Below are 72,089 nucleotides of genomic sequence, written 5' to 3' on the forward strand. Positions count from 1 at the left end.
TGAACAGATTGAATGTGAATTCTTTAATTCTGTTCACTACAAAAAGTTCGTCTCCTTTACTAATTGGGGGGATAAGATGGGGGTTTCTGCTCAAATATTCCGTGAACCTCATTTCTTTTCCTGGAATGTGATTTATTGAGAATGTATAAGGGTGTAATCTATCTACCAATCTGGTCTATCTGCCTGCAATTTTCATCTCTGAGAGCTATCTTCTGGTGTATTTGCGGAGACCAGATCAGTTTGGCTAAACCGATCATGCCCACTTGACCCGGTCGAGTCCGATGAAGAGCGTCTAAAAGGAAACTCTGGAGCTGGTAAGGGACAACTAATTTTCCGCCATAAATCAGGCAGCCCGATTGGGCAACTAAGAGATAGTTGCATGCATTAAGTAATATTTGCTTACTAACTTCAGCCTGTCCCAATCACATTTCTAACCGGTCTGATTATGGGTTGAAGGTTTTTGTCCTAGAGGGTGGGTTCAGCAAGAATATTTTCCCCGAATAGACGGGATAAGTTAAGTCGATAGTCGGGGAGATTTTCGTTCTCGAATGCAAAATGTGGGAGATGTAAAGCGTTGTCGATTAAATTTCGGCCTAAGCCTATCTTAGTAGTGATGGAGTCTCGTCGATTTGGGTTAATACGGAAATGGGGATTGTAATTGAGGTAGGAAAATTTGACATGGAGGAAGTCATGATTTTTTTTGAAGTTGGTGGCTCGTTTTCGTTCAATAATTGCGACACCAAAAGTATTGGTTTGGGTATTATTGTGAGTGATTACGTTATTTTTGTCTTGAGAATTAAGAACAGATTTAGAAAGAACGAGACATTTTGTGTGCAACTGAATTGGATTGGAAATTTGGCAGAAAGAGTTTGATTTATTACGTGCACGCCTATTTTGGTTTATTACGTAATTATTGCGTCGCGTGACACCGAATGGACCGTTTTGATTGGTTGAAATTGTATAATTTATACCAATCATTTATAATGAACAGATTGAATGTGAATTCTTTAATTCTGTTCACTACAAAAAGTTCGTCTCCTTTACTAATTGGGGGGATAAGATGGGGGTTTCTGCTCAAATATTCCGTGAACCTCATTTCTTTTCCTGGAATGTGATTTATTGAGAATGTATAAGGGTGTAATCTATCTACCAATCTGGTCTATCTGCCTGCAATTTTCATCTCTGAGAGCTATCGTCTGGTGTATTTGCGGAGACCAGATCAGTTTGGCTAAACCGATCATGCCCACTTGACCCGGTCGAGTCCGATGAAGAGCGTCTAAAAGGAAACTCTGGAGCTGGTAAGGGACAACTAATTTTCCGCCATAAATCAGGCAGCCCGATTGGGCAACTAAGAGATAGTTGCATGCATTAAGTAATATTTGCTTACTAACTTCAGCCTGTCCCAGTCACTTTTCTAACCGGTCTGATTATGGGTTGAAGATTTTTGTCATAGAGGGTGGCCTCGGCAAGAATTTTTTTCCCGAATAGACGGGATAAGTTAAGTCGATAGTCGGGGAGATTTTCGTTCTCGAATGCAAAATGTGGGAGATGTAAAGCGTTGTCGATTAAATTTCGGCCTAAGCCTATCTTAGTAGTGATGGAGTCTCGTCGATTTGTGTTAATACGGAAATTGGGAGTGTAATTGAGGTAGGAAAATTTGACATGGAGGAAGTCCTGATTTTTTTTGAAGTTGGTGGCTCGTTTTCGTTCAATAATTGCGACACCAAAAGTGTTGGTTTGGGTATTATTGAGAGTGATTACGTTACTTATGTCTTGAGAATTAAGAACAGATTTAGAAAGAACGAGACATTTTGTGTGCAACTGAATTGGATTGGAAATTTGGCAGAAAGCGTTTGATTTATTACGTGCACGCCTATTTTGGTTTATTACGTAATTATTGCGTCGCGTGACACCGAATGGACCGTTTTGATTGGTTGAAATTGTATAATTTATACCAATCATTTATAATGAACAGATTGAATGTGAATTCTTTAATTCTGTTCACTACAAAAAGTTCGTCTCCTTTACTAATTGGGGGGATAAGATGGGGGTTTCTGCTCAAATATTCCGTGAACCTCATTTCTTTTCCTGGAATGTGATTTATTGAGAATGTATAAGGGTGTAATCTATCTACCAATCTGGTCTATCTGCCTGCAATTTTCATCTCTGAGAGCTATCGTCTGGTGTATTTGCGGAGACCAGATCAGTTTGGCTAAACCGATCATGCCCACTTGACCCGGTCGAGTCCGATGAAGAGCGTCTAAAAGGAAACTCTGGAGCTGGTAAGGGACAACTAATTTTCCGCCATAAATCAGGCAGCCCGATTGGGCAACTAAGAGATAGTTGCATGCATTAAGTAATATTTGCTTACTAACTTCAGCCTGTCCCAATCACATTTCTAACCGGTCTGATTATGGGTTGAAGGTTTTTGTCCTAGAGGGTGGGTTCAGCAAGGATATTTTCCCCGAATAGACGGGATAAGTTAAGTCGATAGTCGGGGAGATTTTCGTTCTCGAATGCAAAATGTGGGAGATGTAAAGCGTTGTCGATTAAATTTCGGCCTAAGCCTATCTTAGTAGTGATGGAGTCTCGTCGATTTGGGTTAATACGGAAATGGGGATTGTAATTGAGGTAGGAAAATTTGACATGGAGGAAGTCATGATTTTTTTTGAAGTTGGTGGCTCGTTTTCGTTCAATAATTGCGACACCAAAAGTGTTGGTTTGGGTATTATTGAGAGTGATTACGTTACTTATGTCTTGAGAATTAAGAACAGATTTAGAAAGAACGAGACATTTTGTGTGCAACTGAATTGGATTGGAAATTTGGCAGAAAGCGTTTGATTTATTACGTGCACGCCTATTTTGGTTTATTACGTAATTATTGCGTCGCGTGACACCGAATGGACCGTTTTGATTGGTTGAAATTGTATAATTTATACCAATCATTTATAATGAACAGAGTGAATGTGAATTCTATAATTCTGTTCACTACAAAAAGTTCGTCTTCTTTACTAATTGGGGGGATAAGATGGGGTTTCTGCTCAAATATTCCGTGAACCTCATTTCTTTTCCTGGAATCTGATTTATTGAGAATCTATAAGGATGTAATCTATCTACCAATCTGGTTCATCCGCTTTGACAACATTTGGTGCCCCACTTCGGATTCAAAGCCGAAAGTAGTGATCTGTAACTAACTCAAAAGTTGATCTTAAAACATAGTAATTGAAGTGGTGCGTGGCCCAAACTACGGCTATTAGTTAGAATTCGTTTGTACTGTATTTTTGTTCTGCATCATTAACAAATCTACTGGCGTAAGCAAACCCGTTTGCATATTGTTGTTCTAAGCTAAGACCGTTCCGAGGCCTTTGAGGCTTGCATCGCATTTCAGGCGTGTATACTTTTGTTTATCAAAGTTTTTCTTTTCTATTATTTTAGAGATTTTGTATGTGATTCATTCCATAGTATTTTGCCGCTTGTAACATTTTCTTTTTTTCAGAATTGGCGGAGTGGATCGACTAAACTTGCGGGATTAAAGATACATTTTTTAGTGGGTGCACTGACCCCGTTAGGGAGCGTAATTGTTTTAATGTGTAGGGGGTTTAGATTTAAGTTGGAGTCCGTTTTTTTCACGGTTTGGGAAACGCACGTTTGCGTTATGTTATAGTCGAGCCAAAATACGTTGTGTTTTTCCAAATCTAAGGGTTTTAGGACAATATCTATATTAGATTCGTTGTTTTGGAGGGAGCCTTTTGTAATTACGAGTATATCGTCTAGCAAAAAAAAATATTGTGTAGGTTCTCTAGGGTTCTGTTTAGATTTTTTTGAAAGGTTGCGGACATATCTGAGAGTCCGCAAAATCCATTAACGAATGTGTACATTCCTGTGAACTTCCCCCGAGAATGTTGAAATCAGAGTGTTTTCTGATTTCAGGATGGAAGGGAATCCGGCTATATTCGTCTATTACGGCTATTTTACTGAAAAAGTCCCTGGGGATTTTTTATTGTCTGATATGTATTTGGCGATTGAGTCCATCAGGTTGCCTATCAATTGCAGTTAAAACTTGTTTTTCTCTATCGCGTTGTTTATTGGTTTCAAATCTAATTCTCTTATTATAGATTTTTCGTGTTTCACTGGTATCACAACGGGACCTATGAACTCATTATCTGAACAATTGTCAAAATTGATTAATTGTTTTTTATCAAACAGGTGTTTTATTTTTTTATCGGATTATTGGTCAAATGCAAGAGAACTCGGCGTCCTTTGTGATATCCTATTTAAATTTCAATTTTGCTATATGGTTTTCCGAGCTGCCTAGTGTAGTGCATAGGTGAGAAAATTTTTTTATTATTTGTAGTTCGAATGGTATATCCGATTGGGTAGTGTTATTGTTTCGACCTTGTTGTTGGCCTAGTTTGGGCATTATGTCTTTTCCCAACAGGCTGACTGTTTGGGCTTTGACGACAAGGATCCTGTTGTCTATTGCATCCAAATGTCCGGTTTTTAGATTCAGGCGTATCGCTCTGAGTATGGGAATTTCCACATTTTGAAGCATTTATAGTTTGGGGAGTTTGTTTCTGGGGTTATCCAGTTTGAGTTCTTAAAAAAAATAACAAAAAACACACAAACATTTTGCCGAGCGACATACTCTGTTTTAGTGTCCAGTCTGTTTTGCAGAGGTTGCATTGTACTTTTTTAGCGGGCTTTACTTGTAGATGTATCTGGGTTGAATTGTACTCCGCATCTTCTAGAGGGTTGGCGGGTGCGGGCTGGCGCTGGATTTGCTGTTTCCAAATGGGCATATTTTCGTCGTTGGGAACACCGGGGAGTTCGGTTTTGTTGTACGAGTGCTACTTGATTGTTGAGGAGGAGGCGTGACAATTTAGCTGAATCACTGCTTTCCGGATCTCCTTGCCTCTTTCGCGGTTCATTACTTGAAGGGGGTGCGCGTCTCCATTAGGAGTTCTCTTTGGATCTTTTTCGACATGAAGGCAAAAAACAGGTCCTTTTTGAGGTCATCCTCTGCTATTCCCAGCCGGCATTTAGCTCCAAGGGCTTTCAGACCACCGCAGTGAAAATTTTACAATTTTTCGTTGTTTTTCTGTTTACAGGTAAACAAGAGAAAGCGGTGATACGTACTGTTCCTGGGGCTTGTAAAAGACCGTGATAATTTGTGTGCAAGTTGGAAGGCTTAGAAGTTGTCCACTATTTAGTATAGGAAGCGATGATAATAAATGCGCTGACCTTCAGCTCCGAGACTGAGATAAATGAGGCTTTTTACTTTTGTGTGGGCTTCATTCCAAGGGTGTCTGTCGACGATAGGGCCCTTGAATTTTATACTCTTGCACACTTTTCCCCAATGCAATTTTTTTGTTGTTCCTGAGGTCTCTGTCGCGATATTGGGTTTTTGTCTCATTTTCGGTGGGGGCTCGGACATGGGTTCAGTTGGGTAGAACATATGTTTTACCTCGGGCTTTTAGAAGAGAAGGGCGTCCATGTTTCACGAATTTTCAGCCATGATTGCTAACTTGAGCGAAGTTGCCCATGCGGGCTATTCAACTGGGGATCCATGCCAATAACCCAGAAGAAAAAAATTCCTAGTGGAAAACAAAATAACGGAATAGCAGCTGACTTCGCCATTTTGGATTTGTCGAGAAACCGACGACGTTATAAACTCCGACGACGTTAAATGAATCTGTGAGAAAATGAGAAACGGTTAGCGCAAAAAAGACTTCCATTCCTGAGATCAACTATTCAATAGGCCCATAAGTCACAATGTGCACTTTTCTAAAGTGCTCCGTTGGGAAAGTGCAATAACCTTCTGGTTGCAACCAGTTAACAATAACAGCACTATGCGCGTAGTTCTTATTTACAAACAAATGATATATATATATATATATATATATATATATATATATATAGTAAAACAAGAAGTTTGAAATGAGTTTATATCAGTACCTTCAGGTTCTTTATAACAAGTGAGCTAACTGCTCACCACAAAAATAATAATTATAATAATAGAATAAGAAAAATACTAATAATAATAATTATAATGATAATAATAATAATAATAATAAAAACATTAATAATAAAAATAATAATAATAGTAACAATAATAATAGTATTAGTAATAACAATAATATTATTTTTATTAATAATAATAATAATAAGAACAAAAATAAAAATTATAATTGATTATTAATAATAATAGTAATAATAATAATAACAGAAATAATAGTAATAATTATAATAATAAGAAAATAAATAAATAAAAATAATAAAGATAACAATACAACTACTAATAACAATAATAACAATAATGATAATAATAATAATAAAAATAATAATAATAATAATAATAATAATAATAATAATAATAAGAATAACTTAAAACAATAATTATAATAATAAGAACAGTAATATTAGTAATAATAAAAAAATAGTAATAATAATAATAATAATATTAATAATAATAATAAAAATAATAATAATGAAAATAATAATAATAATAATATTAATAATAATAGCAATAATAATAATAATAATAATAATAATAATAATATTAATAAAATTAATAACAGTAATAATAATAACAATAATAGTAATAATAATTGTGGTAATCGACTAAGGCAGCTAAGTGGTCAACTAATTGTTGTTAAGTTTAGGTTAAAACATGGTTACAAAAGGGACTGTATTCTTGCGTTGTTCTATCGAACTGCATCATAGCTATGATGCCAGTAGACATCAAAGAGATGGACCTGTACAAAAGTCACAAGTAGAAGTTACGATTTTGAATGATTATATATATATTTATTTCTATTTATATATATATATATATATATATATATATATATATATAAAACAATATAATGGAGTAGTAGCTTAGACTCCGTAACAATACATAAGTAAATGAAGGACGATTGTAATTTGGTTATGTAAACGTATTGCATAGGCTTGGTTACAAGTATACTGAATTACTATATACCACACTCCCTCCCTCTCGAGAAAGGAAAACTGAAAAACAATAAGTAAAAAAAATGAAGATCAAAAATGAGTAAATGTTTAAAGTATGGATGATTTGACTGAATGAATGGAATGTAAAGGATCACAAATGTATATGAAAGATATGGAGCTATCAGCATGGAAGTAATTGTAAGTAACCCAAGTAAAAAAAGTAGCACATTAAGTGATTATGATTGCATTGAATAGTGGCACAATAAGTAATCGAGGACTTCGTTAGAAGATAAAGATAGCACGTATTGACTGCACTGTAAACTGTTGTCGAATAAACCTTTAGAGTGCACTTACTAATTGCACTGTCTATGCGTTGAGACTAGTTTGTGGGTGAAGAGTACTTATAAGCTGCATTGATAGTAGCTGTAATGTTCAGACTAAATGTAGGTTTTATACTTTCAGCTTTTGGAGTTTTCTCAATATTCCGACATTTGCTGACTAAAATAATTACAAATCCTCGTGACCCAACTCATGTCCCGAAATTCCATCCTTATATTCCTGCCCATCGTATTCATCATAGTTGGAGTCCGAGTTACTATCCTCCGGAATGCATAGTTGAATTGAGCTTTCAATCATTTGACGATTGTCGGGTAATTGCGCGGCTTGGAATGATGGGCTGAACGATGGTCCTTGTAGTCCGGTTTCATCTTCTACCCTCTGTCTCTGATGTTGGTTCCCCAAAATGTCTTGTTGCCTTGCGGATCCGTTTGATTTTACGAATTGCAGATTCTGCTCAACTGATGCTTAGTGGGGTTGCTGAATTGTTTGAACAATCTGAAATATCTGGGCTCGCAATTCTTACACGTTTATTAGCTGGAATTTTTTTCAAAGATTTTCGTTTCGAACTTCGTCTCGTAATTGTCTTTGATGCTTTCCGTTCTGGAATTTTGTTTCTGCTCACTTTTTTGGTGTAAGACTTAGATGGGTTGCGGCTGGGATCAGTATTTGATTGTTTCTTGATTGAAATTTCCCCCGACAATTTTTTTAAGGAAGTTGAGACGTGTTTCTCCATTCGCTCGACCATTGCTACTGTTGCGTTCCTATTCTTGTCCACTGGTTGGATGAACTGCTCAAGTGGAGTATTCCTCTGTTCTTGTGTTCCGAATTTTGCTAAGTCTGCTTTGTGTACTTCAGTGTCGGGTCTACCTGGTAAGCGTAATGTAACGGTGGAATCTGAAGTGTTTATTATTGATGGTCCCTCTGGTGTTGTCTCATAGAGTCGTCTTCCAAGACTTTTTCTTCCTCTCCTAACATTAGAGATTTTCCGTGCGGTTTTGATTGACTGGCTGCGAGCTAGAGGAAGGAAGAAATTTGAATAAATTCTGAGTACTGGTTGCCTGTCTGATTCAATCTTTGTTTCGTTCAATTTCTTCGTCGCCTAGTAGATCTTCGTCTTTCCATTTCGAATCATCTATCAGTTCCTCCGAGCCGAATGTCTCATAATCTAAACAGTATTTCTGAACATTATACCATGACATATTTTTGTGTGATTGTATCGATGTTAATAATGAAAGATGTGTGTTAATTTTTCTCCCGATATGTGCCTCGAATGGTGAGACGCTCGTTGTATGTTGCTTACAAATTCTAAGTTGATGAATTACGTTCTCTACAGAAATTTACGTTAAATATCTGTTCGTTCCGCATTCGATCTTTATACAACCTAATACTCGTTTTAGCGTTTTTTATTAATCTCTCAACGAGTCCGATCTCCCAATGTCTTTGTGCCGGAGCTGCTATTAATTCTATGTTGTTATCTTCACATAGTGTTTTTACCGTGTTACCTATAAAACATCTCATTTGATCGAGTCTGATTTAGCGAGGAAATCCGTGTGATCTGAAGTATTATAACAGGAAATACTTGACGTTTGGGGCGTTAGAATTTTTTACAATTTTCTCTGAGGGGTTTTTTGAGAATCTATCGATACATACTAATATGTATGTTTCTTTATTTTGACCATCGTAAATAGGTCTTGCAAAATCATTCTGAATTTTTCTATTTGGTTCGACACATGGAGTTGAAAATTTAAATTTATTAGATGGTACAATTGGCGTTGAGTTCTTACCAAATTCAGTGCACGCTTTACAGAGTCGAACCCTATTGAGTTAGTCTCTGTTACAAAATGGCCAACACACGCGATTTGCCAGTTCCGTGATGACCCAACTTCCAGGGTGTTTAGCATGGAATACATCTGTAACTGCCTCATTAATTCTGTTTGAGATTGCGACTCTTTTGTCTACAAATATGAAGCGTTACTTGTGCTCAATGATTTCCAATGTGCATGCACTTGCTTACTAAGTTTGCGACATCTTTTTTCATCGTTTGAAATAATGCAATCTCTGATTTCTCTATGGAATCTCTGTTGGTGAGGGCAGCTAAGAATTTTGATTTGAACAATTGTCGTACATTTGAGTCTAGGTTAGTAAATGTGGGCCAATGGTCGGAGTACTGGCTGGCGTTGGATCTTGTAACTTCGAAGGAGACAATTAATTTCTAAGATTGAAATTATTTACAATAGAAAATTCATTTGCGTAACTTATTTCGGAGGAGTTATCTGACAAATTAACATTTACAGGAGATTGAGTCAAAGGAGCTTGGGAGTTAGAAACGAGGGGGGGGGGGGGTGGGTTTTGCAGATGAAATAATTTGATTAAGAGGAATAGAAGAATTTGGAACTGTACAATTTTTACATGAATTAACGATTTAGATTTAGAATTAATTTGATTGGAATAGATTGAATTGGGTTTGCAGTAAAGTTTGTTCAATTTTGTGAGCCAGTGATCTTTACTTGGCATATTTGGCAAAAGCGAGTTATTTACGTTTGTTTCGCGTCCTACGCAGTGGTAATTACATTCGTTGTTTTCTTTGCATTCCGTCGTCTTACGCTTGCGTAAGTAGTAGTTGTGTGAGTTTTGTGATTTACCATTGAAAACGTGTGATGTTTGTTGTTTGCTTGTATAGTAAATGTTCGAAGTTTGCTGGCAATTGGTGTGTTGCAAATGTTCCGCGTTATTAGCTTTTCCCTTGCAAACGTGGTTCAATTGCGCATTCTCATAGCGATTGACGCTTGTTTGTACAGTATATTTGTTTACGTGATCTGTTTGCTAAGTATTTTTTCTAGGTCTACCCTTGTCTCGCTTTGGTTGTAGAATTTCAACTGTTTTACAAATAGCGTCTCTTTGTGCCACTACGAATTCTTCATCGTATTTTGATACTGGTTTTGATTTTGCGTCCGGGTTTCTAGAGATGTAATCTACGAAGCCCACTTTACTAAACGCAAGGTGTTCTAATTTATGATCAAATGGTAATAGTCTATCTGTCTTTCGTGTTAGTGTACTCTGGTGAATTTTAGAAGTTTCGTCTTTAACGGTTGAAAGTAACGCTCTGTGGTCTGTGACTTCTGTGAATCGTTTACCATATAAGTAGTGCCTGAAATGTTCGATACTCCAGACTGCCCCTAATAGTTCCAATTCATTTATGCTGTCATGTTTTTCTGCATCGTTTAGAAATCTGGATGCGTATGCGATTGTTTCCCAACTGTAGGGCGTTTGTTGTTCAAGAGCTGCCACAGTCCTTCTCTTGAAGCATCACATTTTACTCTCGTCTCTAGAGAAAGACTGTAATGTGAATTTTTGTCTATTAAGGATAATGCAGTAATTATTATACTAAAATTCGTTTCGTGAGAGTCTGTTCAAATAAATTGTGCTTTACTCTTTAATAATTCGCGGAAATAATTGCATAATTTTGCCGAGTTTTGGACAAATTTTGTGACGTGGTGTACACTGCCTAAGAAAGATTTCATTGTTTTGCAGTTTTTGGACGTTTTAATTTACTTAGTGCTGATGTTTTTGATAATTATATCATCTCGGAAACAATAAGTGTTTGACAGGCCAACTAGTGTTGAGTCTAATGCTTTCTGAAATTCTGCGGGCATGTCTGTTAAGCCATAGAATCAGGTTAAAAATCTGTACGTTCCTGTAGCTTCTCCACTTACCAAATTGAAATTACATTGTTTGGCAGTATCTGGATGTAGTGGGATTTGACTATAAGCAAACATATAATCAATCGTTGTGAACCAAGCTTGCCCTTCTACAGTATTATTTGTGATTTCATGTGAGAGTGAATCGATTAGACATTCGATATTCGGCAATTTGATATTTGTTTTTTAAAATAGCTTTGTTTAATACTTTTGAATCGAGTGCTAATTTTATAGATTTATCACGTTTAAGAGTGATTACAACTGGCGAAAAGTAGAATTGTTCGCTACGACTCTCTAACTTTTGAATGTGTCCTTCATCGGTAAGTCTCTTTAATTCATTTTTGACATCCGCTTGTATGTGAATTAGTACTCTTCGACCGCGTTGGTGTACAACGCTGAAGTGGCGTTTGAATTTCCATTAAACTAAACAACTTTTAGATTTTTCAATTCTGGATACTTACTTCGGAAAACGTCCTGCGATTGTACTTTTAGTATCATCTAATGTTTGGACATTTAAGACGTGCTTACCTTCTGAAGGAGTATCAGAATCCTCTGAATTTGACGATTGTTGATACAATCGTAATCCCAAACTTTTGAAAAAGTCTCTTCCAATGATTGCTCTATTTGAATTTAAGACTACAATCAGATCGACCCGTTCATCATTCCAACCATTCCATTGAACGGCACAATACAGAGTTCCTAAGTTTTGGAACGGAGAGTTGTTAAAACTTTTAAGTCTAATTGAATTTGGATGGCGACTCCACCAAGCAGAATTATCATGAGATTTAATTTCCTCGGCTATTCGATTAGTTACAAGACTGACCACGCTACCGGTGTCTACCATTATGTTAAATTCGCTGTTGCCAAGTTTTACGAATATATAAATAGGGTCCCCGTTTGCATCGACCGGTTTATTTGGACTATCGTTCTCCTCTGAGATCATATTGACATAATAATCTTCATCTGAGTCTGCGCAGCTGGAATTTACAGCTGAATTGTGTACTAGGTTGACGTCCGTAGTTTCTTCTAACTGGATTTCGTTTTTTCATTGTTGTTAACTAGGGTGATTTCTAGGGCTTTAGATGCAGTTTCTGTCTTATTTAGTCATTCCTTCTTGATCTCCATATCTCTCATATTTGCTAAAAAAAATGTCCCGAATTAATTCGTCTTCGATTGAGCCAAGATTACAATGCTCAACTAATTTTTTCAGTGCTAGATGGAATTGTTCGACTGTTTCATCTTTCTTCTGCTTTCTTGTGAGTAGTAAGTAACGATCACATGTAATGTTCCTTGGTCGAATGAAAATTGCTTCCAGTTGGTCCCAAAGTTCTTTTGTTGTCAGACGCTCAACGTTTACGTGAGGATTAGTTCTAGTGTGCATTCGTCTTCCTCAATGACCTATTGCTAAATAGATTAAGGCTCTCACGTTTCTGTCTACTTGAGCCCAAGGTTTGTCTCCGCATATAATTCCGATGTGATCCCTAAGTTTACATTCGTACTGCCATCTGTTTTTGGCCATTCCGTTTCCGGTTAGGCGTTCTCTTTCGGAAGTTGCGTTTGAGCCGTTGACTGTTGGTTCCTCTATTGGTGCTGGTGGGACTGTCACTTGTTGGCTTTGCTGACAATAACTCTTCTAGTTTAATGTTTTGTTTAGCCGTTATGGCTAATTTTATGGTCGTTCGCCATTTTTCCCTCAGAAATTGGTAATCGACTAAGGCAGCCAAGTGGTCAACAATGTTGTTGCTAAATTTAAGTTAAAACATGGTTTTAGATAAGACTGTTTTCTTGCTTTGTTCTATCGAACTGCATCATAGCTATGATGCCAGTAGACGTTAATGAGATGGACCTGTAAAAAAGTTACAAGTAGAGTTTACAGTGGTGAATGAGTATACAATATAATATAACAATATAATGGAGTATTAGCTTAGACTCCTTAACAATACATATGTAAATGAAGGACGATTGTAACTTGGTTACGTAAACGTACTGCAATTGGCTTAATTACAATTATACTGAATTACTATGTTCCACAATACTAATAATAATAATAATAATATTAATAATAATAATAATAATAATAATAATAATAATAATAATAATAATGATGATAATAATAATAATAATAATAATAAAAAAAAATAATAATAATAATAATAATAATAATAATAATACTTATAATAATAATAATAATAATAATAATAATAATAATAATAATAATAATAATAATAATAATAATAATAATAATAGTAATAAAAATAATAATAATAATAATAATAATAATACTGATAATAATAATAATAATAATAATAATAATAATAATAATAATAATAATAATAATAATATTAATAATAATAATAATAATAATAATAATAATAATAATAATAATAATAAATATAATAATAATAACGGTAATAATAATATCACTGACTGATTGAGAAAACGATACTCTTGAATCAGTCTATTCCAGAAGTTTCACTAAATCCAGTATCATTATCGGTTTTCGAATAGGAAAGAAAGAATATTGGACCTCTTCAGCCATGCAAAACAAGTAAGGTCGATTTGGAGTACGCTCTTATAAGGTATTTAATAATCATCTAACTAAGAGTATCAAAATTTTTGAATATTTATTGTACAGTAGAAAACAAATTGGCATGGAAGAGCTTGAAGACGAGATAATAAATTTCATAGCAAATATATTTTTAACTAGATTAACCAAATCTGCCAAAAAATGTCTAAAAGATCAAAACACCAGCTGTAAAAATTTCCACCAAAAACAATGACATGGAAACGGCATTTTTCAGTCACAGTGTCTGATTAATCTGGTTTTCAAAGACAAACTTTCCATCGAATTGCTTGTAGAATTCGTGAACTTTGCGCATAAAACCATCCTGGTTTATTTGTCCAATTATAACATGGTTTTCGTGATATGCGCCATTTATCAAATTGGTGAAGTTGTTTCGTGGCATTGCCATCAAATGTTTTCCTTCATAAAGTCTTCCAAAATATACACTATAACGAAAAACTGAAAACACACAAGAACCAAAAAATTTGTCTTCACCCTCAGCATCGCCACCGCGACATTCCTGAGTACTGTTTACAGGAATTGAATAATTGTAATGACCATAACAATGCTTAGGGCAGTATTGAAGAATTTTGTCAATTAAGGTCATTGAGTAAACTTCAACGGCTCCCATTACAAACAAGAGAGGGTATCTTTTCCTGATGTCAGCTCTCTCCAAAGCAGGTTTGTAATTTAAACGCGGAAGAGGAAAAATTTGAACACCTGTATACAAAGGAACGTGATTTTCCCACGAATTTCCATAAAAACCGGCAATTTTCAGCTTGGGAAGCAATCTATCGGATTTTTCCTGAAGGTTTTCCAGAAGGCTGTCGAACAAAACAACTCGGAAATATGTATCGACGTCCACTTTGACAAAATATTTTGCGTTTGGACAACAGCAAGCTGCGAATTTCATGCCTGATAAAAGTTTAAACGTTGAGATCCAATACCCTTCTTCGACATTGAAAATAACCAAGTCATTATAGCGTTCTATTTCTTGCCTCAATTGGGAGTCAATTTGGGGAGGCGGCCTTGCCAAGGCGAAAAAATGGACATAATTCAAGCCATTCGATTTGTTTTGGAATATCGGGAAGTATGTTTCACGAACGTCTTTTCGCTTCGTGAAATCTCCAACTCTGGTCCAGATCATAAGAACTCTGAGGTTGTTGTTTGGTAGGACACTTTGGCAAATATTACGGAAAGTAAAACCGGGAAGTAATAATTTTCCTGCAGGAGGTAGTGAAAAAACTGTAGCGTTGGGATGAATCGGACCTGAAACGAACAAAAAAGCTGAAAAACCTGAAACGATCAACCAAAAAGCTGAAACAAAACATTAAAAGAAGTTAGAACGCATTGTTAAAGGAAACCAGCAAACTATGTGTCAGCCAAAAAAAACAACAAAGAAGAATTCAAAGTTATTAGGTTTATTTAATACTTGCTTGAAATAAAAAAGATTATTCTACTAACTAATTGACGTATAGTTTAATGATGAGTGTGTTTGCTTATTTTGGTACGATGTCAAAACAGTCATTTCCAATCAATGCCGATCGGAAAAAGTCATGTTCAAATCATAAACAAACGATCGTTTTTTAACAAAGAAAGCCAATGAAGTTAAGATTCAAAAATACAAATCCTTTAGAAAGGGTTATTTTAACAGAATAGACATTAAAAGTCGCCGTTTTTTGGATTTAAAAAATGATCAAAATACTTTATGCAGCTCAAAAATGCTATGGAGAGTTTGTATAAAAAAGACAGAACTAAATATATATATATATATATATAAACTTATATTTATATATGTATATATATATATATATATATATATATATATATGTATATACATATATACATATGTATATATATATATATATATATATATATATATATATATATATACATATATGTATGTATATATGTTTGCATATATATTTATATATATATATATATATATATATATATATATATATATATCTATATATATATATATACAGCGCGGAACAACAACTTGCTTATTAAATGTAGGAAGAAAAAAATTCAAAATATTCAAAAATTAATTTTGCAATCTGGGGAAAAATGCTGAAAATATTGGAAAAAAATGAAAAGTAAATAAAAACTTTAATTCTCATTAATTTTGTTGTCGTAAAAGTTATAAGAAAATTTTATTCCTCAAGTGACATTAGCTTAATCAGCATCTTCTTACAGCCTTTCTCTTCAGAAAGAATTCCCGGAGAAATATCAGTATTAATGGTATCCTCAATTTTTTTTATTTGACAGGAATCTTACAAAGTTGTCATTTTTTGTTATTATGACAAAAATTAGTTATCTTGTAAGACCTAGGCACAAAAATGGTTATATTGCAGTGATCTTGGAGAAAAATAGTTATCTTGTAGGAATCTGACAAAAAATATTATCTTGTAAGAATCTGACAGAAAATTTTTTATCTTGTAGGAGTATGATAGAAAATTGATTATCTTGTCATTTAATCTGCAATTCATTTTCTTTTCCAGTAATCAACAATTTTATTCTTTACAAAAAGCACAAAAAAATTTCCTCTCTGTGAAAAGGGTTTAAAAAAGCTAGGATATGATGAACTTATCATCTCTTTGCACTAACATAAACCAAAAATTTTCCGTTGCTATCAACCATAAATTAGGTTTTATGAAGCAAGGAAAAATTTAGTTAATTGAAACGTTTGGTGATATCCAAGATCAACAATTGTCTTAATTCCCTGAATTAATTTCAAAAATTATATTACTTAGTTATGTTTTTGGAAACTCGATAGAACAAAAAAATATGAGATGACGTATATATAAAAAACCTTTCTGTAAATGAAAATTTTATTTTGTTTCAGACACGACTTAACTGCCCAATTTTTTAAAAATCAATACTGGAGATGTAAAATTGTTGCCGAGATTATAACAATGATATACCAGACATTAAAGTAATTCTTTGCATACAGAGACATCATTTGTTGTTTTATTTTTGTTCTGTTGATTTTTAAATATACTGATCAAGAAAAAAAATACAGCAGTATTTCAAAAATTGTTGAATTTTCTTACCCACGTTTTCATTCACACTTTTTTACGTTTCTGCTGATTACTTGAATTAAACATTTAGGCATCCTTTTTTGTTGAAAAAAAAAACAAATATAGCAACATTTTAAAGATTCATCTCCTATCACAAATAACGAAAAACAGAAACGTACCTTCCGCGATCTATTTAATTTTTGGAGCTGAAAAAATTTGTTCTGACATAAATAACTGAGCAAATTCTTTTTGCAGCTTTTCTGAAGTTTGTGTTAATTGTCGTGTAACTGGCTGAACGAGAAATTTTCTGCAAACTTTTTCAAAATTTTTTTGTTAAAAAAGAAAGTGGCCTTAATGAAATAGATCTCCTCGTTTTATAAGAGAATCTATAAGTTGATGAAGACGTATGTTTTATAATGAAATTTCAAACAGCCTACCCACTTAATTTGTAAGGGTACCTTTAATTGGGTTCTTTTCATTGCATATGACTTTCATTTCCCAGTATTTCCGTATCGATAAATTGTTTTGGTGGTAGATTGTTGGTAGTTTAGAATATTTAACAAATTTTATCGGATTATGAAAAATTTATGAGAGGGACAAACTGCCCAAAATAGTTCATGCTAAGAATAGAGGGCACCATTTATTTCGTATAAAAATTCAAACAGATCGATATTTTGCTCAAAACGTAAAAGATGTGGTAATTGTTGCTTTGATTTCAATACTAAAATGGTAAAAGGTATTTTATAGTACCAAAATTTCTTGATAACGTTTTTAATGGAGAGATAATTTCAAAGATAAGATTAATTTTCACGTAAAATTTTTTCATTCTTTGATTTTGTAGTTGCACTACAATGAAGTAACTCTTTCAAATACCTTTTTATTGAAATATTTTAAGCAAAACGAACCCTTGTTTGTTATGAATTAGGAAGACAATAATGTTTGGTTCAAACATTTCTAACATGTAATGTAAAAAAGTGATTATTTTAATTTACACCTTTCAGATTTTTTTTAAAAGATAGGTTAAAATTAAACAGTTTGCAAAAAAAATCAAGCCGGAGACGAAAACTTCATTCTTTAAAACTTTACAGGATAAAAAATTGTACATGGATTTTTCACGCCAAACAATTTTTGAAACAAAAAGATGCTATTTGAAATGTTTTTAAATCGGTGAAAAATACTTCAATGAGTTTTTCCGTGACAAAAATTTGCCTGTCATTTAGCATATTTTCAAAAGGGCATTGTTTTGTACACATGCTCCTAACGATATTAGAATTTCTGATATATAAAATCTGGTAACAAGATTTTAAAACTCCTCCGTCGGCAGTTATCAAAAACTACAGTGCTTTGTCTAGAAACTTTATGATGCTCAACCAAATAATAATGATTTAAATTATTTTCTGTTCCCTAGTGTCTTTAATTATAAGGCCCTTAATTATCTTTAATCATCGTTTCTCCATCAACAGATAATATGAAATGCCGGTTCTAAAGGAGTTATTGTTAAGCTGAAGAGTAAAATTGAAAAACATTGCCTTGCATATCAAAGCTCCGCGCAAATGTAACATTACATTTGAGTGGAGCTTTGGTGTCAAGCGAAATTTTGTTTGAGATTCGCTACATGAACACATTGATTATTTTTACGATCCGAAAGTATGTGGAGTGTTTCGGTGTGCATTCTTTTTTACGACTTGAAAAGGAGTATTGGTAGACCATATCTTTTCTTTGATCGGCAATTTTTTGGAGTGTATTTAAAACATTATGGAAAACGTGAATGCCGCACGTGAAAACGAAGTGTGTTTAGTTTGAACTGCAAAGAGTTGTAGAGCAGAAAAAAAACAAAGAGTTGTTTTCTGCAATGGTCGTTTTTAGTGAGATATATATATATATATATATATATATATATATATATATATATATATATATATATATATATATATAGAGAGAGAGAGAGAGAGAGAGAGAGAATAACAATCGAGTGTTAAAAAATTTTTCGCTGAGCGAGCAAAATTTTTTGATCACTGTCGGCATTATCAATGAATTTTTTCAGTTTGAACTCCATTTTTTGTTAAAAGTTATTGTATCTTTTACTTGAACTAATAATAAGTTTTTTGACAATTTGAAGCAAAGAATAATCTTCTAGATTTGATTTTGAGCTAATTTGACGGGTTTGCATGCTTTTTTTAGCAGTTCTTGTTTTCTTCTTCAAATTTTGATAGCATTTGGGGATATCTCTGATTCCAATTAGCCGTTGAAGTTGTTTTGATTGTCTTTCGAGTCTGTGGTTAATTAATTTTAAATGAGCCTTTCGCTGTTGTTTTTTAAACTTTCATATAGCGTTTAAGTTTCTCTCCATTGTTTTTCGCATTTTTTTTGCTACAGATAATTTTGAGTTATCCCACGAGACGTTTTCCGATTTTCAACTGTTTCTAAAAATTGTTTGCATATTTTTTATGAATTTCTGCTACTCGCTATTGTTTTTTTTGTTAAATTTTTGTTTAAGATTTTTTTTTTATAGATTTAGCTGCTAGCAGGTTCCGTTGATGGATAAACAGGCATTTTTCACTGGAAGAAAAGTTAGCAACATTCTATTTTTTTCTGTTTCCTTTTCGTACCTTGCATGCATTGTTGTTTCATATGTTTTTGCCTGGTCCTATATGGTTCAATGGCTGATTTGCAAAAAGAATCAAAACAACGAAATATTTTCTCACGTAAACATAGATTAGAAGTAGCATCTCAGCTTTTTTTGGATAATTTTGTTCAAAAATTTTCTAGAAAATTTTTTGGACGTTGTCCTTCACTTTTTTCCCTTTCCCTTTCCTCCGTTTTCACTATACAAAAAATTTTTTGTTGTTTTTTTTTTCAATTTGAAGTCGTTTGTTGAATGGGAACTAATGGTATTACAAGTGTTGTTGCTAATAGGTGCTTTGGAACCGCATTTTTATCGCACATTTTTTCAGTTGTTGTTGTCAGATATTTTCCCTGACTAAATTTGTCAGTTATTATTTCACACTGTTTACTATAAATATTTAGACGTTCCATTGTGTCATTTTAGGTTGTTGTTTATTCACTTCGACTTCGTTTTTTTCACTTCAACACATGCTATGTTTTTTCATTCTTCGTGCTGTCTTCTTACAATTTTTCGGTAGTTTCACTTCAAGGAGAAGTCAACTTAGAGTAGATTTTAATCAAGCTGCAGTATTAAAGGGAGCAAAAACGAGTTGATTTGAGTAGTATTAAAATAGTATAAATGTGATATGGTACCAACTTAATACCACTTTGCTATGGCTTGTATGCTTCACCGGACAACCAACGCATTGCATGATTTTCCACCACTTGTCATAATGTTCATGGATAGTGGGTTTTCACGACTGACACTATTTGTTCTTAAAAGTTTTTGTTGATTTTTTATTTTTCGCCTGCATTTTTTGTACTTCTAATTGTGTTATCATTTAATAGCAATATGGACAAGTCTAAAGCTGGCTGATAAAATTTGTCTAAATTAATTTTTTTGTTGCAGTTCAAAACTGATGCCTCCTATAACTTTGGGATTAATTGTTTTTATGAAAAAATACCGAATTTTTGAGTTTTGCTAGGTTTTATTTTTCACATTGCTGTCTTCTCCTAGCCTCAAAAATTATAGGGCCACTCTGTTGCTAAGAGTGCCAAAAAATTGTAATAATTGTTGCAGTTAATAGATTTTTCTTGCTATGACTTACGCGTTGTTAGTTTTCAAAAATTTACTGTTGCTGTGGTATTAATTAACTTTTGCTGTATTGGCATCTAATGTAGTTATTGACAGTTTTCATATGCCACGGATGAAAGTTTTCAATAACAAGGATTAAATTAACGGAAACAAGTGCTGGATTCCGTAACTGCTGCTTTCCCTGAATTTGATAAATTTTTGGAAGTTTTTTCAATAAAAACTTTTTTTTAATAAAAATTTTTTTAATTAAGTAATTGGAATTTTTCAGTTCATTTTTGCCAACTTTTTCTTTTTTGTGATATCGTTAAGTCTCAATATTGGCCCGTTTTGTCAGTTGTTAGTGAAAAAAATGAATCGAAAGGGTTTGAGTTCCTGTCAGACGTTTTTTCATTTTGGCACTTTCTTTTCAAAAAATTAAATACATGCCTCGTTTTTTTTTATTTTGATTTTGTCACTTTCTTTTCAAAAAAGTTAGAATTTTGTCCTTAGTTTTGTTTATTTTGTTGTTTGTTTTGTGGTCTCATAGTTAAAAAATAACGGTTCGTAATTAGAACTGCTAGAAGGTATTTTTGGACTTTTAAAGTCTCATAACATGCTGTGGTTAAGGAAATCGGGATGTAGTTTAAAGATTCATATCTTGACGCCACCGACAGAGATTCTAATAATTGCCATTTCTTAAAGTTTTTGCCTGATTTTTGATTTCTTTCATTGACTAAATCAATGCTCAGATTCTAAAGAATCGTAGAGTAGAAATTTTTGTTATTGTGAGAGATTGTTAAATCTAAATTATGAAAAAAAAAAGTTCCGAATGTTTTTTTCTGGATTTTTGTGCATTTTTTGCATGTAGGGTCAAGGGTGCTATAGGGTCAAACATAATATCAGTTTTTAGCGGTGCAACCTTTAATGGCAACCTTTTTAATGGCAACCTTTTTTAGATTCCTTCTCTAAGCAATTTCATTTTTTGTTTTTGTTATTCACTTCTGTTATTACCCTTTTGTTCTTTGTAAATTAATTAATTTAACGTTTTTTACATTGCTTTCAGGCTTTTCGAGTTTTTCGTAGTCATGAAAGCTTGAAGACAACAAAAAGGACGATATTTTGACTAAAATAAAAAATAGGATAACAACAGCAAAAGAATTTTAACATATATCAGAAAATAATAAAACATCAAGTGTTTGAAACGGGAATCTGAAAAACGTTGCTATCAATATCAAATCTTTGAAATATATCAAATTATAATATTATATTTGAGTGGTGCTTTGAAATATATAGCAGTTAAAGGTTTGCAATGTGAAAAGACACATTACCTGTTGTGTTCCAGGGAGCATCCAAACAAAGTTTTCCGGATTCCGGGGGGTTCGATGACTCCAAGGGATTTCGTTGGACCAAATTATCAGAGTGCTCATGATAATAGAGCACCCTCAATATTGTTAATAGTGCGAAGAAAGCAATCCACCGTTTAAATAATTTCAAAGCAGAGGCAGAATGAATCGGCATTTTAATCTGTTTGGTGATGGAAGTAATTTTAATCTGTTAAAAACTGTTTGGTGATCCGTGTAGTCCAGTGATTTGTTTCCAGCGCTAAACTGCTCCAGAATTTTAATTCAAAATTTTGAAGAATATTGCATGTTTTCCAAAAATTGAATCAATGCAGCTCGCCTTAATCTACATTTGCGGACTATTCGCAATGCATCATATCACTATATATTGCAGAAATTCGCTTCTTGGCATTAAATTTTGTGTTTTTAAGGGCAAAATTAGCAACTGCTTTTTTACTCCATTTTGAAGAATTGAGGGGCAAAGGAAAGCATTCGAGTTCTCTGAGGAACAACAAAAATGCCTGTCATACGGCAATGGATACCATTCACATATCCATATCCGTATTTAGTGCAAATTATATTATTTAGTTCCATTTGAAGGGCAAGTGCTTTTCTGATTTCAGTTAAGTTTGTTTCCTTCATTTTTAGCAAAGTAATGTCTGTTCATACTGTCTAGGCAGAAAATTCATTTGTTCATACTATAAACAAATCTTAAAGTTGCTTCCTTGTTCGTGATTGAGTTGAACAAACCTTTTCTTAATTTGTAATCACTTAAATCTCTCAGTCTCCCATTTGAAACTCCAGAATTCAGTTTAATTTAAATCTTGCAAACCGCTTCTCAATTTAGCTCAGCAACTTCGACAAGTGCCAATCGCACCGCGATTGACCATTCTAGATACTAACAACTCAAATATAAATAATTAGCTCGCCACTTGCGGCGCAATTGCCCACTCAGAATTGTAATCGATCATTCGCAACTCAATTGGATTCATTCATCGCAATTGAGTATAACATGGCGCAGTCAGCACCGGACTCCAAGAAGACACCACTTCACATAGAAGCATTTTGGGAAAAGCCGACAGCAACACCTCCTCTGACGTGGGACAAATGGACACAACAGTGGAAATTGGCTCTACTAGCTAAAGAGGGAATTCAATTAGACAATCTGTTAAACGATCCTCCATCAACAGTAACTTACCCACCCGAACCAACCTATGAAGAACCAGTAGAAAACCGTACACAAGCGACGGAACGAGATCGGAAAGTCCGTAATCAATAATTGAAAGTCAATTGGCAAAATCGCTGTAAAAAGGTTGATGAGATTGGGATTTTGTGTGGAGATAAACCGTGGAAATTTGCGAACAAAAAGCGATATCACTGTTGTACTTGAGTATTGGAACAGAAGGACGACGAATTTTCAAGAGTAAACACCCCCACTTCCAAATAGAGAAACAACCTTTCAAAGAATTGTGGCAGGCAATGGAGGATTCATTCACGAAAGTTCGTAACATAACTTATGATCGCTTTGTCTTCTACTCTTGTAAGCAACAAAAGGGAGAATCTGTGGAAAGTTTCTATGGTCGCCCCACAGAATTAGCAGAAAATTTTACCCTAGGTAGTGAAGAAAGTACTCTGATTTGCGATGCATTCATATTAAATATGATTGATCATGAGACTCAAAAAGAGCTGTTGAAAGAAACAGTCGAGCCATCCAAAGCATTGGAGATAGCTTTACAAATGGAGATGGGAGTGCAGAATCATGTCAAGATAAACCAGAATTTGATGTCAAGCTCAAACTCTGTGAATTTAATCAACAATCACCAAATACGCAATCGCAACGCGAATGCCCAACAAACGAAGCGAGATTTCACACGATACGCAACTGTACCTCAGAATTACCAATATACAAGCATTTGTATGAATTGCGGCCTTCGTTGGAGTCATAACCATAAACAGATTTGCCCCGCGAATGGAAAAAAAATGTAATAATTGTGGCATCACTGGTCATTTCGCAAGAAAATGTCGCAAACCAAAAAAGTCACCAGGACAAACACAGAAAGCTCAACAACCGAACGTAAATCAAATCGATCAGTCTCCCGAAAAGAGTGATGATGAAGAATCTGTTAATTACATAACGAGCTACCAACAACTGTATGAACAGGTGTATGACTCAAACTATGATAGCGATTCAAATGATTACGTGGCGCTGATTTCGTCAGACTCAGTACATCAGCTGGAATCACTAAATGTAGAGGTACAACTGGGGAAAGTTAAGGCGCTAGCAATGATTGACTCTGGTAGTGCAGTTAGCATCATAACGGAAACTTTGGCAGATAAAATACTCCAAACCACTAAATCTGCAAAGTGGACCGACACGAAAGACAAAAGAACTTTGAAAACTTTTTTAAACGAACCCATAAAAGTTCTTGGACATTTGGAAACCACAATCACCTACAATCAGTGGAAAGATAAAACAGCAGTGTTGACTGTGGTAGAAGATGGGCACAGAAACATAATCGGGAGAGACCTTTTCACAACCCTGGGACTTGCAGTGGTACAACAACAACCTGATAATGGTAAATGCGTTAATAACATTAATACCTCTACATGTAAAATTAAAGAGACAATCGCGACGCAATTTCCTCATTTAGTATCAAGAATTGGTTTGTCCAAAACACATGTAGCGAAATCAAAGTTTCACCAAAAGTTTACAGCAAAGCATCAAAAGGTCGTCATGTTCCGATAAATCTTCAACCTGGAGTGTCCGTGGAATTAGAAAGATTACAAACTGAAGGTCAAATCGAAAAACTATCTAGATGCTCTGATGAACATTTCATTTCCCCGATCGTTATCACAGTAAAGAAAGACCAATCAATAAAATTTGCGTTAGATTCCAGAGTACTAAATAAAGCCATACATAAAAATAAATATCAAATGCCTAATATTGACATGCTCATTGACACAATATCACAGCACCCTACCAACACACAAAATGGCCAACAAGCGTTTTTCACCACATTAGACTTAAAGTATGCTTATAGCCAATTAAAATTACACCACGACACAGCAAAACACTGTAATTTTAACATCATTTGCGGAGAATCTACGGGTACATATAGATTCAAAATTGGTTTTTATGGTCTTACAGATATGCCGGCAGAATTTCAAAAAGCTATGTACTACACTCTTATAGGTTTACAAAGCACGTATTGTTTCTTGGACGATATCATAATCGTCAGTACTGGCACTGAAGCAGACCATTTGGCATATGTTTTCAAATGTTTAAAAAAGTTAGATGATGATAATCTAAGAATTAACCTTCAAAAATGCCATTTCGCAAAAACTGAAATTGAATGGTTAGGCTATAAGTTTACACACACTGGAATTTTACCCCTAGAAAGTAAAACTGCAGCAATATTAGCAATACCACCACCAACGACACTAAAACGCCTTAGATCATTTTTAGGGTCAGTACACTATATTGGTAAATTCATACCACATCTTGCACAATTATGCCACCCACTTCGAAAACTTCTCAAAAAATCAAAAAAGTTTATCTGGACAGAAGAACACACAAAACATTTCAATCTGATTAAAAAAAAATGCCAATAGCACAGAAAATAGCCATTATAACCCAAAACTGGATGTCAGAGTCAAATGTGATGGCTCTCGTTCCGGACTGGGGCCGCATTGGAGCAAAATACACCAGACGGTTGGAAACCAACAGCATTTGCGTCACGATTTCTCAATTCAACAGAGGAACGCTATAGTGTTAATGAATTGGAGTTATTGGGAATAGTTTGGCCAATTGACTACTTTAAATACTATTTGTACGGAAAAAATTGTACTGTAGTAACAGACCATAGAGCCCTTCTGTCCAAACTCAAAGAACACAGATCAAACAAATCGTATAACAGCCGATTATCACGATGGATAGATAGACTACTTCCGTACAACTTCACAATAGAACATATGCCAGGTGCAAAAATGGGTCTCGCCGACTATATTTCAAGAAATCAATATGCGAGAGCTAAAAAGATCTCTACATATGACGAGCACTTTGTTGTGGCAACAATCTCAAAAATTCGTGATTCTATGAAATACCTGATTACCAATAAACAAAATGCAACTAAAAAATTCACTAGCATATTACAGTCAAATTGGCCCTCACACAAGTTAAAACGGCCATTCACGCCGCAACTGCCTACATTACAAAATTCAAATTCACATATACGCAATAAAGCATTTGCATCGCAATCACTTTCTTCACTACCGAAAACACCATTCGCGACGCAATTAACACTTACTACTTCTAAATCTATTCCGTATTTTATACATCCAATTGCATCGCAAATGCCACTTAAAGTTACAAAAATCCAATTTGCACCAAATAACTGTAAAGTTAATAATTCACATTCCATTAACAAATTCGCTGCTAAAGAAGTGCAAATGTCAGACAGTAAAGAATGTGAACACTCTGAACAATTATCCCCAATAAAGCCCATTAATGGTATTAAGTCAAATAATCCACCAAATAACGCTAAATATAGCGCGAAAACAAAAATTCCGAAGTAAAAAAACCACTTGCACAAGAATCACTCGATTTTTGCCCAAATTCATCCTCCAAATAACTTGACTAGAAATACACAAAACAAATTTTGTGCATCTTGGATAATTCAGTCAACTCTATTAGTACAATGTCCAAAGTCAAAGCTACCCGATCCAAATCAATACCAACCAAAGCAAGGGTGACATTTTCGGATACAACCCCATCTACGCCAGGAACCAACACTACCTCAAACACAAAAACGCCCACTGGTAGCATGATTGAGGAGACAGACGATATATTGGTCACCGAGACTCTAAACAAGGTCTTTAGCAAAAAGTTCCTGGCCATCCTAACAGGCAAAGATGCAATCCTCAAGGAGGTTCGGGATTGTGTTATTCGGAACGATCCAGACCGACTGTAAAAGATAAGTCCCTATCTCTTTTCATATTGGCGGGACTTGAGTGTCAAGCACGGCTGTGTGTGCTTGGATCAGCGGATAGCTATCCCAAAGGCAATTAAAGACGCGGTATTGGAAGATATCCATTCAACACATCCCGGAAGTTTTGCCATGCTATCACTTGCACAAAACATTTGGTGGCCCTACATACATAAAGATATACTGGCAAAAACCAGTGAGTGCAAAGCATGCACGGAAATTGGTAAGAACCTTAAATCAGTAATTCCGCACCGCAAATGGGCCCCTCTTCCAAAATGTAGTGAACCAAATGACGAAATACAAATAGACTTTGGCGGTCCCATTTTGAACGAAAAAGGCGTAGAACAATATTTTATTACAAGTATAGATAGATATTCAAAATATCCCACAGCAGAAATAGTAAATAACGCTTCAAGTCCAAATGTAATAAATTTTTTAAATAAATACATATATATATTTCAACACGGAGTACCTAGAGCTATTATATTAGATCAAGCTAGATGTTTTACAGGAAAAAAGTTTGAAACATTCTGTACAGAAATTAATATTACACCAATCTATGCACCAGCAAATGATCACAGAGCAATTGGGTTAGTAGAACGTATTATTCAAACAATTAAACGTCAATTATCTTGCATCAAATCTCAATTAAATAAAAAATTTGACTTAGAAAATTCACTTAAAGCAATAATACAACGACTAAGAATATCTAATGAAAAGACTTAAACATCACACCATTTGAGGCACACTTTGGTAGGAAATGTAACACACCTATATCAAATATCACTACTAAATCCAATAGTAAAAATCTTAATTATAATGCAATAATTAAATGTTATTTAACCGAAGATACAATTCTGGGTCGGTCATACCTGTCAGAGGAACAATGGGCAGACACGGCCCTTTGTTCGGACACGGAAATTGAACGCGTCATTTGTGCCGCGAGTGCTAGAGCAAGAGGTGAACAGGACAAACGAAATGACGGAGAAGAACGTCTGATTAAATCGGAGGGAATTTCTAGATCAATTCCCTGCTCCGAACGTAGCATCCAAGTAAAGCTGGCTCGAAAACTCCACGAAAACCAAAGACAAAAGAAAAACTTGGATGGATTATACGAAGTTTTGGCACCTGGGAGCACAGTTTGCAAAGTGAGCCCTACAACCAGCGTAATTAAGGAACCGAATAGACAGGAGGTACGAGCCAGAAATTCTGACATTGCAAAATTCGATACGCGTGCGGAACGGGACACTGATCTATCACAATATATCGAAAGACGGCCGAAAAGGATCAACGAAAAGACCATTGAACAGAAAATATACAAACATAAGCGGGATCTGATAAGGAAAAAATACAGGGGATAAGAAAATGAAGCGAAACAAAAAACAGTCTGACGATGTTAGTGTAGTCTCATCAGGCAGATCGTGTATTTCCTCCACGAGTAATGTAGCCAGATCCCTGAAAATGAGAATCCCGAAAAGAAATCCAAAACACGACGAAGCTTTTCTTAATCGGCCCGATCTAACGCAAATTCTGCAATTCAGTCCAATCTCACCATACACACAACAATCGATCAACTCTGATGCAACTGGCCCATCTGCGACGCAAATGGCTTCATAAATTCACCAACGACTATTTTGAAAAAATTGAGTAAAAGACAGCTCACAATTAGCGATACCTCTGACTCGGACACCTCGTCGGTAAGAAAAAGTAAGCGAATGCTGAAAAAGAAGTCATCTCAAACTATTATAGAAAATGTCAGGAACACTGAAGGCTATTCAGAAAACGAGCAACAAGACATTGGAGAAACTTCTACAAGAAATTCATCGGATTGGACAGAGGACCCCCAAAATTTGCCTAGGGAGATGACCGTTTTCCAAGCAGAAAATGAAGAAAAATCTGATACCGAATAAACATCATCAAACTTGATAAACTCTTATATTTTACTTATTATTTAATATTTTATTATTTAGTAACCGATGAATAATTAGTAATTTTATGATTTTAATTAGTAATTTTATTTTCTCTCAAAGGGGGGGAAAAGTCATACGGCAATGGATACCGTTCACATATCCATATCCGTATTTAGTGCAAATTATTTTTTTTAGTTCCATTTGAAGGGCAAGTGCTGTTCTGATTTCAGTTAAGTTTGTTTCCTCCCATTTTTAGCAAAGTAATGTCTGTTCATACTGTCTAGGCAGGAAATTCATTTGTTCATACAATAAACAAGTCTGAAAGTTGCTTCCTTGTTCGTGATTGAGTTGAACAAACCTTTTCTTAATTTGTAATCACTTAAATCTCTCAGTCTCCCATTTGCAACTCCAGAATTCAGTTTAATTTAAATCTTGCAAACCGCTTCTCAATTTAGCTCAGCAACTTCGACAAGTGCCAATCGCACCGCGATTGACCATTCTAGATACTAACAACTCAAATATAAATAATTAGCTCGCCACTTGCGGCGCAATTGCCCACTCAGAATTGTAATCGATCATTCGCAACTCAATTGGATTCATCCATCGCAATTGAGTATAACAATGCCTACGCAAATTCTAATCAAGAATGAAATTTGTGCCAATTTTTAAGGGAAAAACTAACAAAAGTGTGTTCGTGCGACAACACTTTTTTTGCTGCAATGATGGTTTTGATTTCCGTTGATGGAAATCAAAACCATTTCCGTTGTTGCAATGATGGTTTTGATCTGTGAGAACCTTATTTTTTAAAAACTGAGGTCAATTCGATTGACTATCAATTCAAAGTTAACTTTATTTGATATTAATTGCTTTTTACAGGAATATTCTTGTGGTTAAAATCACTCAAAGGAAAAATATCATGAAACTTAACAGAGCTATCAAAAATTTGGTCTAAATAATGCAATGATCTCTCTGAGGGAATGACAAAAATAGGCGGAACAACAAGACCTGCAATTTTTATCAAAATAAAAAACCTATAGGCCTGGCTCACTCACCGATTTCATTAAAATTGGAGTTTCTGCACTTCAGTAATGCAATGAAAGCTTTCTCATTTTATGAGAAAATGAACAGAAAAGATCTTATAACGCTTCGCGCAATGAAACTCTGGCGATGTCAGAATCACAGGAAGAATGCATGTTACGAAGCAGATGACAATAAGCGCACTAAGACAGTATACAACATACCTTAAAATAAGTAACGACAAAGTGACTATGTGGACCTGTAATGAAGGAAATATTAGCAATTTCAAGGGGGCATTGAAAACGAATGACGTCGAACGTTTCAGAAAACAAATGCAATTTTACACCTGTTCAACAGAACAAAGCATCTGCAGTTAGAAAACTTACAATTTCATTAATGAAACCAATTTCAGAAAAAGTGACAAACAGGAATAGTTTTGAGAGGAACTCAAATAATCGCCAAAATTTCCGACAAAAATGTATCAGAGTTTTCTGAACCCGTGGGTTTTAAATAAAAAGGTGGAAAAAAAGGACATACTGTCATGATTCGCACTTGAGATCAATCATTCATTTGTTTTAAAACAGCATAAAAACACCAGATGATAACTTAAAAAACCCGCCACTGTTTTAAAAAATGGTGAAATAGCAGTACTATCTTCAAATGTTGCCAAATTCAGTAAATATTGCAGAGAAACAGAACAATTGACTTTTCATTTTTTTAAAAAAAATATTCTTTTAAAAAGGAAGCTTCTGACGAGGCGGAGAAAAAATAGTAAAACGGAGAACCAGAGGTCTGGATATAAAGGCTAAAAATTTGTCAAAAAAGAATATAATATTAGCATCAAAAAACTTTCACTTTAAAGTTAAACCTATAAAACTTATACGGACAGACTCGATAAAAAACAGTTATGGCTTTTCATTTATGATATTTAAAAAATTGCCTTGAAACTTACAACTTAAGCTAAAGAAATAATTTACTATTTGGCAAAGAAAGAGCGGAACATCTCATTTTATATTATTTTTATTAAATTTTTAGCTCCTATACAGTTCGAAATCAAAGAATTTTAAATAATAATTCCTACTAGCAGTGGTAAACTAAAGCATTTCGTGTACACAGAAGTTGTGAAAACAGTAGAAAATTTACCAAACATTTCAAAAAACCTGCTTTCTCTCACTTCGAAAGCGGCATTTTACATGCTAAAGCTACTCTCTATCTGAAATCTGAAGAGCACTAAAATCTCCTCCGAATACTGATTAGACGACGCTGCTTAGAGGCCCATAATGCGGAACGATTAGTTAGTTTTTTTTAATAATTGGGGATTGTTCGTCAGTCTTTGTCCTTGTAAACCAAAATGAAACAAAATAACACTGGATATTAACAAAAAGATTTCATTAACACTAACGCAAGAAACAAAAGATTTCCTTGAAAAAAAATTAAATAATTTAATTTTATTTAAATAGTAAGATAGGAGGCGCCTAAAAGTTGTTTTTTTTCTATAGGAAAAACATATAGAATTTGGTGTTTAAACAGCTTGATTCCGAAATGAAAACATATAATTGAATTGAATCGATGTTTGTAATATATGAAAAATAAGGTTGATGATTTGTTTTATTTTGTTACAAGGGTGGTTAACTTTTTAGGTTATGTATTACACTCACAGGTTTCAAAAGTTAATAACTTTTTGGGGGTGTTTATGTTCCCCTTACCCCCTGATCTCATATCGTTTTACCCCACTCCCCCCCCCCCCCCCCCCCCAAAAAAAAAAAAAAATACCCCCCAAATCTTGCATCTATTTAAGCAGTATTTATTGAGAGGTAAAATTCGCCCACTTCCCCCATTGCCCCTCATTTCCCCACAATACCCCTAATCGTACATAGTTTTACTACCCATTGACAATTACCCCCTACTTTTACATCAGCTTGGGAGAAATCAGGGGGGTAACTTCGATCCGAGCCATGGTGAATTGGGTATTCAGTTCTAAACATCAGCTTACTTGATGGCCTTGCTATTTTTGCATTAAATTATCATAATTTTTCTCTATTGAATCCTAAGTCAACAAATCTTAGCTATTTTTACCAACATTTTAAGTAAATATCAATAAGCAGTCAACTGTCTAATTCAAATTGCCAAAAAAGGAATTGTTTGGAGTTTTTGCACAAAACAACCACGGACAAATTGGAAACAATGTAAATCAATTTCACTCATTAATAAGCTCCAAAAATATTGCATCTGCCCGGGTTGAACACCACAAATGTTTCCTGGTAACCATACGTAAGACATGTATTGTTGTATGGCTCCGTTGATGCCATACATAAGACCATAAAAAACTTAAAAGTGACGGATCAAATGACGGATCACGTAGTACAACAATTTTTATCGTAGTTACCATTGGCCTTCAGCAAAAAAATTATGGTGTCCTGGTTATCATATCACCATGGACTTTTATGGCCCATCCAAGATCATAACAATTCATTGTGCAAACTAATTTTTGACTCTTAAAATTTTTTCACAACATCCTGTGGGGGAAAAACGGCGATCAAAAAAGTTCTCATGAAAAAAAATTTATAATGTCTTGGGTACCATATCCATGACCACAAATTTTATGGCCCAACCAAGGCCGGTTTCAATATTTGGATAAGCGCTGAAATTTTAACGAGATCGTCAACTTTTAGTTGGTTCTTTCTTTGGTAGAAAATTAAACAAAGAATGTAGATGAGCGAGTGGGAATTACCGAGCCTTCTTGTTGTCTTTATTTTGAACAGTTGACTACGATCAGCAATAACTGAAGGCTTTGAAGACCCATTAGGTCAATAGATAAATTTTGTTCAAAATTTTTAAAAGTTGTGGCTACCATTTCTGTTTTTACTAAAGAAACATCCAATTTCAGCTGCTTTTATTTCAGACTTTTAGATGCAAAAACTCGCTACCCATGTTATATTTGATACAAAGTTGATCACAGTGAGTGAATTAGGTGGACCCAAGTTGCCCAACTTAGACGAAACTTTGAAAACTTACTAAGACTTATAAGCTGCCGTAGAAAACTTACAAAACTTTGTACGGCACCGTATAAGGCCGTAATAAGTTTTCTACGGCACCGTATCAAATTGATGTAGATACTAATTTGTAAACTTTTACTTCCTAAAACCCGTTTTAGAAAAAACGCTTATATCATAAAAGTCTTTTTTTCATTACTTTTTGGCACCTTTCATATCTATGGAAAATTACAAAACTTAGTACGGCGCCGTATAAGGCCGTACCAAGTTTTGTTATCTTCCCAAGGTATTGTTCTCAAACATTAATTTGCTCTGCAGGTAAGCCTGACGGTCAAAAAATTTACCTTGAAACAAATCAAAATAACAAAAAACTGTTAGGCCCCTTGTAAGGCCGTACCGAACTTTGTAAGTCTAATGATATCTTCTGCAATTCATGTCATCAATCAAGCACAAAAACGTTGCAAAACTCCAGAAATCCGCCGAAAGCGTCAAAACTGAGATTTTGTTCAAAAGTAGACCATTGCCTAAGTATTATGTCTCATAAAATTGTTGGCTGTGTACTGAAGTTCGGAAAAACAAAAGGTTTGCGGTTAAAGTGAATCAAATAAAATTTGCACTGTTTTAAACATTAAACTGTCGTAGAGTTGTCGAAAGCTAACGAAAATCAACGTAGGAGACCCACTGTTTGTGTGGATCCAAGTGCAAAAAGAAATTTTGGTTTAGCTTGTAAACAAAAAAGTTCGTCTCTTAGTTGAGGTTTTTCGCTTATTTGAAAATATTATTTTAAAACGTCTTTTTTTTCAAATGGTCTTAGAATTGTCAAAAGTTGGCAAAAACCAACGTAGCAGTTCCATTTTTTGTGTAGGTTCCAGTGCAAAAACTTTTTTTGATCCAGGGTGCTCAGTGACGTTTCAAATGCACCAAAAGTTGTTTTGCTTCGCTGAGAGCTTTTCTGGCCTAGTTTTTTTTATCTAGTGCTCTGCTCAATTCTCCTGTAGCTTTAGTCTGTAACTCTGTCGTAGCCGGTCCCCAGCCCGGATGAAAAAGGAGGAGGGCAACACACCCAGAACATACTAGAAATGTCTCAAAAGTCGGTTTTTCAACGTGACTGGAGCCTTTTCCGGCAATTTTCTCTGAATTATTTTACCATAAAGTTGTCTCTTTTGGAGAACTTTTAGAGCGTAACTTTTTTATCTAGTGCTCTGCTCGATTCTCCTATAGCTTTTTTTTGTAACTCAGCCGTAGCCGGTCCCCAGCCCGGATGAGAAAGGAGGAGGAAAACCCAACCAGAACATACTGGAAAAGTCTCAAAAGTCGGTTTTTCAACTTGATTGTAGCCTTTTCCGACATTTTTCCAGCTATTATTTTAGCTTAAATTCCTTATTAATCTTGGTAAGGCCTTAGTATGGCACTTTATTAATCTTGGTACGGCCTTAGTACGGTAACTTAGAAATCTAAGTACGGCCTTACTACGGCCCGTAGAAAACTTAACAAGATCTTAGTGCGGTTTCGATCAAAGACTTACAGGGTGCCGTACTACGGCCTTACTAAGTATAGTAAGTTTGGCCAACGTGGGGATGGGTCACTTTTGCGAGAAACAAATAATTACGAGTCTTTCAAATGAAATTGACAAAATGCAATATTTTAAAATAATCATTGGCTAACAAGGTTCCTTAGGTAACGTAACAACGCCCAAAGAAGCTCGTAGTGTTATAGCATGATGTCTATCTATAATCTTTTTATGTTGTAACTAGATTATCTAAGAATGGAATTGGTGCATAAATATCAGACGCAGCGAATCGGAAGAATTATTTATCTCTAATGATTAAAACCAATATGATGAGTACAGCATTTTGTGCATCTTTCTAGCCAGTTTGTGTTTTGTTCTACAGAAAGCGGTTAACTACATTATAACTTAACATGGCATTAAAACTCCAGGTTGCCCATACCTGGAAAACTTGGTACGGCCGTAGTACGGCACCGTATAAGTCTTAGATAAAAACCGTACTAAGTTCTTGTCAAGTTTACTACGGCACCGTACTACGGCCGTACTAAGATTTATAAGGTGCCATGCTAATGCCGTATCAAGACTAGTAAGGTGCCGTAGTAAGGCCGTACCAAGATTATTTAGGTTTTTAAGGTAAAATAATAGCTGGAAAATTGTCGGAAAAGTCTCCAGTCAAGTTAAAAAACCGACTTTTGAGACCTTTCCAGTATGTTCTGGATGTGTTTCCCTCCTCCTTTCTCATCCGGGCTGGGGACTGGCTACGGGAGTTACAAACTAAAGCTATGGGACAACTGAGCAGAGTACTAGATAAAAAATAGGCTCGAAAAGCTCTCCAAAACAGAAACACTAAACAGACAAATTAAAATGAAACCTGGAAAAAAAAGTTTACTGCACTAGAACCTACGCAAAAAGTGGGACTACTACGTTGGTTTTTGTCAGCTTTCGGCAACTCTATGACCCGATAAAAAAAACGACAATTTAAAATAAAATTTTTAAATAAGCGAAAAACCTCAACTAAGAGACGAACTTTTTTCTATACAAGCTAAACCAAAAATTTTTTTCCTGCTGGACCCACACAAAAAGTTGAACGTTTTTCTGGTTGTATAATGATATGAACTGCAGAAGATATCATTAGAATTCCATAGTTCGGTACGGCCTTACAAGGGGCGTAACAGGTTTCTGCTATTTCGAACTGTTTCAAGGTAAAATTTTTGACCGTCAGGCCCACCTGCAGAGCAAATTAATGTTTGAAAACAACACCTTGGAAAAATTAGAAAACTTGGTACTGCCTTATATGGCGCCGTTCTAAGTTTTGAAATTTTTCATAGGTGTGAAAAGTGCCAAAAAATAATGAAAAGATGACTTGTATGAGATAAGCGTTGTTTTTAAAACCGTTTTTGGGAAGGTAGACTTTTGAAATTGGTATTTACATCAATTGGATACGGTGCCGTAGAAAACCTATTACGGCCTTATACGGTGCCGTACAAAGTTTTGTAAGTTTTCTACGGCACCGTATAAGTCTTAGTATGTTTTCAAAGTTTTCAAATAGATATTTTTTTAATACCTATTCAACTAAATAATTCTTAATTTTGTTTCTCAGATTAATATACAAAATGTACAAAAACTATTAAGACTAATTAAATTTACTTAACAACCAATTAAGGCTTGTACAACAAACGAACGGTTTTCAATTACTTTGTGCCGCTAATGGTATAAATCATTTTCGCCTCATGAAAGTTTATAAGTTTTATAAACCATGTAAAATTAGTCAATGCGTGTTCTTATGGTCAGATAAAAAATGGACCAAAACTTTCGTATTAGCACACTGTTTTTTTCTGAAGTATATGATACAATTGTAAAAAGCTCGGATCTAAATCGCAAATTGAAAAATAAATAAAAAACTTATCAAATTTAAATTGTGTGGAAACTTTTCTTGCAATAACAGTTGGTTTAAATTCTGTCTTCCCAGTGAAATGAAACTTGAAACATCTTGATAAGAAAGAAGATTAAAAGATCAAAAGAAGATAAGATTAAAACAACAAATCTTGATTTTATCTTGAAAGGATTCTAGGTATGAAATCGTCAACTTATGTACGGACATGTGTTAATGCCCAGTATTAACTTCTCCATTAAATTGTGTAACGTGCTTGCCCTGTTTTGTTGATTGTGAATCACTTTGTAATGTGATAAGGTTATTGAAAGTCATGTAAGAAGAGAAATGAGTTGTAACTTTTTGATGTCATGAAACCAAACAAGTAAACGAAGCAATTGAAACTTGAAATAATGAGAACAAAAGAGACATGATACGACAAAAAAGGAAGGATAGACAACGTCGTGATCATATTGGCGCTTCGATGAATTCCACCAACAAATGAAGCAAGTTTACCTCAAGGAGATGAGACAACAAGGAAGTGGTCCTTCATCAATGTGTACTAGGAGTGCTACAACTGTTGGTAACGAGTCAATTTTTTTCTTGGTCAACGTCAACTCTGTGGGTACAAAATATTGAAAATAACAGTCGGGAAGTAGTCAAATGGTTTGCTCGTATTCAAGGTCAGGAGGAAGCATCTTTTTGAGAGTAGAAAGTGTATAAGCCGTTCTCTACGGTAAACTATCAAATAAGCTTCGGGGCATATTGTAAGTTGGTAGTGGTTTAAAAAAAACGAATTGACAGATAGACAATTCAAATATTGGGTTGAGGAACTATATGCCAAATTGAACACCGTTTTTTAGTTTGAATTTTCAAGAAAAGCTAGGGTACAAAAACAATGTCTTATTGGTGACATAATTTTGTAGTTGTTGTCATTTAGAAAAAAAATATTTGAACTATTCGGGTCCTGTGAAGTTTTTTCAAAGACTACAATACCAAGACGAGCATGATGTTTCCTTGGAACCAGTCTTGCACCGCGCCCCCTCGACCCAGCTGCCATCGCCAGCTCCAGTAGGTGCCTCCTTCTGACTCCATTGACACTTAGTCGTGTCATAGCTCCATCAGCCGTGCGCCAACGCACTCCATCACCCCAGCTGCCATTGCCAGCTCCAGTAGGCACCTCCTACTGACTTCATTGACACTTAGTCGTGTCATAGCTCCATCAGCCGTGCGCCAACGCACTCCTTCACCCCAGCTGCCATCGCCAGCTCCAGTAGGCGCCTCCTACTGACTTCATTGACACTTAGTCGTGTCATAGCTCCATCAGCCGTGCGCCAACGCACTCCTTCACCCCAGCTGCCATTGCCAGCTCCAGTAGGCACCTCCTACTGACTTCATTGACACTTATTCGTGTCATAGCTCCATCAGCCGTGCGCCAACGCACTCCTTCACCCCAGCTGCCATCGCCAGCTCCAGTAGGCGCCTCCTTCTGACTTCATTGACACTTAGTCGTGTCATAGCTCCATCAGCCGTGCACCAACGCACTTCCACACAACAGCTGCCCTCACCAGCACGAGTAGGTACCTCGTACAATACTCATCCACACTTATTTGTGCCACTGCCCACAATCCTTGCACTCACACACATTGACTGTAACTGCGTGTTCCTATAGCTACTTAACCATCAATTAGCTCGATACTCAAGAGTTTAACAGGAAAATGAAAGGACGAAAACAGTCAGTCGCCGGCACTATACGGCTCTTCTATAGAAGGCTAAATACAATCGAGGAATTAAAAAATGAGATAGAGGCTCAAATAAGTAGTAACACTAAAATAGAAATTGTTTCTTTAACGCATGAAGAGTTCAAACGTCTTATGGGAGAAATCGAAAATATAGTTGATGAGTTAACAGAAGCAGACAATCAGAACGCTGAAGGTCTTTTAACAGAAGCTGATCAACTCATTCGATTGAAGATGGAAGTTGCGCAAAAAGTGAAGAGACACGAAATTCTCCGCCGAACTTTTACTTCACGTCCAAACAGTGCAGCTTCTGCTCAAAGCAATCGAACAACAGCCTCGACAGTAGTTGAGACAAACGCAAAAAATTCAAGGGAGCTCACCAATGCTGAGATAACTAGAATTCATATTAGTGAGCCTATCGATGACGAACCTTCAAATACTGAATCATATTTAGCTGAAAGTTCCGAAACTTTTATAGATCAAATATCAATAACAGCTCCAAATCAGCAGGAAAATTCCCAACCAGTCTTCAGAAGTAGACTACACGAACAAAATGTAACTTCAAACATTGTCATACAGAGCCCTACTTCACAGCAAGCTGCATTAACCACTACAACTGTCAATCAGGACGCAACATTACAAAGATCTCTTGAGAGTGGACCACATTGCTTTTCTGAAAATACGACGAACATCCACAATTTGCCAACATGCATTACAAGTTTGGTTCATGGACCTGACACAGTTCAAACTACTATATTACACCCCCAGCAAAATTCAGATGCGTGTTCGTCGAGACCTTGCTATAACCCTACATCATGGTCAATGTCATCATCATGTAATCAATGGCCTACAGCATCCGCCTCCTCGGCAACCAGCTATCAATATGTTCAAGCGCCTGTTAACTACGGACTACCAGGTTCTGTGTCTCAGCAAAACCACCCGGTCTTTGCAAATCAATTACCAACTACACTAAGTTGGAATTCTAATACAGATCAGGGTCAGTTCAATTACCGGTTTCTAAATCCGCATCGGTCCGTCAAGCTGCCTGACATTCGCATACAAAAGTATGATGGTGATCCTTTAAAGTGGAACAAATGGAGCAGCATGTTCACATCTACAATTCAGAATAACCCTGATACTGAAAGAATAAGCTACTTGCAGTCGTTTGTCATGGGGCCTGCCAAGGAATGTATATCAGGTTTTCTGTGCAATCCTAATTTTTACAATGGTGCACTAAACGAATTAAATAGACGCTTTGGAAATCCACAGAATTTGGTTTCTGCACTTACTCAGGAACTAGAAGCCTGGCAGCGTCCCCGAGCCAATGATCATAGAGCTCTAATTAGCTATGCAGCACTCCTGCGGAAAATAGTTCAAACATTTCTAGCCCATGGCTTCAACGCTGACTTGAGTGCAACATATCTACTTAAATTAGCACGTGATAAACCCCCAAATTCGCTCAAAATGAAATGGAGTGAGCACACCGTTGACAACAATATTCAAAACCCGGGAATTTTGGAGTTCTCGGAATGGATGGACCGACACTCTCGCGCCTGCGAGCAATTACAGGAAACCATTCCACAAAACAACAACAATGGTTTTCAAGCAAACATCCGAAGAAACAATCCTACGGCTTCTAACAGCTCAACAAGAAATCAGTTCTCAGCAAGCGGGTACAGCAACTCCAACAATCAACATAGACCCAATGATCGAAGAAATAACCAAAAATCATTTCACACAAGCAATAACTTCAGCAGAAAACAAAACAGTAACAATCAACAATCTGGTCTTTCAGGGAATCAAAACCTGAATGCGGGTACAACTGCATCCAACGCTACACAAAATGTCAAAACGAAATGCCCCCTTGATCAACAAGATCATTATATATGTCGATGCCAACAGTTCAACAAATTTGATGTGGCTAGACGAAACATGGAAGTCAAGAAACACTCCCTCTGCTTTAACTGCTTCAGCCCAAGCCACTCTGCTAAAGAATGCGCATCAAAAGTAGTTTGTCGTCATTGTAATGGAAAGCATAATAGTTTGTTGCATGACCCCGACAAACAAAAAAAGAGAACCGAGACAACAAACACAAGAGATGTTGAACTCCCACTGTGCGAACCGTTGAACAGAAAAATGAATATCACAGTTGATACACCAACCTACAACCCTGGCTTTCCCGCAAAAACTCGCAATCAGCTGCAAGTCATTCCGGTTACACTTTTTGGCGAGAACAAGGAAAAAGTGGAATGCTACGCCATACTAGACAACGGTAGTACAATCTCTTATGTACTTGATACAACTGCAAACGCTATCAATGCCCCACTGGCAATTCAGTTTGATTTGAATGTCATGCACGCCTTTGACCAATCAGTTATCAATGCGAATTTGGTCCGCCTTGATATTGGTAGGTATAATGATGATGAACCACTCTTCAGACTGAACTATGTGCATTCCATTAACAACTGGAAATTTAGCGACGCACCAGTGCAAGAATTAAATAAGACTTGCGCAACCTTCTCTTATTTGTCTCATTTGCAACATATCAAATTTGAACAACAACAAAATTCAGGTTTTGTTAGGAGTTGATGCAACACAGTTCATTCTCGAAAGGGAATTTCTTCAAGGATTGACCGGAACTCCTTTTGCTATCAGAAACCTTTTAGGCTGGACAATAACGGGACCAATGAAACGCAAAGCAGAGGAAACATATCAGGCGGAAACAAAGCTTCTGTCACATAGCTACAGACCCTTCGATAAAGCTCTGACATGTTCAACATTTCATGACGAGAAACCGCTGTGCGACTATGTAACAAGTTTTTGGAAAATAGACAACGCCCGTACTGAACCAGAAGAACCCCAAAAAAATTCAAAAGACAGCGATTTAGCTCTGGACATTTTCGAGAAGAAAATTCGTTACAACGGTACCAGATATGAAATTGGTCTTTTGTGGAAGAGTAACGTCCAATTACAAAACAATTATCCAGTAGCGAAAGCCCAACTAAGCAGCCTGCAACGTCGGCTCTCCAGATCATCAGTTGAGTGCTCTATACGATGCAACCCTGCAAACTGACATCGAGAAAGGTTAAGTAAAGCCAGTAGTCTTTGAGAATCCGCAGCCAGAAAGAATATGGTACCTCCCTCACCATCCGGTTTGTAACCCCAACAGACCAGGAAAAGTAAGACGAGTAGCCAATGCCGCCTCAATTTTCAAAGGACAATCGTTAAACACAAATTTATTGCCTGGACCCGATCTGATAAACAATTTGATTGGTATCTTACTTCGCTTCCGGGAAAAACCAATCGCCGTAATGGCTGATATAGAGGCTATGTTTATGCAAATAGCCATAATCCCTGAAGACCAATCTTGTCTCCGTTTCTTGTGGCCAACGGATCAAACTATCAGGCAATATCAGTACACAAGGCTTATATTCGGTGCACGTTGTTCACCAGCAACTGGAATATTTGTCTTACAGCGCACTGCTCAAGACTTTGCCCCAAGACAGGAAATTATTGACCTTGTCAACAAAATTTTTTATATGGATGATTTCGTTCATTCCTTCCAAAGCACTGAAGATGCTCAGTTGTGCGTCTCTGATCTCCAGAAGGGTGGTTTCAATTTAACAAAGTTTGTAACCAACGAGCCGAAAGCTTTGAAAATGCTAGAATCCGAACACATCGAAAGTGAAACTGAAGACCTTGGAGTTCTTGGACTGCTGTGGAACTCCCCGAGTGATATAATTTTTCATAAAAAATTGTCGAAGATAGATCAAGACGCTTCCCAGTACACTTTGCGCAAACTGTTGTCCTTAATAGCTTGCCTGTTTGACCCACTGGGGATAATAGCTCCCATCGTAATTACACTGAAAATAATCTTGCAAGATACCTGGAAAGAAGGCCTATCATGGGACGACTTGCTTTCTTCGTCAAAACGGCAACAAATCCAGGACTGGATTGACAAATATCTTGATTCACCACAAATTCAAATGCCACGCAGCTTATCACATTTTGATATCAGTAGTGGTACCAATCAGCTACATGTGTTTTGCGACGCATCACAGTTGGCATACGGTGCCGTTATATACATTAAAACGTCAAATGACAAAGAAACTTCCTCAAACTTTGTCATTGGGCGCTCTAAGGTCGCGCCCCTAAAGCAAATAAGCATTCCAAAGTTGGAATTATAAGCAGCTGACCTTGGGTGTCGTCTTTGGCAATTCGTTGCTCAGCACCTATCCGTTCCAGTCAAAGAGACAATCTTCTGGAGTGACAGTACTGCTGTTCTGGGCTGGATAAATTCAAAAGAAAAACTTAAAACTTTCATCGCCAACCGCGTTCAGGAGATTAGAAACCTTACGGACACCAGCTGTTGGCGACACATAATTGGTAAAATAAATCCGGCCGATCACATATCTAGAGGAATTTTACCAGAAGACGTTAACTCCTTGTGGTTGTCGCCACCAGAGTTTCTGAAGCACCCTGAGAAAAATTGGCGTTCCTTCTTTATTCCTCAAGAAGCAACGCACTTGATGCAACAGATTTCAGCACTGGAACCTGTTTTCAACATTGAGAAATTTTCAAAATGGACCAGACTTTTGAGAGCAACAGCCAGAGTTTTCTTGTTCATAGATAACCTAAAGACAAAAGAACGCAGAGCACTAGCCTTGAAAGACATTGATAAAGTCAGAAATCATCTTTTTCAAGTTTCACAGCTCAACTCGTTTTCTGGAACTGTTAAGGATCTTATAAACGGAAAAGATCTGCAGAAGAAAGACCGCCTGTTGTGCTTATCACCTTTTGTGAAAGATGGCATATTACGCGTCGGTGGAAGGACAAAAAGAAGCTCTTTGCCTTTTGACGCAAAGCACCCGATAATTTTGGACTCAAAAGAAGCAACTGTAAAACTCTGTATTCAGAAATGTCACGAAATTTGCATGCATCTCGGCGTAGAGTATACCAGGAATTACATCAAGCAAAGATGTCACATCATTGGAGTTCGCGAAAGCCTTAGAAGCCTTGCTTTCAAATGCTTCGAGTGTTGAAGGTTTCGAGCAGTAGGCCTCCAGCCACCAATGGCTGACCTCCCAGAGGTTAGGTTTCAAGACAGTTCTTTGCCTGCAGTCTTCACAAACGTTGGGTTGGATTATCTTGGACCATTTGCAGTAATGCATAGAGACAAAGAACTAAAGACATAGATCTGCCTCTTTACGTGCCTCGTCACGCGAGCCATTCATCTGGAACTAGCAGAAGACTTGTCAACTGACAAATGCATTATAGCTATCAGACGATTTATCTCAAGACGCGGTCAGCCGCGAGTTTTGATGTCTGACAATGCGACAAACTTCTTGGGATCCCGTAAGCAACTACGACGACAGCCGCTTCAACTGGACCACGATTTCATCAGAAACAACCTTCTCAACCAGTCCATAGAATGGAGACTCAACCCACCTTCTGCACCTCATTTTGGTGGCGTGTGGGAGAGACTCGTCCAAGTAGTTAAACGAGTTCTCCTCATCAATCTTGGCTCCACAAAATTGACACCTGATGTTTTTTCAACTATTGTCACGGAAGCGGAATGTCTTGTGAACTCCAGGCCATTGACTCACGTGAGGAGCGACAACAAGGACGACGATCCTCTCACGCCTAATCATTTCCTCTTGGGACGACCCTTTGCGAATGTGCCAACACTTCTCTTTCAAGAGTCAGCCAGTCTGAAGTCGACATCATGGACCCAAGTCAAACAGCGCCTGCAACAGATCTGGAAACGACTGCTTCACGAGTACGTCCCCACGCTGAATCAGAGACGAAAGTGGACTTCAGAAGAAGCTGCTCTGGAAGTGGGCGATGTGGTTTGGCTGCTGGAGGAGTGGACTCCAAGGGGAATTTGGCCACTAGGACGTGTCACCAGGATTTTCACCGGACCCGACAAAACCGCTAGGTCTTGCGAATTAAAAACAGCTTTAGGTTCTCTAACCAGACCAGCCGTTAAGCTGCAACATGTGTACCCCAAACCCCCGTAACGTCAGGGTTAGGTTTTTGGGCCCCGAGGATGTTAATGCCCAGTATTAACTTCTCCATTAAATTGTGTAACGTGCTTGCCCTGTTTTGTTGATTGTGAATCACTTTGTAATGTGATAAGGTTATTGAAAGTCATGTAAGAAGAGAAATGAGTTGTAACTTTTTGATGTCATGAAACCAAACAAGTAAACGAAGCAATTGAAACTTGAAATAATGAGAACAAAAGAGACATGATACGACAAAAAAGGAAGGATAGACAACGTCGTGATCAACATGCAAGATGTTAACAAGAAATTCAACAAATAAGATCTTGGTAAGATAAACAATTCGAGTATTCGCAAGATTTGTCAAATTTTAAAATAGGTTTAAACGGGTTTGAAAATATGAAATAATAAAGTTATGCAATGACTGCCGGATAACTCTCTCTAGTCGTTTGTAAAAGTCTGCATTGAGATTTTCCAGTATGATCAGCGTGGTTCCTCCCCTCCTCTTTTTTTAATCGGGGCTGGAGACCAGCAATTGAGTAGTTACTGAAATAAGTTCTATTTCAGTTCTCTCAAAAAGAACAAAACCAGACAAGATACAATGAAGCAAGAAAATATCCTTTCATTGATGGGCAAAGCGTCCAAAACTGTTTTTTATCCACTTTACACCACAAACTTGAACTTGATTTCACAGTCTTCTTAAATACGGCAATTTGATCAATTGTTCTGAATCTGTGTGAAAAATTAAAAAATAAGGCTGCTTTCAACAATCGAATACAGCATCTGAACATTTTTTGAGTCACTTTGAAAACTCAAAAGATTTTGTGAGCTGTCACCTATTAGGTTTCCATTTTGATTGTTTAGCCTCAGAACCTCACATCTAACGGCCATAAAAATGTCTCTAAAAGAAATCTGCTGTTATTGATTGCCAAAATGAAATGAAAAAGCAATTATAACATATCCCCCGTCCCTTTTTGTGATAGGTGGCTTGATTAAAAACAATTTAAACATTTAGAAACAAAAAATCAAAGCTCACGCACATCGAATGCAGATTTTTGATTTGGTAAATAGTGCAATTCTTGAAAATATAACTGACGAAAAACAAAAAAAAACAAAAATTTGGCATAATGAAACAAAACTGGCCTGAGTTGCGACTGCACAAATAAAAAAGCACCAAAACAAAAAACATTAAAATAGAAAAGTTTTAGTTGAGAAATTTTTTTTCTAGCAGACCTGTTCTGTCGATTTGTGGTTGTTAATCAGGAAAAGGCCATGCTTTTTAACTGGGCACACGTTAAAGATAACTTAGTCTAGATCTAAATGTTAATTTAGCCCTGCGCTTATGGGCGAAAAGTGCAAAATTTGTTCTGATCCACTTTGGCCCAACAATTGGTTTCAAAATCTTATTCAAACCAAATTTTGATCAATTTGTCTAGGTCAGCAGGACAAATTACAAAAATAATTTTAACAAATTGAATGAAGCACCTGAAAATTTTTGGCGAGTTTTGAAAACTTAAAAAAGATTTTCGTGCGCCGTCACTACACTATTTAGAACACTATTTTGATTGTTTTGCCTCAAAACCTCTCATTGAATCGTATTAAAAACAATTCTAACAATAGTTTGGTGTAACTCATCTCCAATTAGGCATTTAAAAGCATTTAAAACGTATTCAGTTTCCCAATTTTTGTTAAGAAGCAGGATTACTACATCTCAAAACAATTTAGATGCTACAGAAGACCAGAATACTGACATTCTCGGCAGAGGTTTGATTCAATGTTCAGTACTTTTGTTGACGAACATCTTGAAAGAAAAACACATCGGCTAAATGAAAAGGTATTGTCATCAGTGGTGAGTACACCTTATGAAAACGCCAAATAATTGTAAATAAAGTTGCATGTCGAATAAATTTAGTCAAATAATTTTTTGGCAGATCTGTTTTGTCGGTTTGTGGTTGCTCATCAAATCTGAAATTGGCCATACTAGTTAGCTCAACAGGCGTCAAGAATACTCTCGTTTAAATCTAAGAGTTATAATATCCTTTCCTTGACTGGCAAAGCGTCCAAAGTTTGAACTTGATTTCACAGTCTTCATCAAAACCGCATTTTGGTCAATATTTCTAAATCTATGAAAAAACAAAAAAAATACGGCTACTTTCAACAATCGAATACATTTTTTGAGTGCCTTTGAAAAATCAAAAGATTTTGTGATCTGTCACCTATTAGATTTCTACTTTGATGGCTTTGACTCAAAACCTCACATCTAACGACAGTAAAAATGTCTCTAAAAGCGTTTTGCCTTTATTGATCTCCAAATTGAAATGAACCATAATTACAACATATCCCGCGTCCCTTTATGTGATAGGTGGCTTGATTAAAACGATTAAATCCTTTAGAAACAAAAATTAAAGCTCACGCACTTTGACTGCAGATTTTTGATTTGGTTAATTTTGCAATTCTTGAAAATATAACTCACGAAAAACGAAAAGAAGAATCTGGCATAACGAAAACATTTGACCTTAGTTGCGACTACACCAATAGAAAAGCACCAAAACAAAAAAAACTTTAGAATAGAAAACTTTTAGTCAAGAACGCTAATTTGACTGGTTTGCCTCAAAACCTCACATTGAAAAATAGTAAAAATATCTTTAACAGTGATCTAGTGGTTTTTATCTCTAAAGGGGCAATGAAAAGCATTTGAAACTTTTTTAGTCTCCAATTTTTCTGTTAGAAAGCTGGATTACAACAATTAAAACCATTTAGATACTTAAAAAAAACAGATTACCCACAATCTCTGCCTGGGTTTGATTTGGTTTTCAGTACAATTGTTGAAAAACATCTCGCATTAAAAAAAACCGACAAATTAAAGAACAAAACTTAGTAGTAATTAAACCATAACAAAGCGCCAAGTTTCTAAAAAAAATTGCACGTACAAAAAAAACTAGTCAAATAATTTTTTTGGAAGACCTGCTTTGTCAGTTTTTGGTTGCAGATCACATCTAAAATTGGTCAAAATTGTTAACTCAGCAGAAGTCAAAGACATCATAGCTTTAATCTGAATGTTATTTTAGCCCCTGATTTATAGGCAAAAGGTCTTAGTGATCTGTAAAGGAGTTCTAACGTATTTTCTCCGAGGGATAGAAACACACATTTATAACCTATACATCGTAATACTGTGTGTTAGGAACCTCAATTACAACAAGGTTTACTTTTGGTCCTATCGGATGTTTACAATCTAAGGAATTCATTTTCTTTTGGAAAACACGTTTTTGAATATTTTTCCTTTCAAATTTTTGGTCTACTTGTGTCATTTATAGACAAGTACCTTTTCATGTAAAGTTTCTATTAGTGAAAAGCCACGTTTAAGTCCAGTTGTGTCCAGATGAAGGTTCATTTTGTTTTCAGGGAATAATTGCTCATTGTTTTTGAGGCTGGCTTCGACGCCGTGTTTTCGTAATTTCTGATGCAATTTCGTGTTTTGCCTATATATGCTGCATTTTTGAAGTCCTGCGTCAGCCTCAATTTTTCTTTGAATTTTGGTTTCTGCATGTGTTTGCCGTCCAATTTATTGATATAAGATTTATATCGATTACTGAAAAATGTCCTAGGCCTCCAAGCATTAGTTTTCTGTTGTAGTTTAACATAATGAATGCTTTCAAATAAAAGATGTTTTTTTAGCTCTGATACTACGAACTGTCTGTACAATTAGGGAATTTTTATATCAGTTCAAATTTGTTGATTTGTTGAAGTCACATCATCATAATAATGAGAGATCTATTCGTGTTGAAAAGACAATGAAATTAGCATATTCAGAAATTTCCCCTGAATATCTTATTTTTAATGACTTCGACGCTTTTCTCTTGGTTTTTTAAACATTTGTTGTTCCTTGTAGTTTCCGCTTATTGTGTAGTTGTACGTTTTTTTCTGATTAATGACAGGTCTCAAATGCTCCCTTTTAAAGGACTAAGAATTATAATCAATGCAGTCAGTTGATAGCTATTGCTGTTGATGATTTTGATTTTGTTTGCTTTTAAATTTTTTAAAATTTATATTGAACTACTCTTTTTTTGTTTTTCTTTTTGTCAACTTGAAACTCGGTCTCATCAATAAGAGGTCCCATAATTTTCGTGTTATTTCAACTTCAACCTGTTCTGGATTACAACATATGTCTTATCTCTTGGACACTATGCCTTTTCTTAAATTTTTGTGATTTATAAAATTTTCTGCTTCCTTCCTTTAATCTTTGGAGTGATTTTCAAAATAGAACCGAGGGAGCATGTACAGTTTTACACTTGAATATTAACTGAAAGAGTATAATATTATTTGAGATTATAATATAGTTTTCATACAACAGCTAACGGCATAAATGGTTTCATTTCCTTGTGATTCAGGAATTTTTTTGTGTTTTTTCTGCTTCTTTGTATCTGCAGTTATTTTTTACTCCTTTTATATGACTTATTCTAACCATTGATGTTTACCTGGAGGACTGTATGTAAATCTATCAGTTTTTTGTTAAAAAATAATGGTCTTCATAACTTTTAAAAATCTCTGGTTTTAAGGAAGGTGATGGATTATTGAGCTTAGCCCTTTTTTCTTGTTTTGGTTCACTAGTTATCTAGTCTCATTATGGGTAAGTCCCATCGGTTTTTTAGTTTAAGACAAGTGATTTTGCGTAGTTTAGGTTTTACCTGATGGTGTTTTGGTTTTGTTACCATATGCTTTCAAAAGCAGATTTTAAGTTTTTGGAGTAATTACGTTTCTTGTTTTTTGCTTTTTTTGTCAGTTGTATTGTCTCTTTATCTTAGTTTTTGCTAGGCATCATGAGCTGTCCAATGCGACATGGCATTTTACAGTTCATTTAGTAGTATGTGTTAATAACAATTTTTCTTTGTCACATATTCATTGGTTCATATCTCTATTATCTTCAATTTTTAGACAATTGAATCAAAAATGTGGATGAGCGGGGTCTGAAAATTATGTGCAAACGCACATTACCGAGCCTCATTGTTTACAATAGTTTTTGGTTAGCAAGGTTCTTTACTTAAAATAAAGAAATTCAAAGAGTCTCTACAAAGAATTTTTATGTTGGAGGCCTGCTTTGAGCCAGATCTGTCAAGAGTTGTCCCCGAGTAGGCCTGCTCTGGGCCAGCTCTGTCAAGAGTTATCCCAGAGTAGGCCCGCTCTGAGCTAGCTCTGTCAAGACTTGTCCCAGAGTAGGCCTACTCTGGGCCAGCTCTGTCAAGAGTTATCCCAGAGTAGGCCTGCTCTGAGCTAGCTCTGTCAAGACTTGTCCCAGAGTAGGCCAGCTCTGTCAAGAGTTGTCCCAGAGTAGGCCTGCTATGAGCCCAGCTCTGTCAAGGATAGCCCAGAATAATGCTACTCTGGGAGTTCTTCTGTCAATTAAAACCGCATACTTCTACTCTGGAGCTACTCTGTCAAGCGTAAAAAGTGACCTGATCAGACTCTGATCCAGCTCTGAGAGTTTCCCTGAATTTACTCTGCTCCAGCTCTGATCTACTCTGGAGGTAAGGTACGGGTTGTAACTAGGTTAGCTAAGAATGGAATTGATAAATACAGAATTATCAGACGCAATGAATCGGAAAAGTTATTTTATATCTAATGATTACATCAAATATGGTGAGTGCAGCTTTTTGTACTTCTGATTAGCCGATTTGTGTTGTGATTTGTGTTTTCTAGACTTTGAAGTTGACTTAACATTGCAATTTTTGCACATAAACTAGATAATTAATACTACTTTTTATTTATTAGATTAAGCTTTAATGTTCAGGATGAAAAAATTATCAGGACTTGGTTAACTCGAGAACGAATCAACGCTTGTACACATTACGTAAGGTTTTCTAACATTTGTGTGGTTGATTCTGTGTTGTAGAATTTTCTTACCTCAATAATGTTTTAATAAACGATGTAGCTTTAATGAGTGCGTGTTTTTATGATGAGATCAAAAAATGATCAGATATAAATAAACCAAATTGGTAAGAAGTTGTCGCTGAAGTTTGTTACATGAAGCCGACAAAAATTTGATATTAGCAAAGCGCTTTTTCCGAAAGGCTTGTAGGTGTGCCAACATGTGATTTTTTGTTGTGAAAGATGCTTTTGTAAAGCTTCTATTTTTTTCTACTTTGTTTAAAAGAAAACTCTCAAATGTGATTTACTAACCAATTTATTTCTTGATTGATAAACAATTTTAACCCAAAATACTTCAGGGTTGGATATGAACAAGAAAGGACATTTATAATTTCTTGGTCGAATCTGATACCAAAATGTTTTGGAACCGGTTGATTTGTGAACGACTGAGCTTCGAGCCAACATTTTTGAAATGATTATAACAAGACAAACTGTTTTTTGGGACACTCAGCCCAAACAATTTCTCAAAAATCTATTTGTTCTGTGATACTTTTTGCCCCCTGTGGATAGTCAGGATTGGAGGGCGGTGGTTACAAGATCTTTACGAAAAGGTACCAAAAAACCAAACATTGTTTTTCTCGGCGAATAGGGTTTTCCTTCGGGAAGAGCAAAGCTTCAATTACTATAACTAAAGCCCAAGAATATTGTTGCCTCAAATCATCTATAAAAAGAATCTCCTATCATGAATATGTTTTTGTTTCCATTGTTCACAGGTTGCTTAAAACTTACAAGAGAGATAGTTAAAAGGTCGGTAATTGGTTTATATCATTATTGGAATGAGTTTTTTGTCGAATCCTTCACTTTTCCGCACTCGTCAGGATCAGTGACCCAAATTGTAAATTCCGTTTCCACGCCAGATCAATAAAGGCGTTTTTTTTTACTAGCTTTAATGTTTTGACATCTTATACATTCAGATATCGCATTGTTAAATTTTTTCAAAGCTGCGTTCAAAGTACATAATATTTTGGTGTGCACTCAAATATTTTCTGCCATGATCTGCTAAATGGACGAAATCTTCTTGAAAAGTTAAAGAGAGAAATTTATGCCAATAAACAATTAATTTAGTTGACGCAACAGAAAATTTTCAATCCCAAAGAGATTGATTCTGTTTCATCTTTTTTTTGGATTGTTTTTGCAGATAATTATAAGTAGCTGTAATTTTGTTTCCTTTTGGTCATTTTCTTAGTACATTTTTTACAGCAATTTTTCTTTGCATTCCGCTCTAAAGTGTTTTTATTCGTCTTTTTTTTTCGACTTTCTACCGTTTTGACGTCTTAATTTCTCTGCAATCAATGTTTCTACGTAGGCATTGTTTATTTTTTTGCCAGTCAGGCTTTTTTGGGATTTATCTGATCATGTTGTTAAGAATGATATCATATGGAACTGTTCTAAGCGTACATTTAAGCAATTCTTTTGATCGTTCAGCCGTATTTGAGGGAATTTCTGGTTTTGAGTAATGAAGTTGCGTTGATAGCTGGTAATGTATCTCAAGTAGTGCAGTATAGTTGCGCAAGCCATTCTAATTTCTTTGTTGACGCTCTATTTCTAAACTGTTTTTGACGCCCTATTTGCTATCTCAAAATTGAATTTTTGTTTAGTCTTCAAAACAACACCACAATGGTCAGTGACTTGAAATTCTGAAAAGCAATTGAAGATTTAGAGATTAAAATCTAATGTTGTTTTCGTCTTAGATGTAACCCTTGTGTCTTCAAGTTGCTTAGATTTACAATTTAGTTCTAGTGTCTCAACCGTTGAAGGAAATTTTTTTGGCTAGATTTTTTTGGCTAATCAATACTGAAATCTCCGAACAAACAATTTACGTGTTTTGGTCCTTCCAGAAACAGATTATCCACTAGTAATTGCTCAAAAGTAGTGTTATCAATATTGAGTGATTTGTGGTATTTTAAAAAAAGAATGTTGATTTGTTTCATCAATTTTTAGGTTAGCATTTGAGTTGAAAGTAAAAAGTTGCTATTTAATAGCAAGGCAACCCGGGCCTTTTCCTGTTAGACAGTTTCAAGTTAGAATTTGGTTGAAGGGTTAATTGGTTAAAATATTGGTATCTGCTAAAAAATCTTTTAACAATGTTTTAGCAAGCGCTAGAAAGAAATGCTTTAAAATTTATTGTTTTCAGTTTTTGTTAAAAAGTCATCATGATTTGCTTCAAGCAATCTTATGATCTGTAATAGAGGCAGCATTCAAGTGACGTCTCTCTTCTTTGTGCTATGTAATCCATGCTGTGTTTCATTGAATGATTTGTTCACTCGTATAATTTTCTTTTATTGAAATGGGTTTTAAACAGATAAAGCAGTTGTAACCGATTGCCAGTTTTAGCGTAAAATGACATATCTAATTTATTTTATAAATAATTTTTTATAAAAATAAGTGTTTTGTATATAGTTTTGCAAAGTTGCTTCAAGTTTACATAATAAAAAACAAAAGAAACAATAAATTTCGTGTTTCTTAATTGTCGTCGAATAATCGATCAATTTTGAGTTGATTAGCAGGTTTTCAAATTTTCACAAAAAACACCAAGGAATCAAATTTTTTTAAAATTAAAATAGTTTTCAAAATTTTGTTTGATTTTGAGTTGTTATGCAGGTTTTCAGTTTTCATGAATAAAACCTACAAAATACCCGAAAAATTTGTCCTTTTTTGTTTTTTCGTTGAAAATTTTGGTCAATTTTTAGTTGTTATGCAGATACAGGGAAAATGAAATTCCGCTATCATTTGCACTTTAGACATAATGTTTTCAAGGCCTTTTCGCATGTAGGTTTTAAAAAAATGATTTGCAATTTGTCAGCAATATTAGTTTATAAAAACATCGTTGACCTGGTAACTTGATCGGTATAGTCCTTCTGGCTTTGCTTAAATTGGCTCTTCAAAAAGTGTCCAATTTATTTGTCGTGTGAACCAGAAAAAACATTTAAACGCGTGAGAGCTAAAATTGGCAACCTGTTTGCCCTTTTTTATTTTGTGACATCTTTTCGATATTCCGTCATTTGCATTGTTATAGAAAAACAACGGATAAATGCGTGCCATATGGATGAATAAAAGTTCGCTTAGTCTTAATTAAATTCACCAATTTTCAATGTTTGCTAAACTTCAGAGCAGATTTGACAGAGAGGAGAGAATACCTTTTATTATTATTTCATTAATTCATAATAATCGCAGCAAGTAAAAGTTGATAAATGAACACTTTAATAAAGTTTTAAGATAAATAGGGTATCAATGTTTTTGACGCCCTATTTGCTATTTAAAAATTGTATTTTTGCTGAGTCTTCAAAATAACACCACGATTGTCAGTGACTTGAAATTATGAAAAGCAGTTGAAGATTTAGAGATTAAAATCTAAAGTTGTTTTTGTAATAGATGTAACCCCTGTGTCTTCAGGTTTCTTAGATTTACAGTTTAGTTCTAATGTCTCAACCATTGAAGGAAAATTTTTTAGGCTAGATATATTTGACTAATCAATATTGAAATGTCGGAACAAAAAATTTACGTGTCTTGGTCCTTCCAGAAACAGATTATCCTCAAGTAATTGCTCAAAGAAGTGTTATCAATATTGAGTGACTTGTGCTATTTTAAAAATGGAATGTTGATTTGTCCCATCAATTTTTAGGTTAGGATTTGAATTGAAAGTAAAAAGTTGCTATTTAAGTGTAAGGCGACCCGGGCCCTCTTCCTGTTAGACTGTTTCAATTTATAATCTGATTGAAGGATTAATTGGTTAAAATATTGGCATCTGCTAAAATCTTTTAACCATGTCTAAGTAAGCGCTAGAAAGGATTGCTTTAAAATTTATTGTTTTCAGTTTTTGTAAAAAGTCATGATGATTTGCTTCAAGAAATCTTCTGATCTGTTATAGAGGCAGCATTCAAATGGAGTCTCGCTGTTTTGTGCTATGTAATCCACGCTGTGTTTCATTGAATGATTTGTTCGCTCGTATAATTCTCTTTTATTGAAATTGGTTTTAAACTGATAAAGTAGTTGTAATCGATTGCAAATTATAGCGTACAGTGACATATCTAATTTATTATATATATATATATATATATATATTTTTATATAAAAATAAGTGTTTTCTGTATAGTTTTGTCAAGTTGCATCAAGCGGACATAATATCAGTATATCATGGTTATCGAGCAGTAGCTTCTTTTGAATTGCTTGAATTTTTTATTGAAAAAAAAATGTTAAACTTTGAGTTTAATGGCAGTTTCCCAGGTTTCTCGAAAAACCTGAAATCAAATAATATTTAGTGTCTTTTGAACTTCTTTCTGAAAAATTGAACAATTTTGAGTTTTTCTGCAGACGTTTTGGTTTCTTAAAAAACAAAAGAAATATTATTTTTTTTTTAATTGTCGTTGAGAAATCGATCAATTTTGAGTTTATTAGCAATTTTTGAGGTTTCACAAAAAACACCAGGGAATCAATTTTTTTTATTTAAAGTAGTTTTCAAAAGTTTTGTTTGATTTTGATCACTATAGTCTTTCTGGCTTTGATTAAGTTGGCTCTTCAAAAAGTGTCCAATTTAGTTGTCGCGTGAACCAGAAAAAACATTTAAACACGTGAGAGCTAAAATTGACAACCTGTTTGCCCTTTTTTATTTTGTGACATCTTTTCGATATTCCGTCATTCGCATTGTTATAGAAAAACAATGGATAAATCCGTGCCATCTGGATGAATAAAAGTTCGGTTATTCTTGATTAAATTCACCAATTTTCAATGTTCGCTAAACTTCAGAGCAGATTTGACAGAGAGGAGAGAATACCTTTTACTATTATTTCATTAATTCATAATAATCACAGCAAATAAAAGTTGATAAATGAACACTTTAATAGAGTTTTAAGATAAAAAGGGTATCAATGTTTTTGACGCCCTATTTGCTATTTAAAAATTGTATTTTTGCTGAGTCTTCAAAATAACACCACGATGGTCAGTGACTTGAAATTATGAAAAGCAGTTGAAGATTTAGAGATTAAAATCTAAAGTTGTTTTTGTAATAGATGTAACCCCTGTGTCTTCAGGTTTCTTAGATTTACAGTTTAGTTCTAATGTCTCAACCATTGAAGGAAAATTTTTTAGGCTAGATATATTTGACTAATCAATATTGAAATGTCGGAACAAAAAATTTACGTGTCTTGGTCCTTCCAGAAACAGATTATCCTCAAGTAATTGCTCAAAGAAGTGTTATCAATATTGAGTGACTTGTGCTATTTTAAAAATGGAATGTTGATTTGTCCCATCAATTTTTAGGTTAGGATTTGAATTGAAAGTAAAAAGTTGCTATTTAAGTGTAAGGCGACCCGGGCCCTCTTCCTGTTAGACTGTTTCAATTTATAATCTGATTGAAGGATTAATTGGTTAAAATATTGGCATCTGCTAAAATCTTTTAACCATGTCTAAGTAAGCGCTAGAAAGGATTGCTTTAAAATTTATTGTTTTCAGTTTTTGTAAAAAGTCATGATGATTTGCTTCAAGCAATCTTCTGATCTGTAATAGAGGCAGCATTCAAATGGAGTCTCGCTGTTTTGTGCTATGTAATCCACGCTGTGTTTCATTGAATGATTTGTTCGCTCGTATAATTCTCTTTTATTGAAATTGGTTTTAAACTGATAAAGTAGTTGTAATCGATTGCAAATTATAGCGTACAGTGACATATCTAATTTATTATATATATATATTTTTATATAAAAATAAGTGTTTTCTGTATAGTTTTGTCAAGTTGCATCAAGCGGACATAATATCAGTATATCATGGTTATCGAGCAGTAGCTTCTTTTGAATTGCTTGAATTTTTTATTGAAAAAAAAATGTTAAACTTTGAGTTTAATGGCAGTTTCCCAGGTTTCTCGAAAAACCTGAAATCAAATAATATTTAGTGTCTTTTGAACTTCTTTCTGAAAAATTGAACAATTTTGAGTTTTTCTGCAGACGTTTTGGTTTCTTAAAAAACAAAAGAAATATTATTTTTTTTTAATTGTCGTTGAGAAATCGATCAATTTTGAGTTTATTAGCAATTTTTGAGGTTTCACAAAAAACACCAGGGAATCAATTTTTTTTTATTTAAAGTAGTTTTCAAAAGTTTTGTTTGATTTTGATCACTATAGTCTTTCTGGCTTTGATTAAGTTGGCTCTTCAAAAAGTGTCCAATTTAGTTGTCGCGTGAACCAGAAAAAACATTTAAACACGTGAGAGCTAAAATTGACAACCTGTTTGCCCTTTTTTATTTTGTGACATCTTTTCGATATTCCGTCATTTGCATTGTTATAGAAAAACAATGGATAAATCCGTGCCATCTGGATGAATAAAAGTTCGGTTATTCTTGATTAAATTCACAAATTTTCAATGTTCGCTAAACTTCAGAGCAGATTTGACAGAGAGGAGAGAATACCTTTTACTATTATTTCATTAATTCATAATAATCACAGCAAATAAAAGTTGATAAATGAACACTTTAATAGAGTTTTAAGATAAAAAGGGTATCAATGTTTTTGACGCCCTATTTGTTATCTTAAAAATGTATTTTTCTTGAGTCTTCAAAAAAACACCACAAGGGTCAGTGACTTGAAATTCTAAAAAGCAATTGAAGATTTGGAGGTTAAAATCTAAGGTTGTTTTTGTGTTAGATGTAACCCTTATCTCTTCAGGTGGTTCAGATTTTCAATTTAGTTCTAGTGTCTCAACCATTGAAGGAATAATTTTTTTGGCTAAATTTTTTTGACTAATCAATATTGAAATGACCGAACAAAAAATTTACGTGTCTTGGTCCTTCCAGAAACAGATTATCCACTAGTAATTGCTCAAAAGAAGTGTTATAAATATTGAGTGACTTGTGCTATTTTAAAAATGGAATGTTGATGTGTTCCATCAATCGTTAGGTTAGCATTTGAATTGAAAGGAAAAAGTTGCTTTTTAAGGGTAAGGCGACCCGGGCCCTCTTCCTGTTATGCAGTTTCAAGTTATAATTTGGATGAAGGGTTAATTGGTTAAAATTTTGGTATCTGCTAAAATCTTTTAACCATGTCTAAGTAAGCGCTAGAAAGGATTGCTTTAAAATTTTTTGTTTTCAGTTTTTGTTAAAAAGTCATCATGATTTGCTTTAAGCAATCTTTTTATCTGTAATAGAGGCAGCATGCAAGTGAAGGCTCGTTTTTTTGTGCTATGTAATCCATGCTAGGTTTCATTGAGTGATTTGTTTACTCGTATAATTCTCTTTTATTGAAATTGCCTTTAGACTGATAAAGTAGTTTTAACCGATTGCCAGTTTTAATGTACAGTGACAGATCTAATTTATTTTATACATAGTTTTATATAAAAATAAGTGTTTTGTATATAGTTTTGTAAAGTTGTTTCAAGTTGACATGATATCAATGTATCATTGTTAGCGAGTGGTCGCTTCTTTTGAAATGTTTGAGTTTTTTATTGAAAAAAATGATGAACTTTGAGTTTAATGGCAGTTTCCCACGTTTCTCGAAAATTCTAAAATCAAATAATTTTTAGTGTCTTTCGAACTTCTTTGTGAAAAGTTGAACAACTTTGAGTTTTTCTGCAGACCTTTTGGTTTCTTAAAAAAAGAAACAATAAATTTCGTGTTTCTTAATTGTCGTTGCAAAATCGATCAATTTTGAGTTTATTAGCAAGTTTTCAGGTTTCACAAAAAACACCAGGGAATCAAAATTTTTTTTAATTTAAAATAGTTTTCAAAAGTTTTGTTTGATTTTGAGTTGCTGTGCAGATTTTCAGGTTTCATGAATAAAACTTTAAAAAATACCCGAAAAATTTGTCCTTTTTTGTTTTTTTTTGAAAAATTTGGACAAATTTGAGTTGTTATGCAGATACAGGAAAATGAAGTTCCTCTATTATTTGCGCTTTAGACATCATGTTTTCAAGGCTTTTTAGCATGTAGGTTTTTAAAAAATTATTGGCAATTTGTAAGCAATATTAGTTTATGAAAACATTATTGACCTGGAAACTTGAACGGTATAGTCTTTCTGGCTTTGATTACATTGGCTCTCGAAAAAGTGCCCAATCTAGTTGTCGTGTGAACCAGAAAAAACACATAAACACGTGAGAGCTAAAATTGGCAACCTGTTTGCCCTTTTTTATTTTGTGACATCTTTTCGATATTCCGTCATTTACATTGTTATAGAAAAACAATGGATAAATCCGTGCCATATGGATGAATAAAAGTTCGCTTAGTCTTAATTAAATTCACCAATTTTCAATGTTTGCTAAACTTCAGAGCAGATTTGACAGAGAGGAGAGAATACCTTTTATTATTATTTCATTAATTCATAATAATCGCAGCAAGTAAAAGTTGATAAATGAACACTTTAATAAAGTTTTAAGATAAATAGGGTATCAATGTTTTTGACGCCCTATTTGCTATTTAAAAATTGTATTTTTGCTGAGTCTTCAAAATAACACCACAATTGTGAGTGACTTGAAATTCTGAAAAGCAGTTGAAGATTTAGAGATTATAATCTAAAGTTGCTTTCGTTTTAGATAAAACCTTTGTGTCTTCAGGTGGTTTAGATTTACAATTTAGTTCTAGTGTCTCAACCATTGAAGGAATATTTTTGGCTAGATTTTTTTGACTAATCAATATTGAAATCTCCGAACAAAAAATTTACGTGTTTTGATCCTTCCAGAAACAGATTATCCACTAGTAATTGCTCAAAAGTAGTGTTATCAATATTGAGTGACTTGTGCTATTTTAGAAATAGAATGTTGATTTGTTCCATCAATTTTTAGGTTAGGGTTTGAATTGAAAGTAAAAGGTTGCTGTTTAATGGCAGGGCGACCCGGGCCCTCTTCCTGGATTTTTATTCCTAGAGTTTTAGGATTAAAAGGACACCAATAACGAGCGATATATAAAAAATTATATAAATAGGATAAATTTTTGATGCAAAATTGACAAAATAAGCTATAGTTATCAAAAAAAATTGTTTTTGTCGAGATCTGTTAAACTTTCATCAGAATTTGCACTACATCGTCCATTACCTCAAAACGATTCAGAAAAACTTCCGTTTTGTGAGGATGTATATGTCATCGAATTATCTTCTGACGTCAATTGAGCCTCTTTCCGCAATTTGTTTTTGCGTGACATTTTTGTGACGTCTTTGAACCATTTGCTCTGTAGAATTGCTAAACTGGGATTGATTGATAGCGTTGTGGCAAAAACAATTTTGATCACGTTCCTGGATATTTCAACGTAATAGGTGTCTCTAAAACAGAGTTATAGAGTAGTATTATAGAGTTATATGGAGTAGAGTTATAGACTTGTATTTAGGCTAGCCAAGTTTTAGATCAGACTTGGATTTAGACTGCCAATTGTAAAAAGTGATATGATCATAGCTCTGAATCATTAATGAAATGAGACTTGTAATTAGACTTGCCGAATTGGTCCTGAAATTGAATTGGCGTTCCTTCCTTGATTATGAAGTTTACAGTGCAACACCCTATTTGAAAAATGGTGGTCTTATTTTGATCATATTTGGAAATGTTGTTGAAAGATGTAAAATTTGTGCAATAATATGGGGAAATATACTCTGCACAGCACATGCGTGAAAAGCTGCTGTTGTTTATTATTGAATTTTCCAAAAATTCCATTTCTTATCGTTCTTATCTAAAAAAATTTAGAACTATTGTTTTGCTTCCTGTTGCTCTTTATTGAAAACCCCATACCTCGGGATTGGATAAGAAAAAATATTAGGATCAACTTTAGAATAATGTTACCGAAAGTTGGATTTAAATCAGCAATGTCACATTCTAGGTATGAACTTCTAATTTTTTGATAGCAACGTTTTCGTTACAATCCTTGTTCGATTTTTCTCATCAACCTAACTTTTTCCAAACTGAAAGAAATTCATATGGAATTCCAAAAAAAAATCAATATTAAAGTAGAATTTTGATTTCGACAGTAGAAATCGGTAACCAAAATGTTTCCTGTAGGGACTAATTTTTATTTTGATAAAGCACGTTTTTTGAAAACTGCAACAGGATTACAAATGCAATATAAATGCAAAGAAAAAACGCTGCATTACATATTTTGATTTTTTTAAATTTCTGGTATTTTATGCATACTCATCATCAAAGACGCAATTGATCTGGGTTTCAATTTTTTTTGACTTGCTTCAATTTAAAGCAGATTTAAAGCAAAAGTTGAGATTAGGTTCAACCTATCGATCGGTAGCAAAAAATATTTACCTTTATTTACCTTTATCTTTTTAATATAGCGGAGCTTAGTTATGCAAAGAAAGATGGTTTGTTTGGACCAAAACAAACCAAAACAAACCAGAACAAACCAAAACAAACCACTGATTTACAAGCAGAAGCAGCAATGTAATTTTTCAATTATTAGAGTAATTTTTGTTCCGGCGTTCACAAAAAAGGATCGTAGAAAATATAAGTGAGCTTATTAAGCAATAGTCACGCCTTTATTACCAAGTTAGTTATAACATTAATTTAATAATCCGATAAAATGCTGCAGCAAAAAATCTTACTTATACGAGCTTTTATGTGAGCGAATAACGAAAATGATATTTTTAATTTGGTTTTCAAAGTACCTTTTATTGCGTTAATTTCTCTAATAGTCTGTTAATATATAGTTGTTAGTAGTATATAGCTGGACCGAGGTGCCCGGGGGGTTGGCGACCCACATGTATTAAGATTGGTTATAGCGGTTGTGGCTCGCTTCGGTCGCCCTTGAGTTATTTTAGCAATGTATAAAGATAGGAGTCAGATATTAATGTATGATATATAAGGATATGAAAAAATTTTTATAAGATTAGTTGTATTAAGACAGATTCTACATGTATTAAGATTAGGTATAGAATCTACATGTATTAAGATTACGTATAGCTTCTACATGTATTAAGATTAGGTATAGCTTCTACATGTATTAAAATTAGGTATAGTATTACATGTATTAAGATTAGCTATAGCTTCTCACAAGCATTAAAATTAGTCTTAGATGCTCACATGTATTAAGATTGTTCTTGGATGTTCACATAGTGGAATGATTAAGGAACATCCTAATCAATGTTATTTTTAATTAGTCATCGTAATTTTTTTCATTAAAAAGGAAAAAGCTCGATGAGCACGAAATGCATACTATTTATGTACGCTATAAAATGGATTTATGACGTCACAAAAAACAATAAGGAAAATTGATCAACGCTCCTAAAGATTGAATAAATTCCTGACATTCCTTATAAGGAAAGCTAATTGATATAAGGAGGATGACACGATTAAAGAACTCATTCGATTTGTCCATGTATAGCTTTGAATGAAAAATAAAGCAGCTTTCAAAGTTCTTTTCCCTAACGATAGTTAATTTACTTCAATGAACACCAAGATTAGTTATACAATACACAACAAAATTACTCAAAACACTTAAAATCTAATCAGAATCCTATCATGTATCAGCGAAAATAAATAAAGATGACGGATGTAAAATATTTGAAAGTAGAGTTTTAATTTCAGATCATCAAAGGTTTTGTATGTATTCCATCTGCCTCCACCATTCGCTTTGGATAGAAATAGGAAAGTCCCTTTTTAGTTTGTTCGTACGTGAGAACTTGATGATTTACTGTTTTGAATCCTCTGTTAGTCGAGGATACATTCACTGCTTCATTCATTTATTTTCTGTACTTCTGCAATGGTTCATCATTATTTTCTTCTAGAACATTCTTGTTGACTCCCTTGCTGCTGAACTTAGTTTTCTTCGTTCTAGAGTCGTAACAGCAATAAGTTTTGCTACATAGAGACAACCTTTCAGTACATCGAAACTCCTCCTTGAATAATCCAGGTTACCGCTTATCATGTTTCACATGTTTAGGGCAACAGTTTCTCGGAAAAAAATTTTTGTTACAATCAGCGCGAAAATTTTCTACACAGTCATTACTTCGGAGTTCTTTCCAAGTGCTCTTCATTTCGGGACGAATGCATTCATAGAGAATCTCATGAGCTAGCGCCATATACAGAGAGTCAGTGTCCATTTCAAGCTCTTCAAATTTTTTAACATCAAAGAACTTGTCAAAATTTGTAGTAAAGCTCTAACATTCTCAATTTTGCATACTGAAGGATAAAAAATCCAACAATTATTGGTTCACGATGTTCAATTGTGCTTTTCACTAGTTCAACTTCATAGATATCTCTCGAAACGCTATTGAGTCTTTTGAAAAGACGGTTATTAATCGCTTTATGAGTTTTTTCTTCATTAAGATAGAGAGTTTGGGTGCGTCGACTTCGATCCATAATCTGATGGATAGTCTCCAAACTTCATAGTCTCAGCAACAACGCTCGAGTCAAGATTTTCATCTCCCTTTCGTCTGGCATCAACAACAGGTTGCACAAAATCATTGAAGCACTTTTGTGGCGTGTACTCGACAAATCGGTATATTTTAGTACAACGTAGTCCAAGCTTCAAGTAAAACTTCAGTAATGGCGTTATAACTATTCCATTATTTAATTTATAACTCGAAATCAACATTCGTTGTGGTTTCATCAATAGATCGTTCTTTTCAGTATATCTCTCATGAAATCTCCGATATCATCTCTTCCAACGTCGCTATTTTTGAAAATTGGAGGAAAGTTTGCGAATCGTTCGTAGAGCTCCTCCGGAACTTCTAAGTCGCATTGTAAATAACCGAATAACTTATCCTCATCTATCCGCTTAAGAAGGGTTTCCATGCTTAAGGGTAGTTTGTAGGGAAAATTTTTTCTAACGTGATTTTTCAGAAAAGAGCTCATCTGAACCTGATCCCACCATTCACACTCCCTCGTCTCGATAATTTTGTATCCCTTTTTCTCCAGATGTTTTTTTCTTAACTTATCAGATTCTCGCTTCTGGAGACCTTGTTTAAGTTCTTCCTCGCTAAGAGAGGGTTGAGCTTCTCTACAGGGACAGAAATGGTAGTAACATCCGAGAGCTTCGAAAATTGTATTGCAGTGTCCACAAAAGCCATCAACACTAAACCAATCATTTTTTTTCTGTTTTCCAGTTGTATAGATGCTCTCAATAGTACAGTCTGGTCTGATTGTTTGATAGTAAGAAATAACCATGTTTTCAAATTTTCTAATCTTGTTCTGACGAGCTTTGAACTTTTGGAGATCAGAATCGAACTCCCACCTAGTGTATAAACCCGTTGGCATCGCTTGACACATGGCGAAGGGATACAATTGGCTGGCGTCTATTCCAACTATCGCCTTACAAATGTTGTTTGATGTTCGGATGAATGTCTTGTCTACAACAGCTTTCCTTGTGAAGACAATAGAAGGCCCACCAGTCATTTCACTTTGCACTTTTTCATGTAAATCTTTATCGCTATCGACGAACGGATAAAATTTTGAACTTGTTGACTTGTGAAGACAAATATTAGCCAAATTTGGAAGTGTACAACCGCGCTTCAATATATCAATGTTCCGATTATGATAAAACTCAGTCATTTTACTCATTGCAGTCAACGTTGGTACAACGTCTTTGTTATTATACCATCGAAGGAAATCACGAAAAGTTTTCATACCCTCCTTCTTCCACAAATCCGCTAAAAAAAGTATAATTTTGTTTTCCTGACAGCGGCTTCTTTTTCAGTCCCATCTCCTTTAGGATTATCTTCTCGTCTTTCCCACACTGTATTAACTTCTCGAACTCAGACAACTCCTTCTCCAAAAGATTAATGTTTTTCAGTTTGCTGAAAAATGAGTCATAGGGAAGAAGTTTGTCACAGTCAAGTTTCGTCAACGAATCAAATCATTCATACGGAAAAAATCCTTTTGTCTCCTCGGCCTGATATGCTTTCAGAAATAAATCCAGAGATGTAGCTCCACCGAGAAAGTTCAGAATATCGAGAAACTGAATGTCACCAAAACTAAAAGATATAAATTGGTTTGCCTTCTTTATTACCGTAGGTTGAACAGATCTATCAGTTATTAGATGAGGAATGAGATAAGTTTTGATTAGGTTAAGGTCATATTTTCCACTGTTGAATCCAAAAACTGGTAAAGTGTCAACATAACTATCAAAATGACGCTGCAGATCAGGGAGCTGCTTTTGTTGGAATCGTAAAAAATTTTCAGATGCATTGCTATCTTCCGTTTTGTTACTGATATTTGGTTGAGTTTCGGAAACAACTTTCAATCTAGAGGAAATATCACTTAACCTAGTTTTTATCTCTGCTTCCACCGCCAACAACTTAGGTCTCATGTCCTCTTTGTTTTTTGCTGCTAGTGTTTCAAGTTGATCTAAAAATGATATGATGAGACGAGTAGGATCATCTTCGCACAAGAAAATTGGTTCCTCCAACAGATTGGAGAAAATTGAAACAGATACTGGTACATGAGTTCCAATCTATGATGTTGTAGCAGTGCTACTAAATTTCGATGAGTTGTCACATATTGCTTCAAAGTCGAAGACCTCAAAATTTTTGAAGAGGGTACAGTCTTCTGGATAAGCGATTGAGAAGTTTTCACGTTTCTGAAACAATGTTTCCTTTAACGAATAAACACCTCTCGGATAGATATTTTTCACTCGTTCTTTGCAAGTTCGTAAGTGGCGATTAAAATGTCCAGAGTGATTGAAGAAGACGTCACAGCTGGGACAGCGGAACTTCTTGAAGAATTTGTTGATATCATTTACATAACAGATATGGTTGTTATAGCGAAGTAATTTAATGTTTCCTTCATATCGTTCAATGCTTCGTCGAATAAGTTCGCCAACTATTTCACCATCTTCAATGGTAAAATCATAGATGAAGATATTTTTTTCGACTAAATTTTCAATTATTGGGATTTGATCCAGAGAAACTCCCATGAAGTTTTCAGGATCACAGTCAGTGGACGAAACGAAATTGTCAAACAGTTGCATTGCATGTGGTTCAACATCTACGGATCCAAATAAATGAATGGAAATTGCGCGGAATAGACATAAGTTATTGTTATAAGGTACATCATGTCCATTTGTAAGCAGACAATTAACTTCTGGGTTTCTTAACAAAGGTTCCGGAAGAACAGAATCCAGGCAACCCAAAGGAATGTTTTTTAAGAGAGCTGCAAAGATGGTAACGTTCGTAATTAAAGCGAATCGCCCCTTTGAGTTCTGGCGTTCCTGTGTACAGGTTTCAATCAAGTCAAACTTTCCAATTTCACTTTGAAAGTTGAGTAAATCGTTTTTTTGCTCAACAAATGCGCCCTATCCAGAAGTAAATTATTTTCGTGCGTTAGTCGTTGTTCTCTACATTCTGCAACAGGAACCCCAAAGCTAGGTTAACTTTTGCAGCACATTTGAGATTTTCAAAAACTTCATCAAGTTTTTTGTTGATTTCATTGGTGTCCAATTTCGATAAGCTGAAGTTGAAAACTTCTTGTCTTCCATGCTCAGCGTGCACATCTACCAGTAAATGCTGACATGCTGCTAATTCCTCTTTCAATTTTTCACTATCTTCATTCAACTCATCAATTATTTCACGGACACGGGTTGTGTTTAAGCTCCCAACTTTCGTGTTAACTTGGTGTATCTTCCTGCGATGAAGCTGCAGCGAGTAGAAACTTGGAAAACCTCTCTGACAATCAACGCACTTGTTTAAAGTGTTACGCTTTTTCGATCCATGCGATTTGGCAATATGGTACGATAGTTCTGCCGAATTTTTTGTTGCAAAATTACAGTTTCGTTTCTTGCAGTATAAGGTACCGCTAAACAGGTCTTTCTATGGCGAGCAATGTGATATTTCACTATAGATTTTCCACATTTTCCACAGCTGATCTGTAAATGTCGGTCTTTTGCAGGCATATCCCAAAAATTAGTAAGTGACTAAATATCGGATTAGGAAAGATAAATTTTTTTAAAAAAGATTTAAAAGTCAACGTTTCTATAGAAATTCGGTAAACAAGTGGTTCTCCTGTTCCCCAAAAATTTAATGTTTTCTCATGACGATAAACAAACACAATAGTTGAAACAATTAGTCTATTTACTAAAAATGGATTTATCATGTCACCAACCAATCATAACAAACATTGCATAACATTGGAAAGTTCCGTCAACCTTTATTTGTTTACCTAATGTCTTCAGAAAGTTTGTTTACAAGCCATAAGGTTGGAACGATTAGTTTTGTTACTAAAAATAGATTATATCTCAAGTCGTCAACCAATCAGAACAAAGACTTCATAACATCGGAAAGTTCCATCAGACTCAATTTATTTTACTAATGTCTTCGGAAACTTTGTTTACAAGCCGTAAAGTTGGAACCATTAGTTATGTTACAAAAACGGACTTTGATTCAAGTCGTTACCCAATCACAGCAAAGTTTTAAAAACTTCGGGAAATTGCGACAGCCATTATTCGCAAACATAACATCAACAAACCTGATTTGTTTACTTATTGTCTAGACAAATTTTAATTAAAAAGCAATGAAAACAACCCAAACTTTTCTCAGGTTAAAGATTGTGGAACTTCGGGAAAATGCGACAGCTTTGTTTTAATTGGGGAGCTTTGTACAAACCAGACAGCCATAGTTTGTTTACTTAATGTCCAGACAGAATTTGTTTACAAGCAATAAAATAACAAAAATGTAAAGAATTTTCGTCTTCGAACGACCTTTAATTTTTGTTTACATCGTGTTATCAACTCAAACCCAATAATTCATAGAGGTAATTCACTATTTACTCACTCAGTTTAGTCCCTTACTATGGTTGAAGCTATGTACGAAAACAGTCCTAAATACTTCAAAAAATTTCAAAAATGATTCAAATACACTATTTGCGACACAGAACCAAAACCTCAAGATTCTGGAATAGAAAATTATGCGTACGGTTATCATTCGTCTTCGCTGTTATCGATGGTTGTTCGTTTGGTTCGAATCATTGGCATCTCATTTTTGAAGATACAGTTCTCGAAGATAAAATTGTTTTTTCTTCGTATGCTCCTGCGACGATACCGTGCCTTGTGACTTGTTTTAAAATCCTTATTTTGCCTACGGAGAAAAAACTTGTTACTCATGGTGCTATTGTCTCTCGCTTACATGTTGCTGTGGAGTACTTGTCAAAATTTATTCATGTTTCAACCAACAAAACTAAAAAACAACTTCCTCTGCCTAACCCTGCGAAAAGACTCTCAACCATTACTACTACCACTTCTAACAAACGTGCTTCCACTATCCCCGATGTGACTGTAAAACGTTTTTGTCAACTAATGCTTGGTGAACATTCTTCTTCTCTCTATCAGATTATGGATATAATTTTAAGTGGGCAGGGAAGTTTTGTACGTGAGACTTCAGACTATTTAATAAATTTTCAGTTCTGTAAAAATTCTACTGTCTAAAACAGTGCTGTGATAGAACATTTAATTCAATTTCACTCCATATGTTTTAAAAATGCCAACAATTGCAATTCATTTACATCAGGTGCAAATGGAAACTTACTGCTTTAGAAATAATGAGCAATATAGATGCAAAATAAACCACAAAGTTGCGAGTCTGCTGATTGCAGGGGAGACTGAATATCTCTTCTGTGCTCCATAATATCCATCATCATATGTAAATCAGTACATTGCTGTGAGCGGGAGAAAATGTCTTTATAGGCAGTCAGAGGTACTGCTAACGGATCTGCAAAGTATAGTACGGGGTATGCGTAGCGTTTCGCAAGCATCACCCAATGTGAACCAATAGAGTCAGCTCGCGATGCATTCTCAATTATAAAACTGTTAGCTGGTAAATTTAAGGGATAATTGTCAGCCGCATAAACACCTCGAAAATTAAATTTGAGATGTTTGCACTTTTGAACATGAATATAAATTTGGTCTTCATCCATTAGTAAGCATTTATAGGTAGCACATTTTTGGATACGTTTCTTGCAGAGTCAATATACACACTAGACGATTTTTCTCCCAGGAAAAAAATTTCAATGTTGTTTGGCAAACCAGTATCAAATTTCAGTTCAACCGATAATGATGAGTTTGTTAGTTCAGGATGAATAAAATCGTGTGTCGCCTCTTGCGTGCTAGTCAAGTCAAATACCATTATAAAGTGATGTGCAAAATCACTTAGGGGTATTCCATGACCGTTTTGAACATAAGCTAGGGCACTCATTGAATTGTAATACAGGCGCTTGTTATCATTTGTTAATATTGGAGTGCCAGCTGTTGCGAACCCGTTTCGATAGACCCTAATTTCACTCAAATCAAACTTTTGATAGTGGTAGGGATTGATATTGTTAGTCCCAATGAATGAATTGCTCCTGCATAATGCAAAAATCAGCCGCCTTATTGGTTCTTTTGTGAAAATATCTTCATGTTTCCAACTGCGTTGACCTGCTGTTGCGAGGAATGTTTTTGTTATTACTTCATTGTAGCGATACATTTCCGGAGTTTTTAGAAGCGTTTTTTCAATGGCTCCAACAACGTTGTCTGACGTTGTCATCTTTCTAACAAATAAGTTTGCTTCATCGATTTTAACTTTGTAATTTTTAGCCGCTGTCTCACTAATGGTAAAAAAATCATCTTGCGGTCTTCGGAAAGAAAGTCTCAAGGTAACACCACTTACTAGATGTTTTTCACAGGAAAAGAAATCAACAGCGAGCTTTCCATATAAAGTAATTTGTTCCGATTCTCTCACAGCTACCTGCCTTGCATCCCTTGAAGCGGCAGCAATACCAGCGGGGTTCGGCTCATATTCATAACCTTGACACTTTAACCAGGTTTTTTTGCATCGTCTCCATGCGAAAATTCTGTTTCAATAAAACTTTTATGAGCATAGTGTCCATTAGATGAGGAAATTTTTATTCCATTTGCAGAAACAGTACAGGCGGCAAACAGTGAATGAAGAACATTGTTCACAAAGTATGCAGCATCGGTTGCTGTTGCATCGCCGGCGGTATATCGCAAATCAGTTCCATCAGCATTTTGTATTCGACATTTTACTTCCAAATAAATTTTCTGCAAATCTATGAAATTGTTGCGATCGCCTACAACTTCGAATTCGAGCAATGATCCAGAGGGAGAATGAAGTGGTCCAGTTTTTTGCTCAAATGATTGATCAAAGGTGACTAGCAAAGGTGGATTTTCAAATAAATCCAGGGAACTGTGAGTGGCTTCGGAAGGTATTACAATATTAGTTCGCATTTTCGACTCGAGAGAAAAAAATCAGTCGACTTCTTCTTGGCTGTGGTTTTCGAGAAATGATTTTTTTAGTGGAACGTTTTTTGTAGGTTCGAGGTTTAGCATATTGTTGTCTTCGACGTTTAATAACTTGCCGGCCTCGTAAATGGAGAGATCCACCAAATTGTTTTCGGGCTGTTTTTGCAACCGTGCTTTTCAACGCCTGCTTTGCCGACCTTCTTTTCGTTGCTACTTCAAACAACTCAGGTGCACCCTGCACTAAAAGCTCTCGGCCAATTCTTTTGGCAGCGGGCCATATAATTCTTCTTGCCAATGGTAAAACAACTCTTCCAATACCTGCTGCGAGGGCTCCAAAGCCACTTCCTCTTTGACGATAATGACCGGAGAAATGTGGCATTGACTGTGATGCTTGGTTGCTGTAGTAAGCTTCCATTGCATTTGATTTTTTGAAACTTTAAGCCTACTATCACTTTTCCTGTATCATTAAATGGAATAAGTTTTCCGGCTTCGTTCCTCAACTCCACTTTAATGTTCTGAATATTGTTAGAAAGTATGGGCTTGTAATCCAGAATTGTAAATGTCATGTAATCCAGAATTGTAACAGTGTTTATGCTGCCGTTTCCCAAACGCCTTTCGGTCTCAAAGATTTTTTTTTATTACAGGAGCTCTCACGTCTCCAATAATTTGATATTCTATAACGTCTATGTAGACAAATATTATTTGTGAGCCACAGGTTATATCAACTGGAAAATCACTTTGGTGTCTATTGAGAGTTTTGTGTGATTTGTATCCAATATGAATGTATCATGCGATTTGTCTTTTATACCCTTGAAGCCGAGAATACTTGGAACTTCTTCGTTTTCAAATGAAAAACCCTCATTCGCTCCGAATTGTAAAACCAATTTATGAGTAATTTTGTCAAAAGTAAAATCAAATTGTTTAAACTGAGAAATTCGCCTGAGTTCATCCATTAGTTGATCCAAGCTACTGTAAATGCCTTTGCGAATTTTTCTGAGGTGTCCACTGCGATTATTTGAGGCGTCGAGTTCCACTCCCGAGTTTTTATAAATGACTAACCCGTTTGAATTGACGTTGTTGATGTTTGATGGGAAGGATATTAAAGATAAAGCTACTCGCCATTCTCCATCCAAAATAAGTGGTTGTGATAACTGGTTACGGGATTTTGCCATTGTGTTTTCGCCAAAAATTTCCATTGATGCGTTGGATATTAGGTCGATTGTGAAATCTTCGGAGGGATTCATTTTATTCGTCTGCAGTAACTAACACGTTTACTTGGACTAATTCCGGTTCATAAAATTTACCTTCAATTATAACGATGTTTGCATCTATAAGATTGTACGTTGGTGGACTCACGGTAGCAATTTTGAATATCGTAAAAACTTCGTCTGTATAATTTTGTTATAACCTTTTCTGAATTTTTCGTCGTGTTTTGCAATTCTAACAAGGTCTCCTTTTTCGTATTTTGGTTTGTACATTGTTGTGTTGATTGCTAATGATATTAAAATTGGTTCATGTTTTTTGAAAACTTTATTAGGTGCTAAATGGGTTACCCGGTTAACACGACTGTTTATAGTATTTACAAACTGGGGTAAATCTTCAATATATGTCCAAGTCCACTTTTCTTCCAAATATTTGTAAATGATGTTTTTAAGCGATCGAATGTTCCTCTCTGCAAATGCCGACTTGGTTTCGCTTTCTGTTGTATATAAATGAATTCCTTTCTTTTCGCAAAATTTTTTGAAATCTCCTTTGAACTCTGATCCCTTGTCTGTCCATACGTTTTCTGGTTGTTTCTTCTTGATCATTTTTTTGAACGCTTCAGCAGCATCTTTTGCATATAAAGTTTTCATTGGTTGAACTCGTAAGTAACGTGATAAAACATCCACAGCCACTAACAAATATTTTACACCGTGTTGGCCAACTTTATCCATATACGCAACATCGACAGACCAGATTTCATTTATTCTATATGCAACAGCTTTCAGTCGGGGAAAACTTTTCCTGAATTGTCTGTATTTTGTGTACGGGGCTTTCGACTGAAGATAGCGAACAATTTTGCCTCTGGTGAAACCGCTAGCCTTCTTCAAGTTAGCAATGCTACCAAATGCAGCACTGCCTTTAGTGTACAATTTGTCTAACTGTTTAACTTGATAGGAAGTAAATCTCCCAGGGGCTGGTTGGTTTGATTTCTTTTTCTGCCTCTTCAAAGTTTCTCTGGTCGTTGTCAGAAGCTTTTGTTTTCTTTGGCTGGGATTTTGAAGCAACTTCTTCTTCCGACTCATATTCCAAAAACTGCAGTCTCTCTTCAGATGATAAATTTAAAAACTTTTTGGCATATGTGTTACAAGTCAAATGCGAACCAATATCGAGATGCGTTAATACACTGAATTGTTCGAAAGATAGTTTGCAAGTTGTTTGCTGTAGATTGTAAAGAAATGTAGCAGCAAGAACTTCTGTATTTGTACCATTAATGAGCAATCTTTTTGATGAGTCCAAGGACACAGAATCTGATTCCTCTATTATGTCCAGTATTGTATTCGCTTTTTCAAACTTTATCCCCTTCAGGATTCTAATTTCATTCAGCACTCCTTTTTTGATAGTCGATGTGTTGTCTGTCGTAAATGATTTCGCCATAGACTCGTTTATTGTACTTCTATCGTCCACTGAAGCGTCAGTCTGTTGTTCTGTATCCTGTTGCGAGGCAGAAGGAGCTGATGGTGACTTGTTTCTCTGCAGAAGTGATATCTGCTTGGCTGGCTTGTGAATATTTTTGTTGCTGAGTAATTGAGAGACATGAGGTTGTTCTCTTGTATACATTTGTTTAGGTATTAACACAAATTCTTCAGTATGCATTTTGTTCTAGATATTCAATGCAGGGTAATGCTATGAGTTGAATGAGATTGTTGCCCGAGGGAGATTGAATTGTTTTTAACCGTTCAGTTTTCCCTACTGTCCTGTTCGAAAGTTGACGCAGAGTTTTTTCAAATTTTTGTAGTTCTTTTTTATTGACTGGAACAACTCCAGAGAGTACGTTCATCACACAGTCACTCAGAAACCAAATGAAGTCGCCGTCTTCAAGTAACTGGGATTCAATGTTGGAGTTCTTGTTTGTGCTATTTGCCCATTGCTTGAGCATAAGCAAATGTTTCTTTTTCATTCGTAATTGGTGTAACAACGGCTTCCTCCGAAGGAATGTAAAAAATTGAAGGATTAGGTCCAATAATATGTGACGCAAATTGCAAACCCTGACTGGTTTTGGGATCGAGATCAATAATAAAATGTCCAAAGGGCTCCGCAGTTGCTAGTTTGTATGCTTCTTTTATCAGTTGGAGACAATTCAACTGTTTTCCAAGATATTCAATTTGTTGAATGTCACGAAGCGACTTGAATAATATTATGTGTGTTGTATTCAGATCA

At 35.1% G+C, this 72,089-nt stretch overlaps 1 protein-coding gene across 4 annotated transcripts; it reads right to left on the reverse strand.

Annotated features, from left to right (window-relative positions):
• Positions 1-13,743: 13,743 nt before the first annotated feature.
• Positions 13,744-49,269, reverse strand: LOC142350661 (uncharacterized). Of its 4 annotated transcripts, none has more exons than XM_075402580.1 (3): positions 49,067-49,269; positions 21,582-21,855; positions 13,744-14,820 (listed from the first exon to the last, which is right to left on the reverse strand). In XM_075402580.1, exons 2-3 carry the CDS (start codon positions 21,769-21,771, stop codon positions 13,790-13,792), a joined length of 1,221 nt encoding a protein of 406 aa, XP_075258695.1. In that variant the 5' UTR covers positions 21,772-21,855; positions 49,067-49,269; the 3' UTR covers positions 13,744-13,789. The 4 variants fall into 4 exon arrangements, with proteins under 4 accessions (XP_075258695.1, XP_075258692.1, XP_075258693.1 ...); XM_075402577.1 differs by having other exon boundaries at positions 21,582-21,860; XM_075402578.1 differs by lacking the exon at positions 49,067-49,269 and adding an exon at positions 48,685-48,735 and having other exon boundaries at positions 21,582-21,860.
• Positions 49,270-72,089: the final 22,820 nt, after the last annotated feature.

The sequence above is a fragment of the Convolutriloba macropyga genome, chromosome 12 (genome assembly GCF_964194025.1).
Source record: "Convolutriloba macropyga chromosome 12, txConMacr16.3, whole genome shotgun sequence".
Taxonomy (NCBI): domain Eukaryota; kingdom Metazoa; phylum Xenacoelomorpha; order Acoela; family Convolutidae; genus Convolutriloba; species Convolutriloba macropyga.

Excerpts from the sequence above, each read along its gene's own strand:
- LOC142350661 (XM_075402580.1), bottom strand. The coding sequence starts at position 21,771 with ATGCCGATTCATTCTGCCTCTGCTTTGAAATTATTTAAACGGTGGATT. Across the intron at positions 14,821-21,581 it reads TGCTCCCTGGAACACAACAG|GTCCGATTCATCCCAACGCT; the intron begins GTAATGTGTCTT and ends TGTTCGTTTCAG.